We start from the raw sequence: 70026 nt of genomic DNA on the forward strand, positions 1-70026 counted from the left end.
ATCTTCAATGAAACCAATGTTCTATTCCTTCATAAAATAATCGGAACTACACGTTGAAGGTGAACTCTCATAGTTTGTGGCTAATCAGTTACCCAACATATGAAATCACTTAGCATGTTCAAAAAATGGAAACAAGGAGCCAATTAGTGATGCTAATCATCAAACTAACTCATAACTTGCCCAACTTCAGATGTAATCAAATTCCACTTTTCATTTGATTGCAACATATATAACAATCAAGCATTTTTTAGCGTTAAACACAAGTTATAGGCGTATAGCTAAACCAGAATGTGTGACTAACAATCATATAGACAAAGCATGAAAATAAAAATTGCACAAGCATTACAAGGTTTTCTGCAGCAAATTTCTTGATGGTTGTACAATAGCATCCAACCAAATTAAAAAATATATATATATATTACTAAGAACTCCTTCAGACTAAAGAAATCATGATAACACCAACAATATAAACTGAAATGATAATGCTTATCTTGTGGAAACAGAAAGAAGAGAGAGAGAAAAATGTAATCAGAAGCATAACATGCATTGCTCCACCTAAAATTGTACATTATGATTTTTCCTATAACAATTCATACCTCATGTGCTTAAAACTTCCATCATTTGAAGCACTGTACCAAACTTCTACAAGAGATCTATGTAAATTATCACCAGCATAGACAAAAGAATCCACAGACTAAAGTATTTCTTCTCATCCAATCTTGGATGTGGTATTCATGAGCTTTATCCCTTAAGCTCCTTTGAAGAAATGGAAATGATCCCTCTATAACTCCACAATTCTTGCATGTTGTGTCTCACCTCAGTCAAACATCTGTATAGATTTTGTTCCAAATTAATTTTGCATAACATTAAAACAACTTGTGAAGAAAGACACAGGCAATGATGCAATTTCTTTTTGTAAATTCTTTATACAGTTGGGGACAATTGAAACATACGCAGAAGGTAATCTTAATGCAAGCCATGGAACAGTCCTAGGATTTAACTCATTTAAGCATGAATTATAGAGATGAGTGTCTTTCTATAAAAACAAGGGCATCTGCAGCATATAAGTTCCTCCTACATATGTTTATGACGGTAGAATCTCACGAAATAAGCAGGCAATTAAAGTAGCAAGATTATTGTTTACTCTTCATTGAGGACTCAACAGAGCAAATTTTAGTTTAGTGAGAACAACAAACAATTACGAAACAACTACAAGTTCCTGTTGTGCTCATCAATAAGTAGCAGAAATAGCAAAAAAAAAATCCTCATTAAGGACAAATCGATAAAGCTACTTGACTAAATTTAATATTAGCAACAGAATATAATGTTTCACACTTTTTCGTTTTACTTCCATATACTAAGCGGTAGGGGAATTCTTACTTGAGCGATATCGTGCTGTAGGGATCATGATCTCCTGCAGTTCACGTTTCATGCAGAGATATATACCTAGCCAAGCCATCACTCCAATTCCAGTACCATTTACAACCCACCACGTTATTGAAGAAGGCCAACCCCCATAACCAATGCAGATACAGAGATGGACAATGTACACGGTGACTGAAAAATCTAAGCACCTTTTCGACCTCTCAATCAAAAGATATAGATATCCAGCGCTGCAAACAAACAACACACAAAGTCACCTAAACTGTCCATCTCAGTATATCCACTAATTCTTTTCACAATTCTCAAACACACATTTTTCTTCCACAAACTCTATGAATTCCACATCTACAAGCTTTAGATATAACACGAAAGAATTATAATAACTGAATGCAGGATAAACAATCCAACTAAATAGCGCGACGGAGTTCTCACCTGGCAAGTGCACTGAGCACAAAGGAGGCAATGACACACCACCCGGTGACAGTAGAGACGGTGACAGTGGCAAAATCAAAGAAATACACAAGGGTCATACGGGACACGCGAGTCCCAACAAGAGCAGCCAAGAAGAACCCAAGAGTGAGATAGTAGAGACACTGAAGGCACACAATTTGGACAAGAATGAGCCAAGGGTCCCATACTACTGCACCATAGAACATTGTCTATCACTAAAGATTGTATTTTTAAGATCCTCCAAAACTCTGAATTGACTAGTATTGATTCCAAGAAATGATGAAGCAACTAGAACATAACCAAAGTCAGTAATTTCAGCGTCTGAGCTATAAAGAGGTTCCCCAATAGCCCAGGCATCAGGAGTAAAGCACAAAGCTTTGAGACCTGGGATTGATTTTTGAGCCTAATTAGAAACAGGGTTTAGAACCCATCAAGATTTCGATCTGAAAGCAACACATAACCCAACAAAAGATGTGAAATTTGCGAAATGAAAAAACTGAAATTGAATGGTGTGAGAGAGAGAGAGATGAACCTTGTGGGAAGGAAACCCAGATTCGATCTGGGAATTGAGAGCTAAGGGAGGAACCGTGGAGTTGCAGAGAAGACGATGCGTACAGTAATGGCCTTAATAGCAATTTTGAGCTTCCCTTTCCCCTTTTTCCTCTGTTGCTGTGTATTTAAATCGTATCTGGTTTCTCTTTTTTATTCTTCAACTTCAAGGTTGATAATGGCATACATACTTATATAGGTTATATATGCAAGTATATATCCTGTATTAGGTAGAGTGCAACTTTAAAAAAAAAAATATAATGAGAAGCTATTAGTGATCCAAAAAATTATGACAGTATAGAATGACCGGTTTTAGATTGGATTCTAGGGCTGGGCAAAAAGCCCGAAGAAGAAAAAAAACCCGGACTGGACCGCCGGGCTCGTCCGGGCGGGCCGGGTTTTTTGCCGGGCTCATATGTTGTCATGTGATAAACGGGCCGGGCTTTGTTATGTCCGGGCCGGTCCCGGGCCTTCAAATCTTAAAAAAAAAAACCCGAAAACCCGGGACATTAGGTGTTATTATGTAATTGGCTTTCGTAAGTGATTATAAACTTATAGAATAGATACAATGACACTGGAACATAACCAAATAACCTTAAACTTAACTAATTCAAATCTCATGATTCCCATTGTCGTCGCCTTGCACTGCCGATTCGCCGCCAACTAGCCAAAAACAGAGTTAGGCCCGGAAAACCGGGCGGGCTCGGCCCGGATGTTACCGGTCCGGGTTTTACCCGGGCCCTGATTTTTATAGAAAAAAACCCGGCCCGTCACACTACAACCGGGCCCTGAAAAAAAAAGCCCGGGCTGGGCCCGTGCCCAGCCCTACTGGATTCTATACTATATCAAGATATGTAGTCTTACAAGTATGTCACTATGTCACAAGCAAGGACTACAATATCAAGGATACCAAAAATTTCGACCTTCTAAAAAATGGATATTTCGATAGAAATATCGATCTTGATATAATTTCCATAAAAAAATTGAAAGTATTTAAAATTATTAAGACCAAATATATATTATAATGTGCATGAAATAACCATAGTATCTATCTCAGTTGAGTTGGTTAAGGAGTTGAGGTTCCCCATGTGCACTTTAATTTTGTCTCAATTTTTTAAAGTTGAGCGAGATTAAAGATATAATATCGCGATCTTTTCGACGATATTTCACCAAAAATATCGATATTTTAGACCTTGGTCACAAGTCACAACTAGTGATACTATCTGCCGGAACAAGCCCAATCTCTTACCATAGTTTAAGCATTTGAGGTTAAGGCCATGAGTTTTTTAACAAAAGATGAACCGTTCATGTTAGACCGGTATTAAGGTGAACATCTCACCGTCTTACAAGCCGCGAGTTGTTTATCAAAAGATGGACCAGTATTGGGAAAATTCTATGGTGTGCTGTTGTATAGCATACAACAGCAACACCCATCACACATTCACACCACCACCCCGCGTGCATCAGTCTCTTCCCCCTCTATCCACTGTCAAATCCTACTATATGACATACACACGTTGTACAGCAGATGAACCCCCAGTATTTTGCATTAGATGAGCATTACAAGGAACCACTTCGCCAACTTACATGGTGTATCCTAGTAGTGTGCAAACATTCCTACATACTGACCAAACAAGCAACTTTAAACCCCATTAATGTCTATTGATAAAGTGACAAAATTAAATTGTTGATTACAGATACAGTTTGGAGACCCACCTTCAATTGCATAAGCCTGATGCCAAGAGATCTCGCCAACTCCACCGAACTCATTATGATGACTACAAAGATGGGAAGACAAGAGAAAGCGGAAGAAACTTACCAGACCAGGGCTAGTCAGGGCTAGGTGACCAAAGCCAATTGATAATTGACACATACCCTACTTTCGTATAACTGTCAACGAAGAGTTTAACTTCAAAGGACAAATGACTTTAACATAGAGAGATATGCACATATGCTGATGAACCCCTTCAATCAAGTTGAATGTCATCTCTTAGAGAAGGTTGAATGGTTGATTACTTAATTCTTAGTGGATGAATAATCTTCCGAATTTTACAAGGGACGGGTCATCTCTGTGGATTCATCTCTTGTGGAAGAAAGCTGCATCACTCAATACTCATTGCGAAGGCCAAGAAAAAGGGAGTGGCACTTTTGCTGCTCATCAACTATTAAGAGAGGGACTTTACAAACATTCATAATATTTAGTTCACGCATGCTTGAGTTTAGATCGGGATTGAGAGAGGGACTGAGCTCTGGACTTGAGTTTAACAGATTCAAGTTCCATCTTTTTCTGTTAACAACTTTAAAATTTGGTTAGGAGAAAAGTGACATGTGTCAGCATTTAATTGGCTTTGGTTAACTAACCCTGACCAGAGTTGGTTAGGTAAGTTATTTCCAAACCAAGCGGCCGCTAAAGGGGAGACCCTAGCGGGGTGCTCATTCTCTTTCTCCAATCGTTTGTAACTTCAGTTTTAATTTTTCATTTTTCACATTTCACATTGGTTTTATAGTCTATTTTTTTGTGGAAAGTAGTATTGTATTAGAGGTCATATGCCACTCTTTAGATGATGATCTTTCTTTTGTTATGCTTTTAAGACCATGTTTAATCCAAGATTACAAACCAAGGGAGATCAGTGGTGGACATAAAATCCCCACACTCATCCATTTCTAAAACTAGCTATTACAGTGGTTAATGACTTAGAGTATTTAATTGTAACATAATTTATTCTAGAATCATTTAATATGGCCAATCTAAAAGCATATTGTATATAGAGACAATTATCCTCATTTACACTACACTAAAAATCAACCGAAATTAATATAGCTAGTCCATGTGACGATACTACAACTGTGGAATTGACCTATACGATAGGACTAAACTGCACCACCAAAGGAACAACAAGAGTGAAAACATGTGCCGCCCTCTTTTCTTCACCCTAACCCTTCTCTCACTTTGTGGTGGTGGTTGTGGTTTTGTTGATTCCGGTTGAAGTCAAGCATGTGGGTGGTTTCTACCATCCTTTTTCTTAATTCCCTTCTCTTTCCAAGATTTGGTCTTGGTGGTGAAGATGGATTTTTTAGGGGATTGGCATCTATGGTCTTGTTATTGCTTTTATGTGGTTTTAAGCGGCGGAGGAGGTTTGTTTATGGAGCGGCAAGAGGGAAGATGGGATCATGGCAGAATGGGTCCTATTTGGAGTTGACGTTGGCTGATATCGATGTTGTCAAGTCTTTCTTCGGTGGCACCGACGTTGATGGTTTGAACGATGTCCTTCGATTTTCGACGAGTGCGGTTGAGTTGTGGTGGGCAGATATGGACTCGACATGGCATCCCGATGAGGTGGGGAGGCTAGGCACTCTTGCTGGTAACATGGTGGAGGACGATAGTACTATGCTTCTTTGCGACTATGGGTCATTGTTGGCGTTGGGCTTCATGCATTGGGCCTGGATTATGGGCTTTATTTTTTGGGCTTTTTGCTAGGCTCTTCTAGTTGGCCTAGATCTTGGAGATGCCCCCTCTTTATAGGTGGTTTTTAGATTTTTTAATAAGTTAACATAGTCTTGCATTCAATGACACTATTGGTTACTAGTTCTTTTTGGATTGATGCCTTGATTTGTCAGCATTGAGACTATTAGTGTTAGTTAGCTAAGGTTTAACTTAATTTATTTCGCATGGTTCTAAACTTTTAATGTCTTGAAATCTTATAGAAGATGTTCCATGTTTATATAAACTTTCCTACTTATCAATCAATATATTGTGAAGATATTGTCGTTTATTCAACCAAAAAAAAACCCCTCCCTCCCTAAAAAGAGGGGACAACAAATCACCCAACTCAATCTTCTACCTTAACCCATCGCTCAAAGAAGAGAAACAACCAACTGCCCAAAGAAAACCTAACCAAACAATTATGAAAAACAAAAGAAAAAATCCAAAATGAAAAAACAAATAGAATGAAAAAAATAAAAAAAGTAAACATTTGCATATATTGGAAGTATCGACTTTGGCACTTGGCCATCCTCAGTAGGGTCTGCGCGGAAGTCCGGAGCTCTGTGAGAAGTGAGATCAGTAGACGAAACAGTCGAGTTGAGGTAAATAATTCTTTCTTCCTCCCAATTCCATCCCTCCATTTCCTCCCCTGATTCTAATTGAGAATGCCTTTTAAACTTTAATTACCAACCAAACTAGGGTGCCATCGAGTTGAGTTGAGAAGTTACTTGATGCTCGATCTGTTTATTAATTGTGCTGTCTATGCAACATCAGTACTTGTATTTGGTCTCTGTTTTACTTATGTAAGTGTATGCTTCCCTTTGTTGTTTCTTCTCGGATCATATCAGTCAACCTTGTCGAACCCATGTTTCTGTTGTTGTTTGTGGTGAGATCAGAGCCTATTATATAATTGCTGCAATGAATTTGCTTTTCTTTCTCTGTCAATTATTAATGGGTTTGAATCGTTTGATATCATGGTAATGGTATTATATGACAGTTTGTTTAAATTGAAAGAGGGTGTCAAGGTTGGGGTTCTTGTTTTCTCCTAGAGCCCTGCAAATTTCAGGGCCGGCCAGAGGGATAAGAGTGAAGACATGATCTCGAGGCCTGTGGTATAGTCTACCTATTTTTGGCTGATACTAATATTAGTATACCTATTTTTACCTGTAGAGTGAAACTGTTTTTGCCTTTTATTTCTTACTCTTAGTGAAACCATACATTTCTTCATGTTTTCCTCCATAGCCTACATGGGTGCAAATTCATAGTTTAACAGTAAAATTGATGATCCTCTTATTGATTTCTTTAGCCTTCATCTGAGATCAGCTAGCTTAAAGTTGGGCATCATAAAACCAGATTTAGTTGCACTCCCCATTCACATTGCTTTTCTCAAGTTCAAGTATTTGGACGAATACTTCTTTGTATTTGGCCAGATCTTGTTTCTCCATAATGCTTTACCATTTATCTCTTCTCTTTTATTAAATACTCAATATATGCGACATAAGAATTTGGATCGTACCTTAATTGTGTAGCATACAAAGTATTTGTTGGTGAGGAACTAATCAAACGAGGGTGGAACTACATAAGGGACAAGATGGGTCATTGGCCCCTCTTTCCCTTAAGTTCATTTAGACTGTGTCTCTAGACCTAAAAAAACAGAAACAGAGGGATTTGTTTTCCTGCGTTCATGCATATGATGTAGTCATTGATGCCTAACAAGTTTTACCCAGATGGTATTTATTCTCTATTTGTTCTTGACATTGAAAATTTCCATACTATTTAAAAGTTTCTAATCAGTTATTTTACAGGTTGCTGAAGAATTTGTTGATCAGTTTATGTTGTTCCTTTGTTGAAGAGACTCAGATAACTCAATTGGCTGAAATCTCCACCTCCAAGTATGTCCTTATATAAGCGCTATTTCATTTCTCTATCATTAACTTATGCCAATTTTCTTTCCATATTATGGATCATTTGCTTTTTGTGCACCATATGAGATCACCTGTGAGACCTTTTTTGTGATTACTTTTTGGCAATCCGACTGTTTAGATTTTGGATCTCCTTAAATAGATTGTACCTGCAAGATGCCAAGGACCCCTAGCCTGTAGATATTGAGGACATTCCTTGGGTGGAATTTCCGTGCATTTTTTCTTCTGTTAAATCGATATCTTTAGTAGACTAGTGAATGTGAGTGTTGGTTGATTGTCCCCATAGATATGGAGCTCTTTTTGTTGGTTTATGAGATATTATTGCCTTAGTTTTGGATAATCACTTGGATGAATGAAATTGCATCCTTTCATGTAGTGTGAAATAGAGATGAACCTGACAGAATAAAAAGATGACAAGGTCATTACATTAGGATTTTGAAGTATTAGACTTTGTATTTAGAGTTGGAGGACAATTACCAGTGCAATTACTTCGAATATCAAGAATGCATGTCTATTTATATGATATTTTGGGTAACAAAGTTTCTTTTGTTTTGTCTAGATCGCCCGACATATATTCTTCACCATTGAAATCAAACAAGCTGACAGGGACTGAAGAGGAATCAAGATTACAGAGAGTAGAGTACGCATCTGTAGACATATAGAGTAATACAATACTGCATGGATAAAGAAGCTCAGAGACATTGAGAGTGAAAGAGATATGGCAACCCTAGTGTACCAGATGATATCCTCTGCAGCACTGGTTTCACTGGGACTGTACCACATGGTCGCTACCACACGCAACCACCTGAGAACACCGCAGTCCTATTTCGCCAGACCCTACCACCCTTTCCCTCTGTCCTCCTCATCCTCACCTTCATTAAACAACCACCGTCTAAGGTTCCTCCAGCTCTACCTTGTCATGGCATTCCTCACCATCACTATAGTCCACCAGATAGTTGTTTCCTTAGATGCCGATCCACTCCTCAAGGGTCGCTCGCCAGTCCACTTCTTCACCTCCCTTCAGTCAGCTGCCTCCCTCTTCCTCTTTCTACTCCTCACACTAGTTCTCCTCCTCTCAGAGTGGATCCCATCTTTGCTGCCCCTCCCCAACGATCTGATCTTCGGCCTCACTGCGGCCCTCTTCTACTTGCAGTCATTTGTCTCTTGGGGCGCCGCCACTGTCCAGACATCCGATCTTCAGGCCAAATGTGACTCTGTCTCGGGAAGGATCTCTGCCCTAGCTTCCATTCTCTGCCTTGTCTTGGCTTGCCAGCCAAGACTATTCGTGGCAGATGTAGGTTTGGGTGCCTCCATGTCTCTACAGGGCCTTTGGACCTTGCAGACGGGCCTCTCCCTGTATGTGGAAGCCTTCATTCCGGAGGGCTGTCACAAGCTTCTTGATGTGGTAAGTGGGGTCGAGGGTTCAACCAAGTGTGACCTGGAGGAGTCCAAGTTAAGGGCTGTGGCAATTCTGGATCTGGTGTTCTTGGTGCACGTAACATTTGTGCTGCTTATTATGATGGTCACCTATGCCATGACTGCCAAGTCGGTTGGTATTCGAGCATTAGGTTCTTATGAGGCCTTGCCCACTGACAACAACCACATTCAGATGAAAGCCTTGAGTGGCACCCAAGCTTAGGCTATTAGAAGAAGCAAGAAAAAAAGGAAGTTTGAGTTTAATTAGATACACTCATGCAGAGCGCCTAAGACATTGATTTTGTACCTTTAATCATCTAGAGTTTTGTGTGTTATTTATCACTGGGGTCATTGATATCCATGTTGAAGATTTTGATAACTGGTTCACTCTACAAGGTGCACCCCTTCTCTGTTTAACTGTTCGTAGCCAGGCAGCTGCATTCTGCTTAAAAATCTCTTTCTGTTCTACTGGTTAACCAGGGTATTGAATTGCGTATAAGAACATCAAACATAATATTCGACAACATCTTCTCTGGAAAATTCGACTAAAAACGGCTGCTGATATGCATATTCTTCAGTTGTAAGTTGAGTTTGATTCAGTAGTGTGCAGTTGGTGCAAATGCTGACTTTTACACTCATCCCCTTTGATCTCTCGACTGGTTCCTTGAACTTCATGAAGAGTATAGGAAGTGCGCAGCTAGGTTACATTCTCAGAGAGTGCATAGCGCAGTGTCATGACAGCTGATGCTTTACACAAGAACAGTGTCAATAACACACCTCCCATCCATGCTGCGCAAAGTCTCTTGATGATATTGCTACTGTTTCTAGAGGTAGGATGAACTCCTATTTCAACTCTTACTCTTTCTGTTGTTGTTTGCTTGAATCTTGGAAATCCATTTTCCAACGTATCTAGCAAATAAAGGGTGCAATGTTTAATATGGCGACCGCATAGCGCAGTGGATTAGCGCGTTTGACTTCGGATCAAAAGGTCGTGGGTTCGACTCCCACTGTGGTCGTAAAGGTAAATTACATTTTACCTTTTCTTTTTACCACTGTAGTCGATGGTTCGCATCTTCAATTTTCGTAGTTTATAGATTCTAACAACAACCGCCTGTATATCTTATATATAAACAGCTCAAAGAAGCTAGGGGAAGACACATTTCAGTAGCATTCAATCTGCTAGTTAAAACAGCCTAGGTGTTCTCCCATTTTCTTTTTAAATATAAAGTCTAGGTGTTTTTTTAGAAGAGAGATGGCAATGGAGGTAAACAAAGTAATCTTCAAAGTGTTTGTTTTCATTTGGCTTACATTACTGATAGGGCAGTACATCTTTATCATTTTGATCTTGGTAAAGTGGTTTTTCTGCTTGAAAAACTGCCTCTTACCAACTGGTCCTTTTGATGGCCAAAGAAAACCTCAATACTTCTGCACTCTGGGTTCTGCTTCCTCTCCATATCAGCACCGACCTTAATCCAAGTAATTACATCTCTCTCTGAGATGTAACTATACATATTTGAGTGAAGTGAAAGAAGAATGCAGCAGCAAACTGTTCGTTAAAAGTGATAGCATGACAGCTGAAAGAAAATTTGCAATTGGACTTGAGTAATGCATATACAAAGACAATTCCGTAGGAAAATTTAGATTGTACTGCCAATCCACTATGTTCTACAACTGATATGAAACCTACTATACACTGCACAAGTAGAGATAACTGAGGTTTCATATGCAACATTTGTTACAAAGAAACCATATTTCGCCTCCTACAGCCTCATTCCAATGATTCAACAGTTCTGGGAAAGAATTTCATTAGTGAAGAAGAAAGGCAGACATAGGTATGATAAAAGAATACCCAGCATGACAGGGAAATATAATCAGGACCGTAAAAGTACTTCACTCTGATTCAACAGGAGCCTTTCTCCTCCTACCTCTCTTTGCAGTAACAGTGACAGTACCTTCAGCCTCAGCTTTCTGTGGTTTCTCTTTATTTACAAGATCTTTTGAAGACTTTATTTTACTCCGCAGCCGCAATATTTCACCCTTGGCAGATGCCAATTCTTCTTCCATTTTCTTTGCTTTCTTCTCCAGACTCTCCCTTTCCTTGCCAAGTTTCATTACAAGATTATGGGCATCTTCCATGTTTTCACGGGCCTCTTTTGTTGCAATTTTTTGCTCCGTTAGGGACTTGTAAAACACCTCTTTTTCATCTTCAAGGTTAGAAACTAGAGAATTAGCCTTCTCTAACTCTTTGGAAAGTACTAATGCATTTCGGTTCATCTCATCAAGTGATTTTGTAGCCTCTTCTAGGTCTGTCTCAAGAGGCTTCCGGGACTTCTTGTTCTCTGAAATGTGCTTCTCCAGAGATTGAAGTTCTTTCTTAAGAGAAGCAACTCGCTCCTTCTCTTCTTTTAAATCATTTGAAGCTTTGTCAGCTGTTTTATATACACCAACCAATTCATTCTGCAGGCTATCACGATTTTCTGCTACAGCAGCTAATTGTTGAGACACAATTTGCAGCTCTTCTTCTGTCTTCTTTAGAAGTTCTTTTACTGCAGAAAGCTCAGTGGCAATTGCGTCACCACTTGATGTTGCCTCATCAAGGCTCCTCTCCAGTGATTCCCTAACTCCGGTAAACTCAGCCTGAACACGGGAGATCTCAGCTTCAAGTTCTGTACACAAATTTCTCGACTGTTTTAATTGATCTTCCAGATTTGAAGCTTCAGTTCTAGATTTTCCAAGAGCTTCCAGAGTGATGTGGAGTTCATGTTTCAAGTTCTCTTCACTGTTGAGTGCTTTATCCAGCAATTCTCTCAAGGTCTCCTTTTCTCGGGTCAAATCAGAAATTATCTGTTTGTTTCTACTTGAGTCAGTCGCTGCAAATTCAAGTTTTCTCTTTAGCTGCTGAAGTTCCTCATCTTTTTCTCCCAAAAGCTTAGCATCCGCAGCTGCCTGTTTTCCAGAGGATGATTTCAGATTATTGCATTCCTCTTGAATAGTATCAACCTTCCTCTTAAATTCATCTTTCTCAGACGTCAAAGAAATCACTGTCGAATTCAATTCATTCACTGTAGATCTCTTCAATTCTAATTCCTTTTGATTCTTCAGGAGTTCAACTTTTAATTGTTGAATATCTGAAGCTGCACGAGCTAATTCATCCTTAGTTTTCTTGTAGGTAGTTTTTAAGTTCTTCAACTCCAAATCCTTCTCAGCAAGAGAAGAGCTAAGGCTTCGAACATTACTGTCTCTGTCCCTCAGTTCCAAATTGAGTGAACTAATCTTTCCCTGCAAATCTTCAATTGAGTGAACCTTTTCCTTCAAACTTTCTTCAAGCTCTACCTTATCTTCGATGGCCTTTGAAAGGTTTATTTGAAGGCCTTGACTTCGAATTTTGAGCTCCTCAATCAACTTCTTCTCACCATTTAGCTCCTTCCCTAAGCCCACAATAGTACTTTTCGCTGAATTTAGTTGGTCTGTTAGAGACATCTGCTCTTCCATTGCTTTTCCAAGTTGCTTTCTCTTTTCTTCCTGCTCACTGAGCAGCTTTGATTCAAAGCTCTTCTCCAGTGAAACGATAGCAGCTTCCTTTTCTTTCAGCCGGTTCTTCATCTGTGCAAATCAATCACAGCAGATTTACATATCATCAAAAAGTACATCCTTGCAATGAGAACAACATGAAAGGACACTGCTTTTCAAGCTCAGACTCAGAAATTACTTTCTACTTAAGGATTTATTAGATTAAGTTCTACTTGAGCATATGAACATACAAGAAAACAGCGAAAAATTAAAGGACAAACATTATAGATTTATGGTCATAAGTTTCTTGATGTTCATCCCCTTACTGGGTTATCTTGGCAGGTAAAGTAAAGCTTGACTGTGGAAATGCACACTTACAGATTCTACTATTGCATCTGCAGCTTCCTTTTCTTTCTGAGCCAATCCATAAAAAGCCCCGATGACACCAGAGCTGAAAATACCAATACCATTCAGGATAGACAAAATGGGATTTGGTGCATCTCCTTGCTGTCCATTCTGTTCAATGATTTATTCTCTTTAGAATATTAAAAAGTAGTTACAATCATTAAGAAAAAAACACTGAAAGCTATTAGTAGTGAATCTAGCATTCAGACCTCTGCTTTTATGTTACTGTCTAGAGTATTTGGCTCACTTTCTTCTGAAAAAAGAAAAAGAGGTGAAAACATCAGTGCATGAACAAATTATGAACCAAAGGATAACAAGCAGCAAGTGTTTCAAGGAATACAAATCCACGCAAATAAAAACCTTAAAGTGTAGCAGAAGGTAAGAAACAAGTAGGTTTTGCTAGAACTCCATCTCCTCATATAATCAACAAAGGACGCAAAAAAAGAAACAAAAAAGGGCAATTGCATCCCACAGTACCATACATTCTTTCGCTACTTGGAGTGGAAAACACCTATTAGGGCCTTCAATTCCCTACTTCGTCTTGAAACCAGATATGGGTATCTGGGGCATCAAATATTGGTTTTGCCACCTAAACTACCTTCCCTAGCATGACTAGGGACAAGACCTGCGCCTAAGCTAAAAACTCAACCTATGCAAGTAGTGCCACTATTGTGAATTTCTAGAAAACTCTATCATAGTAACTTTCCAACATTTTCAGCATTTAAGAACCAAGAGTCGGAAACTTGTTCACACCAAATCTGATACTACCATTTGGACAAGCAGAGATGAGTATTTTTCGTTTGCAAATTGGAGTCCTCAGTAACAACCCATATAAAGATTCTCAAGAATACAAAAGAAAAGCCTACATTCCCATTATAATGCATTAGATCCTCCTGTGAAGCGAAAATAACATTATATGACTAGGCTCAGAATCATTGTCTCCAATGTTTTGCAACATACAATGACCTACACGTTACAGATGGAATCAAACTGATGTAATCCATGCCTTTTAAAAAGAAATTACACTAGGATATTCCCAATAGCCTAACAAACTCAAATTTTAATTTCAGTTCCAACACCTTAACTAATATCCTATAACTTCAAACTGCACATCAAATGAACCATACTCTACTGAAAGAATTACAAAGTCACATACATATGCATCCTTGAATAAATAACTATCAAGATTTCACAAACAAATGATGATCAATCTCCAACAAAACTCAAATAACAACTTCAAATGCTATGACCCATTTGCAACAAACCCAACAAGAAATGAGTAAAATTTCCACAGCCCATTTCTTAAATCCACAAACTGAGATGATATCAGAAACAAAGCGACCAACTTTGAAAAGTACAAACTTACTAGTGGGCAAGGCTTCCAGGGGTTCAAAGGCATGAGCCTTGAGTTGCAAGAGAGGAAGAACAGTGATACCCACAAAGAGAATAGCCCTCCTCTTGCCATGATCGCCGTCGTTGGGGTCGTCTTGGCCCAGAGACGACATTGCCACACTTGTCGTTCTGTCTCTTCTTCTTCTGCTTCTGCTTCTGCTTCGTCCTGCATTTCTGGTTTTGGGGTGACAAGAAGAAGAGAGAGGGAATCGAGATGGGGTGAGGGGAGAGTGTAAGAAGCAACAGCTCCCCATCGCAAACTCCATTTTTGATTTCTTTGGTTGATATGAGGATAGAGTTTAGCGCTCAAAGTTTTGATCTTTTTTGCTCTCTCCTTCTTTTCCTTTTCGGTTTTCAGTTTTTGCTCCACTCACTTATGAAAATGAAATTTTCAAAATCCCACTGGGTACCCTCAGCAACTTGATAGAATTACACGATGTACCCCAACCTCAAAACTCTCTCTCTTTTCCTTCACCAGAGTCCAAGACTTTCACAGCTGCACTCGACTGTAGAAGCCTCACCTATCTCCACAACCCTCTGGCCTCTCTCTCTTCTGTCTTCGTGTATCAAAACATCAGGATTCGATCCGAGTTCGATCGAAGCCTCAATCAAGCTCTCATTCATGATTTCTGGTGAGTAATGACGGTTTTGTTTAATGATTTCATTTGATTCTTGTTCCTGGTAAATGTTCGATCTTTGAGGTATTTATGTTGATTCGGAACTGGGTTTGGATCGATTTATCTATTGTGTTACAATTACATTGGCTTCTGCAATTATGTAGCTTAAAACGTGTAATCAAGCTTGTAAACATCTAAATTACTTTTATTTGTGATGTCATGCTCTTCACCCACAACAACCTGCTCGTGTCTTCATGAAGTCTGGGGATCTTAATGAGCCATTACCATTAGAATCGTATGTTTACGATTTCTGATGGTCTGTTTGTTTCATAGTGTAATTGGGAAGAGACTAATCTGATTTTAGTTGTGAAATAGTTGTTTGTGTAGATAATTCACTTTGAAGTAGAAATAATAGTTAGTTGCAATTCTAAGTTGTTGCAGTACCTGATTCTATGACAAGAATGAAGTCTGTAAACAAATGTATCAGAATTATAAGCCCAGGTTACTTTTTCTGTCTAAAATCATGCTTTCTCTCATTTGTGTTAATGCAGCATGATTGATTTCTTTTCTTTTTTTCCAAAGATTTGTACATTTACATCTTGCAATACTTTAATTAGCACTACCTGGGTGCATAAGTTCCAGAATACCTTTCATTGGTCTGGGATAATGAGGATTTTGAGTACTTGGGATGAAGGGATGATGGGATGATGCTAGAGTGCTAGACTCGTCAAGTTGAATGTATTGATGCTAGAGTGCAATCGACAATGAATATTTTGTATCTTTATGTGTTGGGAAAGAGATTGTATCTTTATGTTGCCTCCTGTTGGTGTGACGCCCTCAGAAGAGCATACCTCAATTGAGCTCAGTGGTACTTATAGAATTGGTCTATTGTCTGAAGTGTGTGCCGTTCTTGCAGACCTTCATTGTAATGTGGTAAATGCTGAGATATGGACACACAATGCCAGAGCTGCAGCTGTAGTTCATGTCACAGAAAATACCACTGGTTGAGCAATTAAGGACCCAAACTGCCCCGCATCAATAAAAGAGCTGCTTTGATATGTCCTTAAAGGAAACAACGAGTTGAAGGCTGCTAAAATGACACTTGCAACCTCTGGAGTTACAAATAGAGATAAAAGGCTGCATCAGATTATGTTGGCTGACAGAGATGAGAGGGTTGAAGGAGATGAATTGTGCAGAGTTGAGGACAAGGGCTTAAGACCTCAACTAACTGCCGTTGATTGCAGTCAGAAAGATTACACTCTGTCATTACTATGAGGGCAAAAGATCAACAACCAAAATTGTTGTTTTGGTCGATGTATTGAATATATGTATTCAATATGTATATATCCTATATTATATAGCAAATAGATGTATACATCTTTTTGAATATGAACATATTTATTGAATCCATATCATAAATTATTCATTGCCTTTTTTTTTCTTGACTAGAAATTGTTAAAAACTACTTGTACCTGCTAGTCCAATATGTATATGTTTATTTTTAAATGTCGCATACTAATCATAATGTTTTAAATTTTGAACGTGTATTTGAAAGAAAAAACTGCTTGCATTAATGAAAATAAGAATAAAAGTTCAATAGTGTTACAAAGCAAAGCTTGAACCCCATATGGGGAGTACAAGCATACCGGGTCAACACAGCCTGATACTGAAAGTAGGGTGTTGGCCAAACGGTTAAAATTAGCTTAAGACCAGAGTGACTGTTAGATACCCTTCTATTGTCATCTAAAGACTGTGCAAGAAGATGTAGTAGTACCCACGGTGATACATAGAGAGATCTACTCATTAGATATTTGATGCTCCACTACATAATCATTTGAATCATCCTTCAGTACTACTAGATAATTCAATACGTCTATGTATATGAAGAACATCACATAAGGTGAAATTAAAGTTGCCAGGATCCCAAATATGGTGTTGCAAAAGATGACAGTGTTTCAGAGTAACCCACAAGAAGGCCCAATTCAACTGCGGAAACCCAACATGCGGTGAAAATTCTTTGGGCACCCAAGCCCATATTAATCTGGGCACCAAGCCCATATTAATCCGGGCACCCAAAACAATTTGAGTACCCTAGCAGGCATCAACCCAAGAGTTGTCCCCAGCACCCAAGTAGATTGCTTTGCCGCACAAGTGGGCTCCGCCTGCACCAACTGCGTTGTCAGTGATCAAAATCAAATGAAAAAAAAATCAAATTCGGTCTTCCTTGATCACACATTGACACGATGCCCATGATCCTGCATGCACTCATTCTGAAACCCGATTGGTGAAATCCAATAGGGACTGATCCACCATGGATCCACCTTGAGACGAGCTCGACGCGGTTGGTTTTTGTGCCCCCAATTCCGGTCCCATTGAATCTTGAGTCGGGAAGATATGATTGTTGCCTCGCGATTGAGAGATCAGCGGCGGAAGGCGATCCTACTGTGTGATGGGAGGGGAGCCTGTGAGAGGAGGCTTATGAAGGCTTTCATTGGGGGGAGGCTTGAGAGAGCCGCCATGGTGGGAGGGTTGTTGAAGGCCTCCATAGATGGAGAGCAAAGCTCTAGCGGCTAGGGTTTAGTCTAACCATTTAGTCTCATCCATGATAAGTTTTGAAAGTTAAGAGAAAAACATACGGAAATAATACAGTTGAGTACATTATATTACCAAATAATTCATTTAAAATTATCTTAAATGTTTAAATTGGTCATTTGACAAATTAAAAACATAAGCTCAATTTGAGTTTACAAAACGCATTATCACGACTTCTGCTACAAATAGCCACGTATAAAAGTTAGTTTACCAAACACTCAACTACTTTGCTTATCAGCCACTAATTCTCAGAAATAAGCATACGTCAAGTTTTCTAATATGCTCAGTTGTACCAAACACATACATACTCTACCATCCACTTCTATTTTTAATCTTTTTACTTCTTACTTGAGTAAGGGTAAGATGTTGCCTTGAATCAAAATTCCATTGAGCTTGACCAGATGCGGTTGGTCTGATACTCTAGTGGAAATTCTAGGCTGTAAGTGAGCAGATGCTGCGGAGTCATTTAGATAATAAGAGGTCTCTGCTTCAAATTACAGTTTGTGAAAAAATCTATAGCTCGGCACCATTCAGGTAAAGAATTAATAGTATAGAGTCCAGCACCATAGATATAGATTTGCTCTATGGTATGGCGTAACTCATCCCTTGGGGGGAGTCATACCTAAGTTGTGCTTAGTCTCGAAGTTGAAGTGGTAGATCACTCAATATCGCACCCAAGAAAAAATCTGTAGACCTCGGAACCATTAGATTTGCTCTAAGTATTGTAGAACTTTAGATGTTGTACAAAGGAAGTGAAAATAACCGATTAAACAAAACTGAACTGGGGATTAAATGAAATACTTTTGTTGTTCTTGTTAGCCTTTGGAATGGGAGAGCCCTCATGGGAATATTCTCAAGTCCTCAACCAAAGTAGACTTTGAGAACCAGCAGTATGGTCGACTCAAATTGTGAATTTGTTTTACAATTCACTGCTAAACTAATACCCTCAGTGAATGGTGGGATCTGCCAAAACTTTCCTTGATACCAGAAGTTTCAATCAAGTACACATAAATGGAAGCTTAGAGTTACAGTGACAATGATTTGGTTAAACCAGATGAGACAAACATGGTGAGTTTATGCTATGCTAGGCCTGATTTCAGTGTGGAGGAACTTCCAAAATTATTGACATTCAAAAAATATGTGAATGCTCCTTTGCTTAATGCGCCTATGTGAAGAGAGATGTGTTAAAAGTTAAAAACATTATACTGAGATGTGCTTTTGTAGGGATATGCAAAACTGGGGTCACTATTATAGAGTCCACAACTTGACACAAATTATTTAAATCGGTGAGTGAGGGTGTTCATTTGAAAATTAACGAATGACTGTGACTTCGGTCAGCATAAACTTCATTACCTGAAATTGAAAGGACAAACTGAAGAGTGAAGGCAAAGGATGCCCTGAGAAAAGAACAGGGTAGGCCAACACAACAAAATGAATCTGGAAGAGAAGACGACCCTTAGAAATTTAATCATAGAAAAGGCAGCAGAAATGGATGTCCATAGTAACTTCTGCTTACACTATAAGAGAAATTTGTAATGTACAGTAAATTCTCACCACAGCAGAGATCTTGCAAACTACAGGGGTGTTCTTGAGAGGATTAGAACTATACGCACATCTGATCAGAGTGAGTTAGACTTGATGCGTTAAACAGAATGATTGATCCGGCAACTATTTATATGGCTATAATCAATCTAATACAAATTTTTGAAGAATTAAAGAAGTAATTCATAACATAAGCAGGGTTAATCGTAATTTCTGATCATTTAAACCAAACCATCTACTTCAAAATAGAATCATCAAAGCTTATGAAATAGTACTTCAAAAAGTGCAGCTATTATTACTAAACGCAAGCAATCAACAATGAGTTCAGGGATCCAAAGTGTTTTCCTACAGGAAAACTTACCCACAAAAGCATTAAGAAACAAAAGGGAGATGAAAACTGATGACCAGGGCTTCTAGCCACTTGAAATCATCAAATTAAAATTATAGAAAACAAGACCAATGAGGCTACTACTACTCTATGTCCCGAGTCTCCTGATTATGCATACCCAATAAATAGAGATCTTCCTGGTAGCTTTTAGGAGAGCTTCCTGCAGACCTATCCCAAGTATCTTCTGCTTCCTCTTCAGCAAAAATCTTATCTGAGTGACAATCAACACTACAAAATGCCTTTTCACTTCTGCAACAAAAAGAGAAAACCTTAGCCTATAAAATGTGGAACTTGAGTAAAATTTACAAAATGTTTAATACAAACCTGCACATGTAAATTTCCTCTCCATCCAAGTTTTTCTTGCAGGTGTAACAGGCTGTCAAAATTTCATCTGAAGGGTCGCGTGTCAATCCCTCCTGGAGCTCACCCACTGGAGGTGATTCAGTCTCGAATGTTTCTTTGTCAACATTGTTTAAATCTTTTGTGTTACATTCTAATATACAGTCACAAAAAATATGAGTAGTCTTCGGGTTTGGACCATGAGAAATTATACAGGTATAGTCCTCAGAAAGTTCCATCTCTCTAGCAGGGATAGAGGATGCATATTGAGGGTTAGAGACTATTGGTACTGGAAGTGAGCTTGGTTTAAAACTCAACGAACTTTCTCCTTGCATAGAGACATTTTTTGAGGAGTCCCTGCTGGAGTTCAACAAAAATGGTGCAATATTTTTAGATTGTTCAGATCCTACAGGAAGTCCCATGATCCCAGAGGAAACATTCACTTTATATGGTTTGAGTTGGGGATTGAGAGATGTCGTTTCAGAAAGTGGTCTAATTGTATAGTTTCTAGGTAAGGACTGGGATCTCATGGAATAATTTTCTGAACCAGAAGAAAGTTTTGAGGAATGAGAATTGTTTTTTCCCACCTGTGGTCGAAAAATTATGGTTTTCCTCTTTGATGAACCAAGAGCTTCACTAGTAGCTTTGGTCTCATCAAGAAGGGAATTGACAATGCCAAGGCCTGATTTCCTACAATCCCATTTCTTGTGATTACCATTTTGGGATGATGATCTAGCAAGTCTAAATGGGTTGCTAAGATTTGAAAAGGGCCTGAAGTCTAGAGGAGATGTGGGGCTCCTAACCGAGTCTGAATCTGAAGAACTTCTATTACCAAACCCTACAAAGAAATCAGGAATACTGAAAAGTATACTAGTAGTATGTTTCAGGCTTAAATTACCAGAATCCGCCATTAGATCATCATGCATAAGCGATAGGCATGTGAAATAATTATCTTCCGATATTATGTTCTCAAAGATCCCCGTCTCTAACAAGGACCATTGATTCCTTACTGCTTCAATTTATAACCTGATAATTGCAATAAAAATAGACTGAATCAATCGCAGTAACAACCAATGCACACAAAATCAATGAAGAGGGTGTAGCAACATCACCCACTTACTTAGCTCTATACAAACAGTAAGGGTCGAGCAAACAGCATAAATAATGGGATTCAAAATGATACTAGCATGCGCAGAACATCAAAAACAAGGAAGCAATGACCAGATAAGAATCCTAATAGGAAACTTTCAGCAGAGTATGAGTAGAACTAACTACACTAACTGGACAAAAACATATAGGAAGGCAGGGTAAACCACAAGCATGGATCAATAAACCACAATTATAGTCAGAAAAGAATATCCTACCCAAAACAAGAAATCCTATTGATCCATCCCAAAACAAATGCCAGGTCAAGATAAAAGATGATCAAGTTTAAAACTTTTCTAGATGGTAACTATCCAAAGCCCAGTGGAACCTACAGGACACAGCTCAAAGGACTAGACGAGCCAAGATACCCAAAACAAGTGCAGCAACAAGTACAATCCATAGAACCCACTTTAGTAAAGTTCCTTCAAAGTGGGCTAACACCAAACTAAGTTGTACCTGATAACCAATCATATCCTAATAGATAAGCTGCACTTTCCCAATAAACCCCCAAAATCATCTATACTGGGATAAAGGATACTTCAGAGCTGAGTAGCAAATGCAGGCTCAAATACAGTAAATGATTGATCAATCATTCAAACGCATCAAAGAGTACCGGAGAATACGATCAAAGTATGAATCTTTTGCTCAACTAACAGCCATGACTTCCAAATGAACATCAAAACAAGAGAATCAGTTCAAGACCCAAAACCCAATACAGAGAATAGATCAGAGAAACGAAACTACACAACCAACCAAGATAGGGGAAACCCACCTAGTTTTCTTCTCCGAGAACTTCACTGATTGATTGATGAGCTTTTGAGGCTTGAGAATATAAACCGCAAAGAGATATGGACAAAGCACGTAACTTTATTGATTTATAATTCATATTTTCTCTTTGCAGCATGCATTTAAAACAAGAGTAATAATGGACACTTTACTGTGGTTTCTGATATGTCCTCAGTACTCAGTAGTCAGTACTCATTTCTCTCCCCACCTACACACGCACGAATGCATTCACACACGACTAACTAAGGTTCCGTTTTCCGTGCAACTTTGGTTTAAAACTCTCTCTCAGTTTGGAGTTCATGCCCATGGCGGCATCTTTTCCTGCATAAATAGGAAAATTATCGTGAGATGAGTTGCTGGTGACGATCAAAATGGTTGCAAGTTGCAACCCTCAACGTCGAATGACTCTTTCAGATGAGTTGGCTTAACACATTCCAAATTGGATCACAGGCACTAGGAGTACTGACTGAAATAGTGCTAGAACTATTGTCGCATCACTTGCATGAAACATTGCTGTTGCAAGGACCACAATGACATGTTTCACATTCATGGTTTTAAATTCTAAGCAACTAAATTGCTACAATAGGTTCCTGATCCTCAATTGATGTGCGAGCAAGTGTATGCGAAATGTTAAGGCTCTGTATATGGATTCGGGTTTAGATAGGGTTATATTGTCATAGGGCATAGGCTGAAGGTACCAGCCAAATTTCAGTAGTGATTAAGTGAATCCCGCCAAATTACATAGAGATCCTGTTTGGTTAGTTACATGTCATATAATTCCAAGTTCTAGTTGCTTGGTGGAAGAGTTGAAACAAGCTTGAGTAAAAATGACATTGAACCTTAGCATCTCCAATGAAGATGCCAAATTTTTTTTTTTGTCAAATGTCAAATTTAAATTTTACAGATTTGACTGATTTCATCTCCAATGAAAATGTCAAAATATTTTTTTTGTTACATATGAAAATGCCAAATTTGAAACTTAAACAAGTATTAAATAAGCATTAAAACTAAATACAATTGTGAGAACAATAAAGAGAAGAGAAGAGCTAGAAAGAGAAAGAATAATAAAAAAATAATTTATATATCAAATTTGACATGGTTAGAGGGTATGTCAGATCCATGTGGATTTACATATTGAGTTAGAGGATTTTCTTTATGTCAAATAATAATTGTTGAGTCTAGTTGACAAATTTAGCATAACCATTAGAGATGTTCGTTTCTCTTATATTTAGTCAATATATATTAAGTATAGTACATATTGATTTAGTAGTTACGTTGCATAAATGATGAATTTGATAATTTGACACAAAAAATTAGGATACATATTTAATTGGTTTTCTTCTCTTCTTTTTAAAAAGATGATGTAAGGGTGTCAAATATTTTCTTGTCATTAGGGCTGTAAGTAGGCTCGAGCCGCTCGTGTTTGGCTCGATTTTAGCTCGTTTGGCTCGAACTCGTAAAACTAAATGAGACAAGTTTGAGCTCAATATTAAGCCCGACCTTGAAAATGAGCCGAGCTTGAACAACAAGAATTCGGCTCGTTTGACTCGTTTAGCTCGCGAGCTAGCTCGAGCTCGTTAAAAGCTCGACTCGTTTATTAAGTTTGACTTAATAACTTTTATAATATATATATATATAGTATAATTTTCATATGAGAAATAATATTAAAAATGTATTATAAATAATAATTAAATGAAACCCTAATATTATTGTACACTATATAAATAGTGTTTACTATGAGCCATAATTCGATCAGTTTCATAAATTTTTCACCATCCCAAATGGCCAAACCCTAAAGAAACAAACAACTTTCATCGTCAATTCGTCATGGAGCCACAAGCAGGTACTCTACTATTCCATTTTTTCTTAATTAAAATACATTTTATATGATGTTATGACATCAAATTTTAAATTTTATTTTGAATTTCTTGATTTTAAAATATTAATTTCAAATGATTCAAGCCGGCCCGAGCCCAGTTCGAGCTTTTTCAAGCCAAGCCGAGCTTGAACATGAAGGAAAAAAAATCAAATTTTAGCTCGGCTTGAACTAGATTGAATGGAAACGAGCCAAACATGAACAACTCAGTACTCGGCCAATTTACACCCCTACTTGTCATTACTTGAATATAGGGCCTCATAATCTATTTTCCTAAGTAATGGTGCTCGTACCAGTTGAGCTATCCTACTTCTTCATGGACACTATTTAATTTTTGTTCAATGAATAATGGCTCGTGAGAAAATCTTAATGAAGCTGCTATTTTTCATAAAAAGCTAACCACGCTCTCAAAAGTTTTTTTGTTGAACTGGGAAGAAAGTACTGTTAAGAAACACCCAAAAAACTGGGAGGAAACAAACAAGTTAAACAGAGAGATCCGAAACAAGCTTAAACGCAAGGGACGGAGGTGGAAACTGACTACAATCAGCTGGACACTCTTTCCGTCAAGCTAACAAGGCCAAATGGTCGTCAACTTGATTAGTAAGTCTATTCATCCAAAGCTAGCTATGAGAGCACAAACCAACTGCTAAGCTTTGAATATGAGTAACCAGAGCCAACACAGACCAATCTTCTCACATAAATACTTAACAAGTTGAGAAGAGTTCGATTCAAAGATAAAATGCGAAGGAGGAAGTGTGAGAGCAAGTTGAACACCAAGGCGGGCAACGAGAGTCTCAGCAACAAGAGGAGAAGAAGCTTGTACATAAAGACCCAACCTAGAAAGAACAGAGTTAGTGGACAAACAAGCAATGGTAGCTATACCAGTTCCCTCTTCAGTCCAAGAGGCATCGATGTTGATCTTAATCTTGGATGGAGGAAAAGGGGACCCATTTCACTTAAGAGGTGGGCGTCGTGGAAACACAGTGAAAGGAGGACTCATGGTCGACAACATAATCTCAGACGAAGATGAGAAAGCTTGAGAAGCCACCAAAATTGGATTGGGCAAAATCTCATTAAAGACACAAACACATCGATGCTTCCAAATGCCCCACAAGAGGAATGAGAGATGGGTATAGCTATTACTCTTGGTAAGAGGAGTAGAATCCGGGATCATGAGTTGAGAAAGTCAATTCCCAAAGGTGGTGAGTTGTTGAAGCAGTAGACGATAGCTAAAAGGATGAAAAAACCAAGTTTTTTGAGACCATGGACAAGTAAGCAAGACATGCTAAATGGTTTCCAGATATAGATGGCACAAAGGACATAATAGATCCACTACCAATTTGCGATGGAATAAAGTAGCGTGAGTGACCAAGTAGTTTAAGGAGGCTCCCCATAAGAAATGTCGAATTTTCGAAAGAGTAGGAAAGGACCAGACCATCTTCTAGAGAATTGAATTATTGACTATGGAGGAATGAGGGTACAAAATTGTAACTCCGGGATGGTTAGAGTGAGCAACATGGTAACCAGACCGAACAGAATAACCCCCCTCTTTTCCAAAGGCCAAATCAGCTGATTAGGATGAGAAGGTAAGGTAAGAGGGACAACACAAATGACCTTCTGTTGAGTAGGGGTAATAAACTGAGTGATAGAAGAGAGATTCCATGACTGAGTGGTCCAATTGATGAGACAGGCCACATGAAGATTCAAATATGCTAGTGGAGGAGGTAACAAGGTCATGCCAGGACAATGAGGAAACCAATTGGAGTTCCAAACCGAAATATCAATCCCTGAACCAATTTGCCAAGCCAAATGAGGAAGAAGAAGATCACGACCATGCAACAAACTAAACCAAAGCCAAGATAGGGAAGCACATTTTCTAGCGTAAGCAAAGTTCGTAGAAGGGAAAAACCGAGCCTGCAACAGCCTGGCCCAAAGAGAAGTGGGATTTGATGGTAAACGCCATCCTTGCCGTGCAAGTAAAGCCTAATTAAAATCAGAGAGGTCTTTCAAACTCATACCACCTTGAGATTTTGGAAGACCCTATCATAGACCATTTTAACCAGTGGATACCATAATCATCCTTGTTACCCCACAAAAACTTAGCTAGCAAAGAGTTTATTTGACGACAAAGAGTTTTGGGGAATTTGAAGCACATCATCGGATAGGTAGAAACAACCATGGCAATTAACTTGATCATAATTTCCTTCCTAGCTTGTGTTAAGAAATTGTGGTTCCAATCATGGATTTTATGGGCCACAGAGTCTCGGACATAAGTCAAAGCCGAGACTTTTGAATGTCCCCAAATAGTAGGCAAATCCAAATAAGATCGAAGAGCAGGGAAGAAATACCAAGTAGATGAGAGAGCTGAGTGACCACTGCCACATGAGTGTTAAGGCTAAAGAACAAGGTGGATTTGGCTGGGTTTATCTTTTGGCCAGAGCAGTTCCCATGTTGTTGGAAAAAGAATAACAGAGTAGTCACATTTAACTTAGATGCTTCGAAAAAGAAAAGAGAGTCATCAACAAAGAGGATGTGACTTATCAGAGGTGCTGAAGGAGTAATGGTAACAAGCCGGAGCCAATGAAGATGGCAAGCTTTGTGCACAAGAGTGGAGAGAACATCACTTACAAACAAGAAAAGATAAGGGGAAAGAGGGTTGCCTTGTCATAAACCATGTGTTGGAGTAAAATAAGGAGAGGGCTTTCCATTGACTACAAGAGAGAAGTGGTAGAACTAACACAGTTCATGATGAACGTCACCCAAAGAGGATGAAACCCAAGCGGAGATAAAATGGCCTGCAAGAAATCCCATTCAACGGAGTCATAAGCTTTTGAAATGTCGAGGTTTAGGCCAAAAGCACCCGGACCAGAAGATCTGAGAAGCTTTAAATGGTGGAAGAGCTCATTAGCAATGATCACATTATCTTGGATTTGTCGGCCAGAGACAAAGGCAGCCTGATTATCCGATATCAACACTAGCATATAAGGTTAGAGATGGTAAACTAAAACCTTGGACAAAATCTTTTATGAAAAGTTGTAGAGTCCGATCGGTCTGAATTAAGAAGCATTTTCAGGGTGAGAGACTTTGGGCAGTAGTAGGGGTGGGCACGAGACGGGATGGGATGGGATCGGGATGAGATTTATGCTTTTAAAAGTTTGTCCTACCCGGGATCAATTCTGTCGGGATCGCGATGGGACCGGGCCTATCCCATATTCTCATACTTTAAATAAGAAATACTTAATTTACTATAATAAAATTTTAGTACAAATTATTGTAATAGAAGAAACATATAGATTATTCTAAATATCCTTCATCATCTATTTCGATACCATGAGTTTAGTTATTATAAAATTAAATTAATAATTCAAGTTATAGCGTTATAGATATTGTATATAAAAATTGTAGTGTTATCATACAAGAGAAACATATATAATTATATATTGTAAATAAGATTATATAGGTTTCGATTGCTAAGTTCATAGAAATTTGCAATATACAAATCGTTTTTATTTATATTATATAACTCGAACCATATATTAATGAGAAAATTAACCGGGACTTGTTTATCTTTAGGAAATGAACCAAGGTCCAAGATTCATTCTTTGAAGTTAGTCATTTCCTTATCAAATGTATTTAAGATGTTCTCATAAATTATAAATGTATGATGATGATGAAATATTTTAAGGTTAAAATTCAAATGAAATTTAAAACGGGACGGGACGAGACGAAGCGGGATATAAATTATTCGTCCCACTATTATGAAACGTGACGGATCGGGACATGACAAATGTTTTTAGACTTCCGTCCCGTCTCATCTTTATAAATTTCGGGACGAGATCATAATTTCGACTTTTTATGTCCACCACTAGACAATAGAATGAGTTGGGTTGTATTAAGAGCCGGGAGAAGAGAGCCCTGCTTGAAAAACGAAACTGTGGCTTGATGGATAGTTGTTTGAACAATGTGCCAATAGCGTTGGTAGAAAAGGACAGAAAACCCGTCGGGGCCAGGGGCTTTGAGGGGGCACAATTGAAAGATGGCAGCTTTGACCTCATCTATTTGAACAGGAGCGAGCAGGGCAGAATTCATTATAGAAGTGACCACAGGATTAACCAGACGCTCTCAAAAGTTTGAGAGGTAAATCTTAAACATCGACGACGTAACGATACATTAAGACATGACTGATAACTCATACTGTAGTGACTAGACTGAGTACTAAGGCTAAAGCGTTAGCCCAACACAACTCCCCATCAAAGCCCAAACTGCAAAGAAACAAAAACTCAACTTGAGCACCAAAACATGTGTCATGTGTGATAGGCTGATAGCAAGCAGTGACCCTCTTTTATCCCCGAATCCTTGCACACTTGTCTTTCTCTCTCTTTCTCTGTCTTCCGTTCCCATCTCACTTCTGACTTCTCCGGCAATTGCTCTCACTTCTACGGAAATGTCGAGCTAAACCCTCTTTTAGAAGTTTCAGTTTCACTTCTCGTCCCAGAAATTTCCCAAAAGATTCGATCTTTCTAGTCCCTAAAGACTTGTCCTGTTTTCAGGTAAGAACAATAGGGCTTTGGTTTCAATTTCATAACCCTAGCAATTTGATTTCAGCTTCATAATTCATAGGTTCTCAATTAGAATCATGGGTTGCTTGTTGTTTACTTTCCATGAGTTTAGTTGTTAAATTTGTTAACTTGAGCTGAAATATATAGGGTTTACTTCATCAGTCTAATTGGGTTGTTGGGTTTTTTTTTCCTTCAAGGTTGAGTTTTGGTTGGCAGATTAGCTTTTCTAAGATAGTTATGCATGTGAGTTGTGCTGTTTTTTTTATTTGAATAATTTGAAGTGGTGGTTTTAAATTTCATGTTTTTCTTTTCTTTACTGAAGTTGTAGAGGACGATGATGATAGCAAAGATTCATGCGCTTGGTTAATTTGTGGTCTTCTTTTATATGAACAACTAAGAAAGTAGGGGAGAAATAAGAATTGGGTGTAAATGCTTTTGGAGTATGATGATTTAGAAGTGGAGAAACTGATGGTTTGGAGATAGAGAAGTTTGGTCTCGTTGTTGAGGTGTAACTTGTTTCTGTAATCTTGTGTTTGTGCGGAAATGGATGACACTGAAGATGATGCAAGGTATCCTTCGAACGTGTATGGGGGAAACCACCCACAGGGTTATGAATCTGCACAGCCCCCAAAACTTCCTGCTCGAAGTGGTTCGTTTAGTAGGCCAGTTAGTCATTATGATGACGATGAGGATGATGAGGAGGAGGATGAAGAATTAGGTGAGGAAGAAGGCCACAATGGTCAAAATGGTTATCCTTCTGCCCATAAGGATGTTGGGGATGATGATGACGATGATGATGAGCTGAATGATGACGACGAAGATGAGGATGATGAAGAAGATGATAAGGGCAAAGTCTTTAAGAGGGTTGACGATGATGATTTGCAAAAGCACCCAAAGAAGCGCAAGTTGAAGAGTTTAATCTCAAGTTATGAATTTGCTCCGCGTGTACCTGCTCCATCAGCTCCAGCACTCCCTGCCCCGAGACAATCACATGGTGGCCGGAATGCACTTACAGATTGGACTGAGCATGAGACATTTGTCTTACTGGATGCTTGGGGTGACCGGTTCCTTCGGCGTGGGAAAAAGAGCCTTCGCTCTGAGGAGTGGCAAGAGGTTGCGGAGAAGGTGTCAGAGGTGTCAAAGATTGAAAGAACAGACACCCAGTGTCGTAATCGATTGGATACCTTGAAGAAGAAGTACAAAAAAGAGAGAGTCAAGTTTCAAGAGACTGGTGGTGGCACTAGCAAGTGGGTGTATTTCAAGAAAATGGATATGCTAATGTCGTCTCCACAACAGCAGGCCGGCCTCTCTTGTGGTTTGGACTCAGGAGAGTATGTTTTCATGAACCCTAGAGTGTATTTGAACCGTGCAAATGGGTTAGATGAGATGCGGGATAGTCCTGGAAATTCAGAATCTGCTGAAGGAGTGGAGGATGAGTCAGATGGGCTACCTCCCAAGAAGAGAAGGTTTGGAAGAGACAATGACGAGCGGTCTTCCTTTAGATTGCTTGCTGATTCTATTAAGAAATTCAGTGACATATATGAGAAGATCGAGAAAAGTAAAAGGCAGCAGATGGTAGAGCTAGAGAAGATGAGGATGGATTTCCATAGGGATTTGGAAATGCAGAAAAGGCAGATTATGGAGAGAGCACAGGCTGAGATTGCCAAAATGAGGCAGGCTGAGGATGAGGAGAATGATGTCTCTGCTGAAAATGCTAGTGGGTGATAGCAGTATCTATCTATAATGTTATTTACCTTTTGTTAACTGCTAGCTGTTGTTGTAACAATATAGGGGTCTCTTATCCCTTTTAATTTATTCTGATATAATAAGATGGTTGATGTTGTAGCAGATATGGGATACGGAATAGGTTCGAAGTACAATTATATTGCTACTGACACCTCCTGTTTGTTACATGCTGCGGGCATTGTATCTTTCTACTAGAAGTGTAGGAGTAAACAAGAGAAATGTCGAGCCTTTGAGCGCGTCTATTCATAGGTACTTCATACCTTTTGTTCAGTCTGAGGCTGCATCATAAGTATCAAGTACCTTTGAATTAGAGTTGTGTATCATGGATGTAATCTCTAGATTGTTATCATATTTGACTGATTATTACTGTTGCCTTGTTTATTTTCTTGGTTCCTCTATGTCTTTAGAATGTGTGTATGAACACTATAAGATCCGCATGCTGATAGAATGTGAAGTGTTCAATTTCTCGTCAGTAAAAGATCTCAGAAATTTATAGTCCTGATTCGTACATAGACACCTTGCATATGCATGTCTGGCTGTGAAATTTAAAAGCTAGTGCACAAAAGTTGCTTGGCAGGAGAAGAGGACCTCCGACATTTGGTCCGGTTGTTGAGAGCGGGCTGAGCGGCTGCTCAAGTACTCGCAGCACTGGTTTGATCAGCCAATTTGTTAAGGATTATTTGATACGTGAAGCCGGTGAAGGAAATAGAGAAACAAAAAAAGTTATTAGTCAACCAGCACGAACTGTGTCTATAATGCTGAGACCAATTGTTCGTATGTAATTATGTATGTACAGTTTATGATGCATAGGACTATGGTTCGTTTTTTTTAATAGAACAAACTGCCCTTAATTTATTGAAATCAAACTAACAAAAGAGAGAGATAAAATAACTGACCTCCTATGTATGTAAACTCCAACAAATAGGATAAACAAAAGCTCAATTCGGCATGTGTACACACACCCATGCAAAACTATAGATATGAAAAACTCTTAGCAAATAGCAAACCATCAACCAAGAAACTCTTAATTAAAAGATGAGATGAAGCTGGTAGCATTGACAGACAGTTGTGAGCTACTAAGAATAGAGAAAATAGACATATCGTGATGCTTCTTGTAAGGATGAAAAGAATGCAGAGCAGACTCTCTGAACAATTCTAAAAGATGACGTTGGGCTTCCAACACATTAAAAATCTTACATTCGAAACGCACCAGATTCATATTGATCCAAATAAACCAAATTAGATTACAGGAGACTAGAAACCAAAGTCGACGTTTAGGTTTTAGGAACGCTGAAACACCAACACCATTAAACACTTCATCAAGGGTACCCCAATGCGAGAATGAATGAGAAAATAGAAGGCAAACATATTTCCATAAAACCACAATTTCATAACAATGCAAAAGAAGATGTGTACCCGATTCCGCATGACTTCCACAAAAGGAGCAACGAGATGGAAATGAAAAACCTTGCCGTTGTAAACCATCATCAGTTAGTAAACGCCCATGAAGAGCCTTCCAAACAATAAGAGTTTTGCGAGGTTTAATTGCTTTACACCAGATCACTTTACCCCAGTCTTTATGCTCACCATAATTTGAGAAGAAAACAAAAGCTTCTTTTGCTGTCAAAATTCTTGAGGAGGAGTGCGGCCATAAAAGAGAGTCAGATGTATCTGCATCAGGTAGAGCAATGCGCTTAATTTTTTCTGCTGCTTGAGGGAATGAAGAATCAAATCTGCTGGGAGAACCCAATGAGAATCAACAATAACATCATTCACCTTAACATGAATTGGAATAGAGCCACTTATTCTAACACTAGTAGCAAGAGGCTCACCCAACCAATTATCTTGCCAAAAAGATATCATCTTACCATCACCAACACTCCAAAGTAAAGAATTTTAAAACATCGGCCAAACTTTTTTGAGACCCAACCAGACTGAAGATCTCTCGTAAGACTTTATAGCTTGGAAATCATCTTTCAAAAAACGAGCTCTAAGTAAAATAGAGGCTGGAGAGGAAGAAGAGAGCATCTCCCAACATCTCTTTATTAGAAGAGCACGATTAGCCTCAAATAGATCACGTAACCCCAAGCCTCCTTCCTCTTTGGGTTTACAACAATGACGCCAAGTAACAAGAGGCATGCCTATTTTCAAAGGGTCTCCAGTCCAAAAAAAAATTCATGATCCAAGATTGAAGATCATGAAGTAAACTAGCCGGCCACTCATAAATCTGAAAACTATAAACCAAAATGCCTTAAATCACTGATTGAATAAGTCGAAGCCTACCCGCTTGCGACAAACTAGAACCTTTCCAAGAGGACAACTTGCATCTCACTCTATCTGCAATGGTCTGAAAATACATCCTCTTGGGACGTCCTTGGAAAATCGGAACCCCAAGGTATGTGAATGGAAGAGATCCTTGCTTGACACCGAAAATTTTCCGTATAACAAAGCGTCTACGGTGAACATATTTCCCAAGGAACACAAGCGATTTAGATTTATTGACTCTTTGCCTTGAATTCAAGCCATATTCCTCCATAAACTTCATTGGATTCTTCAAAGATCTCTTGGTACCCCGCATAAAAACCACAATGCCATATGCAAATAGAACATGCGAGGGTGGAGTAATACCAAAAGGAGCTGACAGTAAATCAATAAGTTCATCCTCAGCTAGCTTAGTGAGACCTCCACTTAAAACCTCTTCCGCAAGACAAAAAAAAAGTGACAAAGGATCTCCTTGACGAACACCACGAGAACAAGGAAAAAACTCTTCCATCTCACCATTAACTAAAATTGATAAGTGTGCAGCCCTCAAAATTGCTTTAATCCAGTCACAAAAAGGATCTGAAAAACCAAAAGTCTTCAAAACCGAAGTAAGAAATCCCAATCAAGCGTGTCAAATGCCTTTTGCACATCAAACTTAATTACAATGTTACCGTCCTTACAATTAAGAGGTTAATGCATTCTGAAGTCAATATAATGGGGTCTGCAATAGTGCGGCCTCTAAGAAAAACACTTTGGTTGGGTGAAATAATCCGAGTAGCAATATTTTCCAAACGGTCAGATAAAATCTTTGTGATAAACTTGAAAATACAATTCGACATAGCAATAGGACGCAACTGCGTTACGGTGTCTGCTCCAGAGACTTTAGGAATCAAGATCATTAAATTAGAATTGAAGTGAGGGAGAATGTATCCAGTATTCTGAACAGCTTGGACTACCTCTGCACTAACAATTGACCAACACTTCATAACAAAAATTCCACTAAAACCATCTGGACCAGGAGAACTATTATGATTCATGGAACACATAGTTTGAAATATTTCCTCAGATGTGGGAATGACTGTTAACATAGCATTATCCTCAGTAGTCACGAGATTATGAATTACCTGAGAAACTAGACCAGTGTCTCTTATAAAAGAATTTGCTGTGAAGAGGCCATTGAAATAATTTACCACATGATCACTAATCTCTTTTGGGTCATCAATAATGTTGCTTCCATCTCTCATAATTGATAATGACTGTTTAAGATGCAGGACTTTAACCATTGCATAGAAGAAAGAAGAGTTTCAGTCACCTTCAGTAAGCCATTTTATCCTTGATTTATCACATAAAAATTTCTCTTGAAGCAAAAGAGCCTCATGAACTTGAGCACTGGCAACACTCTCCCTGGAAAGCAAGTCATCAGAAGGACCCAAGCTAGCAATTTCCCGCTGAATTATATGCAAATCATCAAATGACTTGTCCACCATTATGTTTACATCTCCAAACTCAGCTTTATTCCAAACCCGAATCCGCTGTTTAAGAGTTCACAACTTAGAAGTCAAAATAAACATTGGATTACCATAGAAATGAGAACTCTACCAAACCTCCTTAACCAAAGAAAGAAAACTTGGATGATCTAGCCACATGCGATGGAACCGAAATGATGATCTTTGGGTAAGTATAAGCTTTGAAAATGATACTAAAAGAGGACAATGATCTGAGGAAAAACGAGGAAGAGTAGTGCACTCCAAATTACGCCAAACATCCATCTAAGAGAAATTATTGAGACACCGATCAAGCCTCATTTCAACACTTGCACCAACACTCATTCTATTCGTCTAGGTATAAGGCAATCATTTAGTAGGAAGATGAACTAACTCACAATTAGTTGACATGTCCTGAAAGTCTGAACATGAAACGGCATTGGGAAGAATTCCACCTCGTTTTTTATGAGCACCTAGGACACAATTAAAGTCACCCAACACTATCCAGGGTCTCTGAAGAAAGGCATTTTTAACATGAAGCAGATCATTCCAAAGCCGGCGACGCTCTATTACCGTAGTTCTTACATAAACCCAAGTCAAAATACAATTAACATTGTCCAAAGTGCAAGAAATTGTGAGCTGCTTGTATGTAGCCTAACACAGTAGGTTGAATAGCTTGATCACATAAGAGCCAGATATTTGGAGGTTGTTCCCCCTGTCATTCACAGCTGCTGGAAACATTTTAAAAAGAATGCCAAAATGAAGATTTAAGTGAACTTAAATTAATAAAAGTTTCAGAAATACCAATAATAGCATGTTTGTATTTGTGAACCATCCTACTCAAGACTCGATGAGTGGTGGTGTTGCCCATACCCCGAGCATTCCAAAAAATGATCTTCATAGGTTAAGGCGTGAGGTGGGAACCCTACTACGGGCAGGGTAACGGTCCAAAGCTTGTTCTTGTAGTAAATTCTCACGCATTTTCTTTTTTTGCTTCTTTTGCTCGGATCTAGAAAGAACAACAGTCATACCATCCTCCGGCTCACGAACCACAGTTGCATTGTCCTTTGTCCTCGTTGAGGGGGTGGGGAATGAGCCCTTAACATCATCTAAAGCCTCATTGGTAACCACCATTGAGTTCTCTACATCAAGGGTCTGAGCATTTGGTCCTTGGAACACTTGGTTTGTCAATTGCTCAATTAATTCATTAGCAACCCTCACAATAGCCTCTTGAGCTAGAATGACAAACTGATTTTCACTAGAAGTAGGAGTACATGGCCTTGGAACCGAAGCTCTATCATCTGGAGTACTAACTCTCCTATTGTCTTTAATAGTTCTCCCTTCATCAATGTCTCTCGACTCAAAATTCATCCCTTGATCAACATGTTTCTGTACGTGATGGAACCGCACCATTAATTTCAATTGGACTAACTGATGGTTGAGTCTCTATACTTTGATCATTTGAAACCTTCTCTTTTACTTTGTATTTTTATCGGACCTTTGGTTTCGAAATCGGCTTCTCAGAATGACGAGGCTTTGGATCACTTTGTAATTGTCTACAACAATCGGCCATATGCCCAACCATACCACAATGAGTGCACATATTCTCACAAACAATCTCAATAGGAAAACAATGTGCCTCACGCTCGACCATCAGCGAAGATGACAGTTCATTTGCAAGATCAACATCTACTAAAACACGAGCATAGTAACCGAACTCACTCTCCTTGGTAGCCTTGTCCAACTGCAAGGGCGTACACACTCCACGAGCAATCTCCATGAGATGTCGAGGATGCAGTAATTTTGGCTCAAACCATACATCCTTACCCAAAGTTGGGCATGTGTTTGTGAAAGGACATCCCCAGGGACAAAGTTAGGTTTCCATTGCGACAATCGGAAGAGACCATCGGGTAGAGTGCATGTACCACCCCCCCCCCCCCCAAACTCTGCGTAAATCATCCTCAGTGCCGAAGTGAATATCAAAGTAGCCATTCCCGAGTGGAACTAAACGCCATGACACTGATGGCTTCCATAAATCGGCAAGTAAACCATTGAGAACATATGTTTTCATTGGGACATAACCCTTACGCAATAACAACCTACCAATCAAATTGGTTGTGAAGCTTTTCGGTTGCTCATGGTAGAGAGCTTCATTGATCTTGACATAAGTCATGTCTCCGCTATGACTGGAGCAGACAATTGGCTTAGAGAGACCGAAAACTCAATTGAGTTGGAGAGAACAGAGGCAAAGGTTTTTGCTTTGGGAACATGTTGAGGACGAAGAGCCTCCTCCAGTGGACACAAAAAAGCCCATGGACACGCGACTGTACCTGCGCTCGTCGCTGACGTCGGTGGAAACCCAAGAATGCAGCACTTTTACGAGGGAATGTAGGTCCCTAAAACCTGTCAAACACTTTTTTTATCTTTGATTTCAAACTAATCGATCACAACTCTCTTAACACGATTTTCTGTGCATATAACTTATTTTAATCATTTTCACAAGAGAAAATTTCAGTAACGGTACATGAACTTTCCTGCACTGATAAAAATGGTACATCAACTTTCATAACTACAAAATAAGTACATGAACTATTGAATCTAACTAATTTTCATACATCCCCGTTAACTCACCGTTACGGGCTATGTCATTACAATAAAAATGAAGGGTAGAATCGTATTTGTAAAAATCTTACCCTTATCTAATACACACCCACTCTCTCACACATGATTTCTCTTCTTCAGTCTTGATAAGTTCTTTTCATTTTTGTTCTCTCTTTCAAATTCACCTTCACCTTCACCTCTCTCCAAATCTGCAGCAATAGATTATACTCACTTTAATTTTAACAATGGAGAATTACTGGAGGTACTTTAGGCTTGGTGGAGATCCACCCATATATGAAGGTATGAATTGCACCCCGTGCTCACACTATTGTCTTTTAGGGGTTTGTCTCTCTTTTGTTGTTGTTGAATGATTGTGGTCCAAATAGCTTCCGTGGAAAATTTAGGCTTTCTTTTTTATATGAGGTTTTTGATTATGAGAGTCAAATATTGGGTGTCTAGGGTTTGGGGAGTAGTTTGTCAAAAGTATAATTTCTTATTGTCAGTGTTTGCAAGGTTGATTAAACTAGAATTGGAGTTGTGGTTATAGAGGTTATGTAGTTTAATTTAATGTACTTAGAGTTTCTGGGTTTTGAGGGAGGTTAATGGTGTTGAAGTAAATGGGTGGGGTTGTTAAAATTGGTAGGTGCCGAATTTTTATGTTTGAATAGAACTGAAAACTGACATAGTGTATGAATAATGGTTTTGTAATCATACTGATGTTGGCTTCAAAGTGACGACCTAATTTCCTGTGTTTATTGTAATCTTGTAGACCCAAGAACATTTACAGTTAGGATTTACCATGGAGGAAGGTTCTACAGTTCTAATGGTGTGAATAGGCACTACATGGGAGGAGAAGATGTGCTTGTGGACGGAGTTGACCCGGACAAGCTGTCGTTGTATAGCTTTAACTACTGGGCTTTTGATTTGGGCTACCAACAAGGCCCAATTGCCTACTGGATTAGGATTCCTGGGTCTGAGGAAGAGAGCGGGTACTTGCCCGTTACAGATGATACCGATGCTAAGATGCTCAACCAATTTATCATTCGAAATACATTAGTTATGAGATTGAAGACTTACCCCTAGAAGATGATGTGGGTTTGGTTATAAAAGAAGAGATGGATAACTTAGATGCTTTTTTTGGAGATATTGAGGTAAATGAACCCAGAAAAAGTGTATGTAATGGGTCTTCAATCGGAGGCACTAGCAGGCAGACCTAAGAGGGATTTGAAAAGGGCATATGCTACTAGGAGTGGTGGTGAGTGTTCAAGATTGATTCTAGAGGAAGAGTTTAGCTCTGAGAGTACTGACTCTGATGATCCCATGTATGATGCCATAGTCGATTCTGACTATGAGTTGAATGAAGAAGATGATGATGTGTTGTTTCAGAGGAATGTCGATGGTGATACTAATAAGGTTCATGAGTTCGATGAAATGGGGTACGAAGGGAACATCTCAGATGTAGGTGAGGATTCTGATGGCTTTAAGAGTGTTCATTCAAGTGATAGTGAAGGTGAAGATCAGGGGCCTTTCAGAGTCAACGGTAAGAAGAGATTCTCTAATTGGGTAGAATTCAATGTTAAGACGGACATGAAAAACCCAATATTTTGTATTGGTATGGTGTTCCCCAACAATGAAGTGTTCAAGCATGCAGTCAGAAAACATGTAGTTTTAACCAAGAAAGAACTAAGATTCCCTAGGAACACAAAGCACCAAGTGTTGGTGAGATGTAAAACTAGTCCCGGTTGTCCATTTTGGTTATATGCAAGTAGCACTAATGAAAATAACTCCACTATGCAAGTTGTTAGATACACACCTGAACACAAGTGTTCAAGTGTTGCAAAAAGGGTTTATCATTGTCATGCCCCTTTTTTAGCTGAAGAGTACAAGTCTACTTTCATGGCTGATGGAAAATGGAGTAGGGAAGGCATTCAAAATAAGGTCATTGAAGATTTTGGTATGCATATAGGGTATGCAATGTGTTATAGAGCTAAGTCGAGGGCGAAGAAGTTGGTAGAGGGAACCATTGAGGAGCAATATGATTTGCTAGAGAGTTATGCATGTGAACTAAAGAAGAGAAATCTCGGGACTACAATTTGGATTCCAACTGAGCTTGATGAGAATGTGAGAAAGTTTAAGAGGATCTACATATGCGTTGCTGCTTTGAGAGAAGGTTGGAAGGCAGGTTGCAGACCCATCATAGGATTGGTTGGTTGTCACTTGAAAGGAGTCCATAAGGGCCAACTACTTTCAGCAGTAGGGATCGATGACAACAATGGTATGTATCCGATTGCGTGGGCGATTGTTGAAAAAGAAATGAAGGATTCTTGGAGCTGGTTTATGACTTCCCTAAAAGATGACTTGGAAATTAATCGTTCAATGGCCTATGCATTTATCTCAGACAAGCAAAAATGATTAGAACAAGTTATCAAAGAACTATTTCCTCACTCAGAGCATAGACATTGTGTAAGACATTTACACAATAATTTCAAAGGAGATGGTCACACTGGTCTTGAGCTTAAGTAGAGACTTTGGGCAGTGGCTAGAGCAACAACCATGGCCCAGTACACAAAGACAATGAATGACTTGAAGGCAACATCATTTGAAGCTTGGAATTGGTGTAATGCACGACCTGCTGTTCATTGGTCAAGGTCTCATTTTGCTGAAGAAATCCAATGTGACATTTTGCTGAATAATCACAGTGAATCTTGGAACAAGAGCGTAGTTGAAGCAAGAAAAAAGCCTATTATTCCATGTTTGGAGGAAATTAGGGTTGCAACTATGGTTAGGCTTGCCAATAGAAGAAATTCTGGTTCTAGTTGGAGGTGCAAAGTGGGACCAAGGATTGAAAAGCTACTTAAGAAAAATGCAGAATGTGCGGATGATTATTGGGTAAAGGAGTCTAGTGAATGGAAGTATAAATTACAAGGCAGAGGTGTGGGATGTGCATCTGGAGTGATTGCTAAACATGCTTTACAATTGCATTTGAAGAAGTGCACATGTCGAAGATGGGATCTGTGTGGAATTCCATGTGGACATGCCATTGCTGCAATTTACTCAAAAGGATGGAGTCCAGATGATTTTGTTTCTGAATGGTACACAAAGAAGAAATATATGCATGCTTATGAGGTGATTCTACATCCAATAGCTGGAATTGATGAATGGGAGCTAATAGAAAGACCTATTGCACCACCATTGTACCGCAGGCAACCGGGGAGGCCCAAAACAAATAGAACCAAAGAACCAGGTAATGTTTCGTCAACTAATATATGAAGTGCAATTTATTTTATTTATTAGAATAAATTGCAGTTGTAATCTACATATCAATTTTTATAACTAAACAATATCATTGTAATGTAGGAGAAGTAGCACCACCACCAGGAATTGAAAAATTGCCGAAAAGTTATTATTCTAAAGTGATCACCTGTAAGATGTGTGGTAAACCAGGGCATAACTCTCGAACATGTTTAAGAAGAAGAAATCAGGTACCTATTGTGAATTTGTGAAGATGATCAGGGGAAGCTAACATTAAATATGTTAAATATATTATTTTATTTTATATATATGAAGGCTTCCAATGAAGCTGATGTTGAGCCTCCTATGGTTGAAGCTACTGTTGAGCATATTGTGCATGAACATGTGAATGAAAACCTTGTTCAACAGCAACCTGCAAATTATAATTCAGTACCTACTCAAGGATTACACCCTGAAAATGTTAATCTCAATGCACAAAATCTTTACTCCCAAGCACTTAACGTTAACAATGTGAATGTATTGGATTTTGAGAATGCAAATGATGTGTTTATAGCTGAATCTGATATATATGTGCTTTCTCAAGAGAACACATTGGTGTAAACTGAAGAAGAGGTAGTCTAATTATTGAATGTCATATTTTGGTTTGAGGTTGAAATGTATTATATTAACAAGTTACAATATTTATTCAATTGTTTGTTACAGATGCCACCAAATTCAAGCAAGAGATGCAAGCTGCCTGCGAGGAGGATCAATTATACATTTGAGGTTCAAGTTGCTGCAAAAAGAGATCAGACCAAACAGACTACTCAAGTTCATAAAAATCAGTTGCAGAGGAGAATCTGGAAGCCTTGAAGGCTAGCTACTCTACTAAATTATTCAACAAAGGAAATCATGTATTTTTATGGCATGTAAACCAGCTGCTCTAGTGACTTTTTCTTTTTGGACTTTGAAAATGTCATGACTTTCTCTAGGCTTTTATGGTACAAATGGTTTTTTTTTAACAATGTTAAAGTCATATGTATTGATTTCCTGTTGTGGTATGATCTTCAGAATGTATCCAAGCTTTATTTTAGTAATTTTTTTATGTGTTCTTTCAAAATTGGCGAGAAAATGTTGTGAGGGAAAATTAGAAGTATTCATTCTTTTTAGAGGTAAAATTTAAAGCTACGCAGTGATAGGAGTAAAATAGGAAGATTAGGGTGTGTATGAGATAAGGGTAAGATTTTTGCAAATACAATTCTACCCTTTTATTGTAATGACATAGCTCGTAAAGGTGAGTTAACCGGGATGTATGAAAATTAGTTAGATTCAATAGTTCATGTACTTATGTTGTAGTTATGAAAGTTGATGTATCATTGTAAGTTCATGTACCGTTACTGAAATTTTCTCTTTTCACAAATATGTTATCTGCGCCACCGAATGCAGAAGAAGCAAGGATGTCCTCCTCTGAAACTGTGAGCAACCAAAAATGGAGAGCAAAATCGGTGCTCTTTTTCCTGTGAATCCCAAGACTTTATTGCTGAATGCAGAAACTGGAAACTGAGTCTGGGCAATCAATTGGAACAGAGAGACCAGAGATCTGCCATACCTGAAACCGTCCTCTGCTGCTGACTCCACTTCCTGTAATCACCTTCATCATGTATCTCCCCAAATATGGAAACTCCAGTCACTACCAGCACATCAGTACCCCACAGTACTCCTGCTATGGTATTGCAAAGGCTGCTCTTCAGTGGAAGGTAGAGTTCTCTTTAGGCTAATTAGCAGCCATGGAAGAGGTTTGGAATCTCATATGAGTTGTATAAAGAGAGAGCTGATGTAAGGTGGAGCTTTTCAGTTCAAATGTATATGGTTCGGTTATATGTACATAAACTTATACTGATTTTAAGAATTGCCAAAAAAAACAAAGCAGAGGAGAACAAAGAGTTACAAGGGCAAAGGCCTCAACCAAAGTCCACCCTCTAGCGCCACAAGTTCTAAAGCCTCCTATATAATGGCAGGGGAGTGGACCTGTGTACAATGGGATCTTCAATCACTTGTTCAAGAGTGGCAAGCATTTACTTTCCAAGCTTTGATCTAACAAGAAGAGGGCCTAGTGAGAATTCTTTTATCCAACTATTTGGTAATGAAAAGAAAAGAGAAAATGTGGCAAGTAGGCAACATCTGGAAATTTGTGGCTTTCATGAATTAAGGAAGGGGATGTATATCCTGCAGAAGATCCAGTCACCTCATCAGCTATATACCAATTTTCTTTTTGAAGACTGTTGATCAGCTTGATATAAGCAGCTGGACAAACATTTCATAATTTCCTCAAGAAGCAATAGCACTTCATGTCACCGTGTTATTCAGAAAACTGTTGTCTTTACTCTTTATACATATCTAATAATTGAGCTCATGGACCTTTTCATGATGACCTTCACCTCATAAAAGAGAGCATACTAAATGGAAATAACACTGCATTCTGAAAACAGCATTAGATCATGGAAATGCAATTGGTCTTCCTTAAGCTTGAGCCCTCCTGATGGTCCTTTAAGCTGCACCAGCCAAGGACCCGCCATCCAGGCAGCAACACCATGTAAAGAGCTTCTTCTCCATGAGATCTTTACTGATGGAGTCATGGTCAAGTTTTGCAGTTTGTCAGACGCAATTGGCAACCAAAGTGTTTTAACTTTCGCATCAGCAGTTTGCCAAATGCACCGGACAATCAAAACCATTGCAATACATTCAAAATCATCCGCAATACAAAGGTTTGCAGTTTTATTTGATAACATAGAACAACCTTTTCCTTCCCAAATAAGCAAAGAAGCAAAGCAATATACACAAGTAACTTTGTATTGTTTGTTTGATTTGATGCTTGTTTCAAACTTTGAACAGACTAATTAAAATTGCAAAGTTGTGGCATTCGAAGCTTTGGGTTTCTTATAGTGGACGAATACTCAGTTTGGGAAGGACACTAATGATTATGTTCCTGGCTTGGACCAGAACTGAGCTTTTATCATGCAGCCAAGTATGGACCCGGATAATCTCGATTTTAATGTCTTCACTACAATGCATGATTTCATCTCAAAATTCTGGCCCCGGCGATCATTGGTGAACAGACGACAACAAAGGAGATAAAAACAACAGCAACGTGGAATCAAGAAGGATTATGATGGCAGCCAAATAGTAGTAAATCAATTTTTTTCTTCTACCATAATTTATGAACATCGATAGAGGGGTGAAAGACCCCCAAATGTTTCAACAACAGTAGAAAATATCTTGTTATCAAGATGGACAGATAATAATATCACTCGCTAGCTTGTAGCATTTTTATAATTTTACCGAGCACTAACTATTCATTCTCATCTGTTCTCTAGTTCTACAATGTTACCTTTTACTAAATATTTGTTACTGAATACAATCAGCAAGCAAACTAAGGGAAACAGGGCTCTTCCTGGTTCCTTCCAAACCTTCTCATCCAACACATTTCCGAAGGCCCCTACATATTCGCCTGAGTTCATTATCCACAGTTCCAGACAACGTAAGGGTTGCTGTTGTAGCATTCATATAATCATATCAGCTTATCCAACTTTCTGAAAGATATCCACAAATACACAATTGACCAAACTAGATATTCTCCATTTTATATTCTTTGTTTCCAATTAATTACAAGAACCTGTTGCTACTACATACAACAAAGACTCCATTTCAAGCTCAGAAGAATCATCAGCATCTCGTGGTGACTCCAATCTGCAAGTGAAATCAAGCGACATGTGATAGAGTTTTCTTCTTACCCAAGCTTCGTCCTTCTCATTGTCATCAACAGTCTCCTACCAACTCGGCTAAAATACGAACCCACTGAAACCACCATACAGATTGGCAGGTTCCTCACCTCGTCTTCAGTGTCACACTGTCACCCATTGATAAAGTTAAACTCCAAAAGCATCCATACTACGCCCTCAAGATCCCACCCTCCCCTCAAAACCATATAGTTTCTCACTCCATTTTATCAACTGCAACCCCCTCTTCAAAAAAACTGAAACCAAAATCAACAAAGTCCATGAGTCTATGCTTCCAAATCTTAAAAACTTCTATAAAAAACACAGCAAAAATTTGATAAATATATCTCTACCAGTAACTTATTTTCAACTAAATTTTTGGTGAAGAATCTCAATGTATGGAAGAAGAACATTAGATATGAGAAAAACATGGGTACTCCAAACCTACTAAGCATGCCTCAAACCATTAGGCACATTACCTTTTAATATGGAATTATATGCATCATCGAAGCAGCTTCAGCACCATTGGCAGTACGAAACACTTGGTCCTCGATCAAGGTAAAAAGCTGGATCAAAACAAGAGTAGAGGGAGACGAAAAGCAAGGAAACAAGGTAGTTAAGCAACCTTTTACCAACATAACCCTAAAACATTAGTAGTTTAGTACCAGATAAACATTAGTAGCTTACAACAACAAGGTTAAAGATGTGAATACCAAACATCAAGAGGTAAGAAAGTTGACAAGATCTCCAAGAAATATCAGTCCTGTCAAAGTTGTACATAATGGCAAGGGAGTGATGTCAAGTACCCAAAAAAACAAGATAACTATAGAAACCTTAGCTATGTTACAATAACACAATCCTGCATTAGCAGTTCTCTAAGAAATAAACTATAAAAGCAATGGCAGATTGGCAGACAAAGAAAGAAGCAATCAATTAACAGGTTTCGTTCCAGAATAAACGAATGAATAGTTTTGGGTGCCATATCCAGATTCCAGAAATATCATGGGACTGATGGGAGGAACACATACTTACAAAAGTTACAATAATACCATGAATCCATGATCGTCTGTGTCAAACAACCCTCCAAATAGAACAAGTGGAAGTCTCAGATTAAACTCAAACTAAGAGTTTTTCAAAAAAAAAACAAAAAAGGAAGTTAAAATATTAAGAAGATGCCGAGGGGGCATACACATCGTGCCTGCACCTGTTAACAAAGCAGGAGGGAGCTTAAGTTTCTAATAAGTTATCCCCGGACCAATACATGGAAGTCTTAGAGGAATTATTATATCTTATAGAGACAAAAACACAGCAAAACAGGCATATATTTCTAGGACAAAAAGATGCCAATCCTAAAGTCAAAACACACAGACATTGGACATACTGTCAAAGCAGATGTATTATGGCCTGTGTACAGAGCTTCACATTTTGAATCAGATGTGCACATCAGTGTATATGTGTGTGTCATATAGAAATAGGACTAATAGAAGCACATATATGTTCGGGTGTTTGCTCGTGAGTGTCTGTACATATATAGCCCTTCCACTAAGGGATATATAGCTCTTCCCGCTGGATCAGAACATGTTCTTTGAGGCCTCATACAGTGGAGATTGTGCTGTAAACGACGGATCACCACCTCTTTCTCGCTTAAGATCCGACCCTAGAGGTAAAAGAACAAGTCGTAAATGGCATCTTCCCCATCAACAAGTCGCACAACTGTCTCCTCCCGATCCATCACCGGAATTGTCATAGTTTTTGCTTCATGAACGTCAAAGATCTCAGTCTCTCAGACACTTTTGCTGCTAGAGAAACACTAGCAGAGCAAAGGAACCAACAAAAGACAAAACCCTTTTTGTAATATGTACATTAATCGTAACACATGAAAAATAGAACTTGAAGGGTATACCGACATACCAACTTTTTGGTGGAGCATATGGTACATTTATAAATCATGCAGTCAATGACTCATTATTACTTTGACAATTGCATATATACAAGAGAAATTTTAAATACACACCTATAAACTCTTGATACACACCCCTATCATTCAATATTCAAATAACATTTTGCATGTATGTTGAAAGACCAAAATAAGTACATGTAATAATTCATAAAATTAAAACAAATTAAATTATCAAAAATAAGAAGTTATTTTTAGAAACAATTAAAATAAGAAAATTTACAGAGAAATTTAAATTAGTATATATTTTGATGGAAAATTAAGTGGGAGATTCAAACAATCAATTCATTCCTTAATTTTCACCGAAAAAGATCATTTCTATTTTTAGAGTCTCAAACAAGGTAATTCATGAAAAAGAATTATGATTTTTTATCCTTCATTAAATTTCATCTTCATACATTCTTAACAAATAAATGTTCATCTTCTTCAAACAATCAATTCATCCTTTTCTCATTTTTTATTCGTCATGTTGTTTATCATTTTTATGGTTAAAGAATTTGAAAAATAAAACAATTGCAATCTTTAATGATTCGTAAGAACAAATAAGAATGGATATGAACATTTATATATATATATTAATATACTAATCACTGTAAAAAGTAGCCGTATATATCTAATAATGACATATTCATTTTGAAGCTAAAATTTATATATCATATCTTGTTATGAAATGAAAGAAAAAAAAGTGGGAAAACAGAGAATTGTCACATAGAATCAAGTGTATATTATTGAGTGGATAACTCTCTTTTATATAGAGATGAGATTAGAGTATAAATTACAGTAAGAACCCTAGTTGACTTATTACAAGAATGCATACTAATAATAACTATTTATAACACTCACTCTTGGGTATTCTTCATTATTAGTCTTTTCTGATGTGTGTGTTTCAGTGTTGTCTTGTCAAAAATCTTGCCAGTAAATAACAACCCAGTGGGATAAAAATAATCATAGTCGAAAGAGAAAAAGAGTACAACGCACATGTAAATGTGGCAATCATGGCCCCTAATTATTGTGAAGTAGTGTTATCTTGACCATAAGATATGCGTCCATGAGAGATAAATGCATAACAATTGCTACACCAAAACCTTGCCCGGTAAACCCAGTGAGCAAAAACTCGTGATCGAAGGGAAAAGATGAGCAAATGCATATATGTCGATTAAATTCATCTTCAAGATGAAGTAACAGCATGGTGATCATATTAAATGTGTGCCTCATCAAAACCTTGTCAGTTAACTAAATCCATTGGGATAAAATAACTCTGGATGAAGGACAAAAGAGTACACAATGATCAATTGAGTATATATGCTTCAAGATACTCCCCCTAATATCGATTCCCTTTGAAAACTACAATATAGGTAAAATTAATACCTTGAACATGCTTTATGGAAAAGTAGCAAGATTAAAAATTGTTGACATCATTCTGAGGATCAAAACGTGATTCATTTCTTGATGTGCCTCTTTAATTTCCGTCATATATTTAAGGTAGCAGAAAATTATCTTTTATGTCATTTACATAGGCAGCATGTTGGCGCAGATTTGTCTAGTCTAAGGCATTGATTGAAGCAAAAATAATATGTTTTATTGCACTTAATTAAATATGATACTTCTGGCATCAATATCTTATCATTATCATCTAAAGGACAATAAAAGTCTCTATAGACTTTAGACAACCATATTATGCTTTAACCTCATTAAAGCATCTTAACATCTTATATATGTAATTTGATTGATGAATCAAAAGCTTATCCTACACTTTGCTTGAACTTCAGGTTGATATAATCATTTGATATCCTAGGCATTTCAATAAAAATCGGACCTCATGTGCCTTGTGATTTTCTTAATATCTTCAGGAATATCAGTTAAATTCATGTCATCATCATAGACAAACACAATTAACAAACCCAAAATTTATTTTCTAATAAAACGCATAGATATAGTTCATTGTTCAATTATCCTACCCATGCATGTTTTGTGTCAAGAACTATTTGCATCGGGTCATAAGTTCTTCAGGAACCTCCATTTGTATCTTTGTATTTTGATCCCCATAGAGATAAGATATGACCACGCTCATAAGCTGCATAATCAGTTTTCAGAAAACTACCAACTGATAAAGTAGTAGAACGTTATGACATCCATTACGAGAAAATACGTTTCCTCGTGACTAATCACAGGGCGTTGAGAAAAATTCTTGCACCATCAGACGAGACTTATACACCAGTATCTCTTTTTTCTCACTATGCTCCCTTACAAGTACCCATTTAAATTCTACAGGTATAACATTGGGAGGTGTAGAGACAATAAGCCAAAAACACATTTCTCTTAGTTAGGGTTCTAACTAGACCTGGATTGTTTGTTTCCTATTCAGTAGTGGTATCTTTTTTGACATCCATCAAAAGAGTAAGGTTCGACATCATTGCTTGTTATAGTTTCGGTGGCCACCACAAATATACACATATCATCGATGATAATCACATTCCAATACCAATCTCACTTAATTTATCAAGATCTTAGTTCTCGTGAGTGGGTTTGAATGTTGGAGCATCTCCCAACATCGTCTCTTCTAGAACATACTCATAATCCAGATTTATCTCATGAGATGAGTTGGTTTGAGATTGCGATGTTAAAGAGATTCATTTATGCTAAGTCTACCCTCTTATGGGGATAAGAATCATTCGAACCTAATGATGTACCTTGCTGCTGGGTAGGAACATAAGACTAGTTAGCCGATATGGATGTACTTCATCCAACTGGGAGGACTGTCCTACTGGGATGTTTATCCTTGCAAGCACAATTGTAGCAGGTATATGATCTCATCACTGTAGCTAGATCAGATGAAGCCCGCGTCAGACATATTTAGTGCAACACTTTGCATCTAAAATTCTTTGTACTTTCATATTACATGTGTGATTTTAGGGATTAAGATGAGACATTGTGAGGATGTTTCACATCACTTACGTCATTCATCAGAAGCGGTGACGTTCTCATCTTCCCCTAATGGCGGAAAGACTGTCTCATTATAGTGATGATTCATCAGAAGCGGTGACGTTCTTATCTTTCCCTAATGGCGAAAAGACTGTCTTATTATAGTGGCGATCCACAAATATAGCAGTAAAGAGATCGCCTGTTAAGGGCTCTAAAGAGCACATAATGGATGCGATTCAGAATCGATATGTATGTCCATCCTTTGTTAAGGACCTAATTTTGTACATTGTGGTAACACAATTAGCACTTGGACTGCAAACCTAGATCCGCATAAGTACAAAACATCAAGTTCATACCTAATCACCAGCTGTAACACAAAGTAAAATAGGGTATCAGTGGGCTTCAACCAGACCAACATGGTTGCATTATGCATATTGCATCCCATGCAGAAACTAGAAACTTAGTGTGCATAACCAAGATTCAATCTACAACACCATTTTGGGTGTGAACATAGAGAACTGTATATTCAACATCAATCCCAAGGGATATGCAATAATCATCATATGATTTTGATGTAAACTCTCTAATACTATCAAGTCTTATAGACTTTATGGGATAATCTGATTGGTGAACCCTGAATTTCTTGATTAGTGTTAGAGTTTAGCAGCCGTAGCGATTCTTGTGGACAATAGTGTAACATGTGATCACTATGTCGATGCATCAACCAAAATTATTTCATTGGTCCGTATTTTGGTTGGATATGTCCACTAATTTCCCTCGCAGTTTGTTAATGTAGTATATTGCGCTATGACAATACACTCCACTACTCATGTGAATACGTCGTGCTCCTTGTTCTCGTCCCTGTCACAAGCAGCATAACTCATCAGAGTAGAGACCACGACAGCGTGGTCTTCAACTCTTCGATGCTTAAGTCAGATAGATAGTAACTTCTACAAAGTAATAGTAAATGGTTTTGTTTGCTTCCCTTGTGAGGTCAAGGGTTTGGCCTTTTATGGTTGAGTTGAGGTAAATCATTCACTCATCCTCCGATGTGTGACTAAGTCCAATTGAGGTGTTTTCTGGAGCTCCCCTTGAGATACTTGTGAGGGCGCGTCCGTAGCCGTTCGAGCCGCCAGGCGGCTCATTACACAGCTGGTGTGGCTGGCTTTCTGCCTGTACTGCGGGGCTGAGTTACTTTTGAGTCTAAGTGTGTTAATAGTCACGCTGATTATGGTTGGGCATAAGCCTATGCCAACATAGTATGTGCGGAAGAAGGTAGAAAATATACTAGTCTTTGCATATGATGGTCTAGTAATTTTTTAAATTTATAATGAGCAATCTTAACACGATTTGAAAGTAATGGCAAGACCCTTATTCAGAAGGGGATACTCGTGTGATGGGTTGAGGATGACATATGATATTTATACATGAGAGTCCCAAATGGGGATGTCATAAAAAGAATTTGCTGGAATCAATTAGCTTCTAGCTAATGAGTTTTTATTAGTCCAATGTATGCTTCTGCTCGTACACTTGGAGGTATTCAAAGATAATTCACTCATTTTCTTTAGTAGTTACAATGTGATAAACGTTTGTTCGAATATCTTTAATACTTAATAACATTCTTCTGAAATGTTAAGATATTAGGCCTCCTTAATGGTAAGTTCACTACCATTAGACAACATAAAAGGGGGTATTTTCAGGACTCTATCAAGTTCGATTGATTGGATATGATTGTCATAGATGTATGAGTAGGAAAAGTCCTCATATAATGTGTCTACTCATTCATTTAATTCAATGGATCACGTGCATAAAATAGTTTATTGAATATTAAATATATTTGAACAAAACCCCTAAGCTCATAAATCATCGTATATAATAAAAATATTAAATCCATAATAATTGTGGTTTAAATGTCAATCATACTCATGTTGAAATAATCTTTTAGTGAAATTGATATTTAGAGTTTCGCGACTAGCATAATACTCTTCAGCTTATAGATGTGCACATTAGGTGCGAACACTAATCAATACCTTAATGTCGATAATACATATGAATTATAATTTAGATTCTATGGGCAACAAGCTCATCTAATATCACTACTTAGTCTTGCTTCTAGCAATTAAATTACCGAATTTATATAGTTTCTTCTAGAAACTTACAATTGGTAAATTTTATATTAAGAATAAATAATGGAGTTAAGCGCTTTTAAGGAATAATCCACAAGTAACAAACATGAACTTTTAAGTTCCATAACATGGTATGAAAATCAAATTAAACATGTAAAATCTATTGGTTTATCATGTGTACATGGTAACATATGAAAGAAACTTCAAGTTTCTTAAATGATTTTATCAGACCTACAAGTTTGATTTATGTATATACAAACTACTTACATGTGCATTTATGAATTACCAATTCAAACTACTGTAATCAAATCATTAATCTTTTTATTTAATTTTACTAGACCAAAGAGAAAATTGGCTTGATAGTGACGCCTATATGGCTCAATCTGTGAACTTGTGACCTGAGTATTCATGTGTGAATTATAGAGTATATGAGGTCTACTACTTCTAGTAGAGTGAGATGGGCCTACAAGGCTCAGGTAGGTTCTCCAAAAATCAAAAAGTTATGTGTCAACCCTTTTGGTAACTCCAACTGAATACGACCAGGTAGAAAATGGGAGGATTGAGCGAGGCTCACTTAAATACACAACCTCATTGACCTAGACATCGCATCTGATTGGATGAGCCAAGTTTAAGAAAATTCCTAAATATTATCATGGCGACTAGTGGTGAGCTTCTATGCTAGCCTTACAACTTGACCCTAAGCCTCTGGCTCAATTTAATTAATTCAACTTTGACATTTTTAGAGCTTTTGACACATCGTCATTTAATATCACTAATATAACATAAACTTTATTTATGATATTAAACCATAACGAATGTGAATTAAGGAAAATATAAAAAATCAATGAAACTGAAATAAAATAAATTATAACGGAACAATTTAATTCTCATTGACATAATCTTTAGACATTAATTTGGTATTTACTTAATTAATAAATGAATAAATCGACAGTTACATGCATAATAAATTTCTTTTGCATTGTTAATTGATTCTGGCATAATGCTCGTTACATATCCATAACTTCATAATTAATTTAAATAAAACCGTTGCGATTTAAATTTGAAAACCAACATAATATAAATATTAAATGGTGTAAATGACCAAATAAATATTACTTATGTAACGTTTATGTAAATAAGGGAATGACTTGAAATCCCATTAATTCTTATGGCATTTATTTGAATTTAATTGTCTAAATGCTTCTAGCATAAGAGTTATGTAATGATCACGTAACTAAACTCATAATGATTTTGGCATAACAGTTCGGTGATAATCACCAAATCAATCTTCATAATTTATGCATCATAATGTATGAGTTACAAATAGTGTAAATGCTACTAGCATTACATGTTTTTAAATGGCTTTAAATTGTAACATAACACATATATTTAGTTAGGAGTAAATTACATAATTAGTGCTAACAATGTAGCAGTTACATTTTCAAAGGAAATTGTATTCAAATTTCATTTAAAGAAATATTAACTTCAGGCACATTAAATATTGCATATTTGTAACATATGATATAAATGACTGTATTAACGGTACCAACTTAGCGGTTATGAGCATTACTTCCGAAATGCTTGTATGAAATTCATCCATATACTATGAATGACAAAATACTTTTACATTGCCAAATAACTAGGCATGATAGTAAGTTTAGAGGTGATCCATGCGACTTTTTAGTCTGCACTATTTAAGCAAATGTCAATTGCTAATTATGGTGGCTACCAATTATCGCAAATGTCAATTGCTAATTATGGTGGCTACTAGCCACTCGATAATTGACGATATATTTTTGTTTCATCTCAAAATAAGCATGAACAAATTTATCAAACATAAAACTGTATCAACCAAAATATATTAACATAATATAAATTTGGTGGTTTATGATGATGCATCACAACATAAAACAAACATGTATATACAATATTTGAAATGATAAATAAATATGATTTTGAAAAGTATGAGGTTCATGCTTCATGGTGATTGCTTATATGATGGTTTGAGAAAACATGAATTAAAGTACGATTTTAGAAAATTTTACTCATTGCAGAAACGGATGAATCTTCATCTTATATGTGCAGAACTAAGAAGATTGTTTGGACAAAACTTCTCAACCAATCAAATAGCTTGTTGGAAAGTTTGATATATGATCCTCTCCTTTAGATTAATCAACAATATCATAGCTTCTTGTGCTGCAAAAGAAATATTCTTAGTGTTAAAACTATTCATACTGGTAACGTGTTATGAAATGAAAGAAAATATTGGAAAAAGATAGAATTGACACATAGAATCAAGTGTATATTATTAAGTGGATAACCCTATCTTATATATAGAGATGAGATTATGGTGCAAATTACAGTAATAACCCTAGTCGACTAATTATAAGAATGCCCACTAATAGTAACTATTTACAACATATCTAAATTTTATGATGAGATTACGAATAATGACAATTCCTTTAGGTCCCGTTTGTTTAAATGGAATGTGAGAAAATGAAAAAGATTTCATTTCATTTCTAGGCTGATACAGAAATGAAATTTTTTTTATTAATTCCATAAGAGTGTTTGGTAGATATCAGAATCTAAAAATTAGAATTATTTTGGTAAGTCATTAGAATAGAATATTTAATCAAAATTTTCATTAAAACTCATTTATAAGAAAATAAAATAAAATTTAAAAGAAAATTAGTCTTTATTAATGAGAATGGAAATAGAATATCACCCATAGGTAGGTAATTTATTCCAGGCTTTAAAATGAGTTAATTTCCAGTCAAATCATTTTTTTTAATTTCCATTCCATCATTAAATGACAACCTAATAACACATAGAGATGAAAATAGAAATAAATTCTTTTTCCATAACATGATTTCTATTAACCAAACGGCCTTATAGAGTTCTCAATTCCCTTTTCTATTTTCCTTCTGGTAAAAATCTTTATTATCTACTATATACAACATTGGCAATCCTACCTAGTACCTACTAACCAACGGACTAGGTTTCTCGTGTGCACTATGGCATGGACACCAAAGTCTTCATGAAGTCATTGCACTAAAGAATTTCATGGTCGGGTCTTCTATATATAAAGGACGCCCCTAAAACCCTCCTAACATTTACTCCATCAAGACATCTATACCAAAAGGCCAGCACACTCAGACCCTTCGTGGAAGGATCTGGATCTCGTTCATGTGTTTGTCACTCGAAAAAAACGGGCGTGAGTTACTAGTCAAGATGCTCTCCTCCGAAAAGAGCCCCTCTCGTGGTGGCTGGAATGCTGCCATTTTCATCATCTGTATATCTCAACCCTTCGTAATTGCTTCCGTTTCAGTTAATAATGGCTGTTCTGGTTTCGTAAAATGATCATACTTCTTTTGGTGAATTATTAATGCAGTTGTGGAGGTTGCAGAGAGATTTGCTTACTATGGCCTGATTGGTAACCTCATCATGTACCTCACCAATGAGCTCCACCAGCCCACCGCGACGGCGGCCAAGAACGTCAACATGTGGATCGGCCTCTCCTCCCTCTTCCCCATCCTCGGCGCCATCGTCGCCGATTCCTACCTCGGCCGCTTCAAGACAATCATCTATTCAACCTGCATTTATTTCCTGGTACATTTAGAAAATAAAGAAATAAACAATACTTTCCTAGAGTTTTTTTTCCTTCTTACAACGGTTACATAAGGAATAACTGATTTACTATAACCAGTGGCTAATCACCTAACACTGATGATAATGGTTATGAGTAATGACTGCTGGCAGGGTATGGTCATGCTGTGCTTATCTGCTTCGGTGGTTCCTCGGCATCATCGCGAATACGCCTACTTCGTGGCGCTGTACGTTCTGGCGGTGGGAGAAGGCGGCCACAAGCCTTGCGTGCAGACCTTCGCCGCCGACCAGTTTGATGAGGAGACTGATGAGGACAAGCAGGCCAAGAGCTCTTTCTTCAACTGGTGGTTTTTGGCTATAGTTGTCGCTGGTACCGTTGCTACACTTGTTATCATCTATATCCAGGTACCACGTACTAATATATCATTACCATCATGATTTTTTCGCCGTCTTCTTTTTACTTTTTTTTTTAACAAATAGGGTCATTAACCCAATCAAAAGAAAGCAACGAAGAAACTAACTAGAGCTACAAAAGTTATAAATTCCCTAGTTCTAAAAAGACCAACAATATCATCCAACAGAACATCAGAAACCAATGTAAGAGGGTCATGTAATATACATATTCCTTTATCATTAGATGTATTATGCTTAGCAAGGATATCAGCTACCATATTCTTCTTTCTGTGGACATGCTTCACATTAATAAAGTCAAAAGCACACATCAAGCTTCTGCAGTTCATTATCAAGGTCTCAAGAGGATGCAAATCAATATTATCATGTTGAAGAAGATTGATAAGCACTAAAGAATCATACTCAACTTCCAGTCTTGAAATATTTAAGTTACGAGCTAGGTGTAGACCATGGAACAAGCCCTAAGCCTCAGCTTGCAGGACCTCCCCAGTCCAAATGTTCATCATAAACCCACCATGACAACATCCAACTTCATCCATAAACACACTTCATGCTCCAATATTTACATTATTCATCCTGGAGCCATCAACATTCAGTTTAAAATTTCCAACAGCTGATTTAATCTAATACAGCATTTTCACATGTGTGAACGCCAACATGTGGATCGGCCTCTCCTCCCTTTTTACTCTTTGATACTATTGGATTGTGTTGAAAATTTCTTTAGCAAATTAAGAAGTAAATTCTGTAATATTTTCTATTCTAGCATATATAGATGCATAGACTACGTGTGTGAGTATCCTACCATTCCTACGTCGTTTGTTGTCCAAATTTGCATCAATTACATTTTTTCCTCGCAAAAGCTGCTGAAGTGTATTCTTCTTCTAAAATTGTCCAAATTCTGCATCAATAACATTTTTTCTCTCGCAAAATACACTTCGATCAGCTTCTTCTTCTTTTCTTGTTTTTGGGATCGGCTATGTCTCCGCCGTTGGCAACTACAGCATGTGGATGTGAGTTGGAAAATCCATCTCCCTAAGCCATTAATTAAGCTCCACTAGTTTTAACAATTTTTAGGTCTTCGATCACCACAAGTAGGGAAAAATATGATTTTTCTGTTAAATGGACATGACCCATGTGATTTAGCTAGTGTATATTATCCGTCGTACTACTTTGAATTCCTGAACATGTTCTATTTATAGAAACTTCTAAGTAGTAGTTATTTGTGCTAAATCAAATTCACTGGACATTTATCTAATAGTTTCATCATGATTATTGCAGGATAATGTGAGCTGGGTGCTAAGCTATGGTGTCTTGGCAGCGGTAATAGCGGCAGGCCTCGTATTATTTCTACTAGGAATCCCAAGGTATAGGAACGAAGATAATGTGCGGGGGAGCCCCTTCACGACGGTGGCACAAGTGTTTGTGGCGGCAGCTCGGAAGTGGCACCTGAAGGCGGGTCGTCAGAACAATAATGGTGTCTACTACGGTGATAATGAGGGTGGTAGCAGTGGGGTTAAATCCGAGCACAAGACACTGGTTCGTACTAAGCAATTCAGGTACATGTCATTTCAATTTTCATTCAATACAATAAAATGTGCAATAGCAACACTATGTTCATATATCATGTGTTGTAGTAGAAATGTTGCAATTACAAAAACATGTCACATGTCTGAACAAACATGGCTTATTTCCTATACAGTAGTATAAAAAGTCACATTTGTTGAGATATGTGGCATGTTTTTGAGATTGCAACACTTCTATACGCAACACATGATATGTGGCCGTAGTGTTGCTATTACCCCATTTTGTTATAGTGATTTTGAACCTAAACACTCTTACTTTTCTTTATGTGATATCGATTAATTTTCTTGAGCAAGTTGTTACGTAAATGTATTGAAGTCCAATCGTCCGCTTGGTTAGTGGTTTTGGCATGAGAAAAATAACGTACAAGCTCAATACTAGGGTTGTAATCCAACTATCAAAGTGCATATGTGGGGATTGTACGTGGGTGATGATCGAGCAATATATAGAAGGGGCCATGCCTAACTCACTATGTGTGAAAGAAAGTGTTGCTTATTAAGAGCTAGTTTCAACTGTGTAGGAGATCCGATCCTGAGTAGCAAAGATGTAGTCATTTTCAATCGGGCAAACTGGGCGTCTTTAGATGAAGTTTGGTTTGCGGTTGGACCGTTGGAGGGACCATTGGCTAGGAAAATAAAAGGTGATGATGGATATATACACAATCAACTAAGCAAGTTGACCTTGTCGAGAAAAAGGAAAATGATATTGGAGTTGAATAAAATTAGATTGCATCTTATTCAAAGTCATAAATCAAGAGACACTGAGATCAATATTCACCGTATTCTTCCTACACTGTATAATTGATCATTTGATGTCTGCACTTATTTTTCACATGTCTCCTAGACTAACATATAGTAGTTATTCATACATACATATATATATAGACGGAAAACCGCACCTGAGAAATATATATATATATATATATATATATATAATAGTTAGTATTACTCTCACATACATTTACCAGTACAATGTGGTTCATGAATATGAATTATGTAGCACCAGGGGCGTATTTAGTCAGTAGGCTCTCTGGGCTTAAGTCCAGATGAGATTTCTTACTTATTTAATCTACATATGTGGTTTACTTCCCATGAACTATTTTGGCTGAGTTGGTTAAGTATTAAGTTATGTTGTGTGGAGTCCTGAGTTCGAATCCAGTAAAGAGGGGCATTTTATTCTTCTTTTTTTAATTTCTTCTCTGCATTTCCTTTTCCTGGTTTTGAATTCTCATAATATTTTCAATAGATATTTTTAACTTACTTTCTTATTTTCTTTCCAATGTTTTTCTCCATTTAAGAAAATTGGCTTTAGTGAGGATAAGGATTGTAAGTTAATCAATATATGATCAAAGTATCATTTGATTTTAAAGCAAAATCGACCAAAAAAAAAATTGCATTAGTAGTGTTGTTAGCCTAGACCAAACTCTAATCCTAGATCCGCCCTGTATAGCACTCTTTATGATAGTGGCTTTGTATCTGATGATGTTTTGTACCTACATACATCACTTTTAGAGATTGCATACCTAGCTATCTATGGGAATAATGGGATAATGGATATTGGTTCCACACCTTTATAGATACATATATACATCACATTTGTTAGAGGTACGTTGCATATCTAGTAATGGGATAATGGATTATTGCCTTATTGGTTCCACACTGGATATTTGGTATATATATATAGGTGTCCAATGAATGTAGGTGGGTATATATATCCGTTTCCTACCAAGCCTATTGTTATCTGGAGGTGGGAATCTAGTATCCAAAAATATAATCCACGTAAGAAAGTCTAGTGAAGTATTATAGAGAACTTAAAATGAGAACCATATTACCTTTGTTCTTTCTTTGTTTCTTCATTTAGTTTCTGTAATTTATTTTTAAGGGCATGTGTATGTTTACCGTGTAAGAATGAGTAAAAGCTTAATTAATTAATCAAGCATTCAAAAACTTCAGATTCCTGGACAAGTCAATGATAATGGACGAACATGATGCTTCAAGCAATATGAGGAACCCATGGAGGTTGTGCTCTCAAAATCAAGTGGAAGAAGTGAAGCTAGTTGTCCGTCTGATTCCCATATGGTTGAGCTGCCTAATGTTTCACGCTGTTCAAGCTCAAATCCACACCTACTTCATCAAACAAGGTTCCACGATGATCAGAACCATCGGCCCCAACTTCCGGTTCCCCCCTGCATCACTTCAATCCCTAGTGGGCATCGTGATCGTAACTACCATTCCGATCTACGACCGGATTCTTGTCCCGACAGTACGAAAGTTCACAGGACATCCTGCTGGAATAACGGTACTCCAACGAATTGGTGTTGGCCTATTCTTGTCCATAATCAACATGGTTGTGGCAGCTGTAGTGGAAGCTAAAAGGGTTGGTGTTGCAAGAAAACATAACCTCATGGATAGCCCTAAAGCAATAGTACCAATCGATGTTTGGTGGTTACTCCCTCAATACTTTATCACTGGTTTGTCGGATGGATTCACCGTCATAGGACTCCAACAGTTGTTCTATGAACAAATGCCAGAAGAGATGAGAAGCTTGGGAGCTGCAGCATACATAAGTATTCTTGGAGTTGGAAGCTTTCTTAGCAGTTTCATCATATCTTTGGTGGAAAATATTAGTAGAAACTCTGGTGACCCGTGGCTAGGTAACAATCTCAATCGCGCACACCTTGACGACTTCTACTGGGTGCTTGCGGGACTAAGTGCTCTATTCTTTGGTGTTTATCTGTGGATTGCAAAGCGATTTGTTTACAAGCAAGTTGTAGGGGAAGCATCAAGCGCCAGGGAGGTCTGATCGAAGGCAGTACGTGAAGCTTTAATATCAGATCATGGCATGGTCATCAGTAAACTTAGTATAATACAAAACCAGTGCACACTATTATCAATGGTGGTGTGTGGTGATGACTAGTACTAGTACTCGTACTCTCGCAGTAATAATAGTGAGACTTCCTCGATCATAAATAGATTAAGTACTGCACTCTCTTGTCTGCTCCGTAACAATTTTAATCAGATTATATGAAGTTTAGTTAAATGTGACCTAAAAACATGGACTTTAGTTTGCATTGTATTTAAGGGTTGGACATGGAATTTCTAGCGTGGATGCTGGCCTAAGCCTGCTGGGTGCTGCCGGTGTCAGTGGCTATGGCGTCCCTGATGACCCTGAACCTGTTTTCAGTTGACGGCGGCTTGCTAGTGTTACGCTAGGAGATGTTGTGGCTTCGAGATTAATCTAGATTTTGCAAGGGCTGCATAATTCGAGACAACATTCATTTAGGATCTTTGCCGTCAAAGATGAGTTGAAAATTCAAGAACTCTAAAAAAATATTTTTATTGGCTAATATAGTAATATATTCCTTGAAATGCTCGATAAAAATCTGAATTACAGTCATAAATGTTGTTGGCACAACAGGAGAAAATATTATACCTCCATCTTATTATCCTATGCATGAACCAAAGAAGAGTCAAAAGACATTCCTCATACTTGCCATCTAACGTAGATGAATCATCGGAAAATATAAGTTTGCGAGTGTGGTAGTAATCCTTTTGCAGCACATTGCCAACATTAGAATCAAAACTAATGTTGACGATATTCTGAGTTTTTTGTGATGCACATTTGAACCTGTTGGTCGACTCTTTTTCCATCTACTGATGCTGCCTCTGCAAATCAATGATGTTGTCATTGTTCACCACAGTGAACTGGCTTTAGCTCCCACCTACACTACTCCACAACACTTTGGAACACTCGAGCTCTTCATATTGGAAGTCAACTGGTTCTGCAGCTTCTAGCGAGCTTTAACTTTCACTTCTTTCACTCGCTTTCCCATCTGCACATTTACAATTAATGAGATGTCACTAAATGCAGCCAGTGACCTGGCCACATGACTAATAATAGCATGCAAGTAAAAGCTTTGGTATGCAACATGTTTGTTCACTGTATAGGTACTGATATTCATAGGTGCTGTTAAATAACCACAATAATACTTCACATTAACTGAAAACATGCCAGATCTGTAAATGTGAGAGCCTACAATCGTGGAATGGGACTTGAAAGCTAGAGTGGTAACTTTGCAGGAAAAAACAATCGAGAACTGGAACCTCTCATTCACCGGCAGGTTATTAAATGGTATAGCATCAGATAATTGGAAGAAACAAAAATAATTGCAGTAGTGCGTACAGCATCATTACTTATGCAACAGGAATTGAACCAAATAAAATAAAGATCTAACAAAAGAATAAATGAAATTCTACCTGAAACTCTTGGACTTTTAATGTTCAACTACGGATTGCAGATTGCAAAGCAAAACCCCCTGGCAACATACTCAGTTGCTCATAGTTCTCCTTAGGCAACGCTTCACGAACTCTGTCAACATCTTGAACATAACTCACTTCTCAATCTTCTTATGCCACCAATCAGTTGAAAAGTTTATTATAACTTACTCCACACTAAGAGTACATAAAAAGACTGTTTTAGGCTTTTAGCATGATGGCAATGTCAGGCGTTAGCATCAGCAGCAGACAAGTGCCTCTAGAGTTGGGCTAAGGATATGAGGCTCTGCATCCACATAGGTCCCAAGGCATTTTGAATGAAAGTGCCTCATTCAGTAATGTATACTTATAATGGGGCAGGTATGTGTGTTAAGTTGCTGAGTCAGCCAATGTAATTATCAATATTCCCAGCAGGCAATCAATGAGCAAATAAAATTTATTATATCATTTCATATTATAGAAAATTAGAAAGCTAGTTTATGTGGACACTACAGTTTATATTTATCAGTCATAGCCTACGATGTAACATGAAGCAGTGAAACGATCAAGCCAGAAAGCAAGCCTCATTCATATAGTGTAGTACTTGGATTGGAATTACTTGTGTAATGTCAGGCCCTCAGCTTTCTGGTTTTGATCTAATAGAAAGGTTACCAGGTTTGTCAATCAGGAGATGCCACGCCCCTGGGATTCAAGAAAGCGTCTTTCCTACACAAGAATCAGTCTTGCTCATGTTTCAGTCATATTTAGAACTTACACTAAGCCATCTAATCTAATAATGATCTCTAATTATGAATATGCTCTTTGCGAATTCATGTGAAAGAGAGAAGATTCTGATCAATAGTAAACAATTACACTGTTAGTACTGGTGCATATATCAACACTTTATGCCAGTTTATATTTCCCCACAAGTCATATTCATCACTTTATCATTTTGATAATACATTGCTATCGTTTTTTTTTTTTGAAAGGATACATTGCTATCGTAAGATACACTAGTGTTTAATATGTATGTATGAATACTAAAGACCTAAACATAATAGGTGTATATCTAAACAATGATATATGCATATATCAACAGAAGTTGCTAACTTTCAAAGATACCATAAGAATCTTTTAAGCAAGTCTTACAACCATATGAAATAGACCCAGTTGACACTGGTAAACGGAAAAGGAACTAAATCATACCATTTTTCCTTTAGGGAGTCATACGAACTTCATCGACTTTGCCAACTGCCTCAAGTATTGATGAGTAGGAGATGAGATCATATTGAAAACCATTTGAAGTCATCTCTTTCATCAGTTTTGCAGCCTCTTCAAGCAAACCAGCTCGACTGAGACAACCAAGAATAGTGTTATAAGAAACTGCATCTGGTTGAATCTTGGAATGCTTCATCTTTGAAAACATTTCTAAAGCCCTCGCTGGGCCACCTGTCCTAGCCAAGCCATTTAAAATAATGTTGTGTGAGTGGATGTCTGCAACACAGCCCCTTTCTTCCATGATTATAAGCAACGAAAGTGCTTCATCTATCATACCAGCCCTGACCATCCCTGACATGAGAGCATTATACGTATATAGGTTTGGATTGCATCCAAGTTCCTTCATCTCCTGAAACAGATCCAGAGCTTCAGCAAGACGCCCACATTTTCCAAAATGTTTAATCATCACGGCATATACTCTAGCAGTTGCACGTCCACAGTTTTCTTTCAATTCTTGAAATAACTCATTTGCAGCTTCACAACGCTTTGCTTTTCCAAGACTGTTGATCAAGCTGCCATACGCAGCTGGACAAGGGGGAAACCCCTTTTCATCCATCTCTTCAAGAAGCAACAAAGCTTTCTCAACTCTATTTGTTTTGCACAAACCATCTATCATAATTGAATAGGTAAAGGAGCTGGGGTTAACACCATTCTCTTTCATCTTCTCAAACCAGGAAGCTGCAACCGAAGCTGGAGCTTTGGAATCAAATAAAGCTTTTATTATTGTGTTGTAAGTCACCACATTTGGTGTGCAACGCAGAATACCCATCTCATTGAAAATACTAAAAGCAGTTTCTATGCGACCTTCCTTTCCCAAAATGTTTATCAAATTGTTCATGAGCACAACATCAGGCTTGCAACCCTCCTTCAGCAGGGTTTTGTACATGGCATATGCATCTTCGACCTTCCCAGCTTTCCCTAGCCCCTTAATCAATTCAGTGTATGTGAAAACAGTAGGCCGACACCCACTCTCTTTCATTTCCTGAACTAGACTTAAAGCGCTCTCAACCTTGCCAAGCTTGAAAAAGATTGCCAAAATGTTGGTATAAATCCTTGCAGTTGGATGTAAACCGTTATCCTTCATCTCATCAAACAACCTGATTGCAGAATCACCACGACCCAGTTTCACAAATGCAGATATAAGTGCACTGTATGTCACTGTGTCCGGGGAACAGTTATTCTCATGACACATCTCATTATAGAGCTCATGGACCTTTTCATGATGGCCTTCTTGCATCAGCATTAGGATCATAGAGTTGTAACTATGAGTCGTTAACATACACTTGTGGCCTTTAATTTGGTAGAAGACAGATACTGCCTTGTTCACCATCTTAGCCCTTCCCAAGATTCTTATAACCTCAGACAACTCAGCTGGATCAATAACACGCACACAACGAACCATCTCCTGAATAGTCTTCCACATTTCCCCAACCATACCGGCCTCATCCAGGCAATGGATCAGCGCCATATAAGTAATCGAATTGTGCTGAAAATTCCTCCTCTTGCCAGCCCACCTGAAGAACTTAACCTTAACAACTGCCTCAACATCAATCTTGAGAACTGCGAGAACCAACCTATGATCCACCCTCAGATGGAGAACTTCCAATGCCTTTTCGGCATCAGGTCCCCACTTGAAAATTTTCAAAATCTTTGTGAACCTGTCATCCAATGTCCTCACTGAAGGGTCCTTCCTCAGCATACCTCTACCCATTGGAGGAAAGCTGTGCGTTTTGTCTGACGCATTAGGCAACCGAAACATCTCAACTATTTCATTTTCTGCCAAGTATCACAACATAACAACAACCTTAACAACTCGAAACAGCACAATACAGCATAAATTTCACCAGTAAAACTACATGGGCATTCAATAACAACAAAGCCAAGATTGAAATAACACAAACGTCACCCGGAAATGTAAAAGAAGCATAAACCCAGTTGCAGAAATTGAAAAAGAAGATGAGGGCGGGCTTTACCTGTTTGATTAAGTCTCTGAGAGAGATGAGTGGAGGTTGATATGGATCGCGTTGAAGTAAGCGATTTGGCAATCAGCTTCGACATGTCGGTTGTTTTACTGAGTGTGTTATTCCTGAAGAGGGAGATAGGAGAAACTAGAAAGCTGGGCAGTAGTTGCAAGTTGCAACCGAGTAACTCGTGTTGGCCTGTTTGGTGGTCTCGTCTCCTATATTTTATTTGCTGGGGGTAAACGGTAAACGGTAAGTATATATTACCGTTTTATAAGTGGCTTTTTTACCCTTTTACCTCTACCAAATTCTGAAGCCTTTCCATTATTTTTTGTTTACTTGTCAGCAAACTATACAGTACACATGTTCAATAAAAACTATACATGTTCTAATAGGTAAGTACCAAGTAAAGCTCATATCAAAGACCAATACACACTTTTTTTTTTCTGATTCAGGTGAGGTGTAACAGTAACTTTCTTTAGGAAGTAATGATATTAGACTTCCCATACCCCCCTGAATTCCTCTTCTCCATGGACATCTGTTCATACACAGCAACTTTCTTTGGGGCATATCCGGGATTGAATGTCAATATTTCATACTAGTGTCAAGGCCGCGCTATGCGCCGGCTTGGTGTATTGTGTCATGTATTAAACTTTTACAATTAAATACATCTTGATATTTTCATTTTGTTATTTCTTTCTCTCAGTAATATACTAATTTATAATTAATTAAATGTTTATTGCAAGGCAGGAAGAAATTGGTATATTGTAGGTACTGGAAAGAGGTTGCAAAATAATAATTTTGATTAAATATTCCGATAGAAAGAATCATCACACAAATATTCCAAGTTTATAAGAGATGAGGCAATTTAGTTTTAATCAAAGATAATCAAAATACTTGAGAAGCCACAACTTGATAATAATGTGTCCTCAAATTTCCAGAGAGAAGTTGTACTTCTGATTTGTTTCTTTCAGTTCTGTTGTAATTTCCCGGTAAGCAGAGCCAAATATATCTCGCCCACATCTCGATCCAAGTCTAGCTTCCTTTGCAGAACATAATCTAGATGGTGACTCAGAGCAACTTCATTATGTAAATCTGAATATCCTCTTTTGTTTCTGTCAAGTCTGAAAGGTAAAGAGAAGAAGAAAGTGGGAAAAAAAAAAGAGTGCAAAATTGTTTACTGACCAGCTCCCATGATTTCTTAGTCATCTGTTTTGTGTTAAGCAACATGGCTACCTCCATCCTTGCTGTTCTTATTTCTAAAACTAAGCACAAAAAGATAGGGAACATAGTTTAACACTCTTGTCTCAGGATTTACAGCATGATATAGTATACAATGTCGTAGTAATATCACCACCAACACATATGCTACAGTATTTAAGACTAAATTCACAACTGCAGTTGGAACTGCTAGCAAAAATATATATTAATAACATGGTCACAAACACTTTTCAGACATGACCTACTTCATAAACATTTACATAATAAAGAGCTCAACCAAAATAATATCAGTTGGTATCAAATCCAATCCTACAAATGATAACTGCCTTTTGGTAGTATTACAGCTTGGATTAGTGGTCAAATCCAATCTGAAATATATCTTTTTATCACACTGACATGTAGAAACTTTTGGAGTAGTTTTGGTAGTATTACAGCTCAACATAGTTGGCCCTGCATAAGCCCATATTATTAGAAGAGGGACACAAAAAGATAATCAAGTTTACTTGATTATAAAACAAAAATCAATCCACAAAAAATAGTTGCATTTATTCTTGTTTATCTCGGCTCAAAATCTTGAGCACATTTATGGTCCATTGATTAATCTAAAAATCATCAGTTATTTTTCAGCCTTACTTGATGTTGAAAGAGCAATTAAGAGATGTGTAAATTGGAAAATGGGATAAGAAGAAGACATGCATGGAGTCTTAATTTTTACCTTGAAGATGGAAAAGAACATATGAACATTTTAAGAAGTACATCAGCATATACAACATATGACAAATAAAGATATTAAACTGGAATTTCATCATCAAGGATAAAGAAAGATCCCATTAATTAGTTTTTATCAATCTCAATCTTGATATTAACATACGATACCTTATCAAACTTATATCCTTTATCCTTTACATCCTAACCTCTCCAATTTCTATGCTTTTTTATTTTACATCCAATTAATACAGCATCCCTCAATATCATCATTAAACAGAAGAATTTGATTAATAAAAATTGAGTAACAGTTAAATGATAAAAGGATAGAAATTGGAGAGGCTAGATGTATAAGATATTAGGATAAAAAACGGGAGAGGTTAATATTAAATGGTATAAGTTGAGAAGGTAACATATATCTGTTATTATGAAGTCGGACATACACAACTTACTTAATTCTCAAATTAATATTGAGTAGCTCATCTATTTATTCCTATATCGTAACCTGGTTTTTGGGTATCATTTACTTGGCATCTTGTTTAGATTTCTTACTTTTGTGGATCAAGACTAATATGACTGCATCATTTTAAAGTCTAATTATCTAAATATGTAGCTAGAGTTCTCAAGTGGCTGCATGCATTTACTGGTCTCATAACATTTCAGAGTTTATAAATGCTGATGTGTATTAAGATTGCATTCCAGCGATCACTCTCAACAATAAAATCTACAAACCAAAAGACTGAAAGAATAAAAACTACGAATAAATAATTAGTAGAAAGTACCTATCACACTGCCATCTAAGCTGTTTCCATGAATTGTTGTCCCCCTAGCTGGAAGTGAGATTTGTTGGTGGGGAAGAACTTCGTAGCTGCAAAATTGAAAACCCAAAATAAAGTAAGCTTCGATAGAATATAAATTCTACCCCTGAGCTAAAATAACCGACTATTAGAAGTCATTAAAAGCATTTAGATTGAGAATACTAAGGTACTTATAAGTAAAAGTTTAGAAGAAGAGTCCTAGCAATAACTGAATCCTGCTAATCCTAAAAGGAACAAACTTCAAATTGAAAATGCAAGTCACATGTAAAAACAAACTCCTATCAATATCTGTCTGCTCCTCCAAAACTCACATAAAAAACATAGGGCATGCACCTCTCTCTCTCTCTCTCTCACACATATAATAACATACCTGTGCAGGCATAAGAATCTCTTGAAACTACCTCCAAAACACAATTGCAAGTATGATAGAAAAATTTAATGAAGAAAGTAACTACAATTCGACAGGAATTGAACACAACACACAATCACCCAAAAAAACAACTTAAATGGAGAACCAACCCCACATAAACCCACATGCGTACTCATCTCTTTCATTTTTTCTCATCCACTGATTTTTCAAACCCAAGTAGAACAAAGAATAATAAATAATAGAGGGACTTACACTGAAACATACTGATCTCCCTACCTCAAAAACAAATGAATCCTCAAAGGTAATCACAACAAACAACCCAACCAGCTTCGATTCCATTCAATCCAACAGAACTTATATAAATGCACAATATTAACACTGGAAATCCATCAATTTATAAAGAATAATTAGAGTATTAGACAGAAGAAAACAAACTCAATCCCGACAACCAAACAACAACAAATTAATCTCACTACCCAACAAACCCAATCAACAAATGTAAAAAACGCATAACCTAATGGCCTTAAACTGAAGCGCAATTTCTCGAAATCAAACACCCGGCTAATCACCTACTGATGATAGCCAACACACAACAAAGAAAATGATGAAAACGAAGCAGGAGCCCGACTTCGATCTGCAAATCAATTATCACTGATCCGAAAAAAGACCACAGCTCGAGTGCTCGACAAATGATGGAAGGTCGTTGGGAAAAGATTTCATAAGAAGAAAGGAAGTGAGAGAAGGGGAGAGACGTGGAGGAACAGAAAACAACACAGTTAACACGCGTCAACTGAAACCAAATCACGCCGAATGGCAAAACTGTAAATAAGCCAAAAACCTTGTGAACAGTGCCACTTTCACGACGCTTAATATTTAGTAAATATGTCGGGACTCGGGAGAAAATATTGAACTTAAAGTAGGCAAGCTCAGTTTGGAAACAAGAATACCGTTGGAAACTGGCAAAACAAAAGGCAAAGATTTATAATGATGAAACAATAAAAAGAAACTACATAAACAGGAGACGCTATTCAGCATGCTCCGAAAAATAAGTATGGGGAATTACGACCAAGGGTACAATTCTCTTGATAACCTTAAAAAAAAAATCCGGATTCTAGAGACAGACCAACGATAAACTGATGAAGCACAGTAAAGGCTTTACAGACTCGAGTATATCATCAAACACAAACACAGGCCTTCCCCCTCTTGGTCCAAATTGTGTCCGAGGCTTAAAATTAAAATGTTTCAATTCTTCGAAAATCAAATCCAGGCCACAAAATTCATACAGTCCACAAACTAGGCTTGGGGAGCTTCTGGTTTGTCTGTTTCCATTGATTCAGCTGGAGCCTCGCTGCTGGCATCAGCAGAATTTTCATTGGAGTTGGAATTGGCATGGCCTTCACCACTCTGGGGTTGATCACTTCCCTGTGGAGATGGGCTTGGTTGTGGCTCAGGTGTAGCTGGCTTAGCTGGTGCTGGTTTTGGTTTCGTCATTATTGGTCTACAGAACCTGTCCGCCAAATAGATTATCACAAAATCAATTTTGGGTTTGGAAAAGTTTGTAGTGGTAACAAGTAAATGTATAATGGGATGTAAATATTGTAGTGGTAACAAATAAAATGTATGACGGAAGTTACCTGTCAAGTGCTTCAGTCTTCCTTTTCACGTCAGCTGACAAAAGTACTGGGGTAGCATGTTTCGGGAGTGAATCCTGTTGCTGCTTCTTCCCTTGTAACCAGGCCTCAGCCTCAGCACACTCGCTGACAACCTATACTCAAAGGCTTACAATTTAGACAGAAGATATTGTATACTGGGAAAAGATGAAAGACACTTTACGAGGAAATAACGAGTCTACCTTTTGTTTATCAGCCATATCAATGTGATCAAATTTTGGATCACTTGATATTGCAGCTTCTCTGTAACTATTAACACAGTAACTAAGCTGGTCAATGACAGATCCCCTCTCAGTATGCTCCTTGTACCGCTCTTCAATAGCATCACCTTGCTGTAAACCATCAAAATGAATATAGTTTAGTAAGTAAAGAGAAGTCAAAGAAGGGAAGCAGTAGGAATAATTAGGAGCACAGAAACCTTACCTTCTTAAGCTCCTCAAGCTTGGCGACATAAACACCTTTGGTTTCGTCCTCACCATCTTCATACAACCAGTCTTCGGTCTCCTGGAGTTTGGTGATAAATGCTTCCCTCTCTGAGTCGGTGACAAATTCCTGGAACTTGTCACTCAACTGGAGGCACAGAAAAAACGTTTTAGTAAGGCATCCCACAAGGACAAAATATAACCCCCAAACAGAAAAGAATTTGAAGAACCTTGTTTCTCATGTCGTAAACATATGCCTCAACAGCATTTTTCTTGTCTTTTGTTTCTTCCATAACACGATCTTGTAAAGCCATCTCATACTCACTCTCTATTGCCTTCTGCACATCTGCTGCAACCATTCCTCCATAAACTAACTCTACCACTGGAATGTTTGTTTTCTTTACCTTCCTTTTAGGAGCATCAGCCTGCATGCAAATTGATTCATCAGCAAAGTATCCAACCAGACACATAGACCTACTATGTTCTACACATAATACTAGGTTGCTCTAAGTTAGATTGAATGCAAAATGCTAACAATACGAACACAAAATAGCTGAACATCGAGGAGAGATGCAATCAAATTTTATTTAGATTTTGACATCAACCATCCACCCTTCGTCCACAAAGATTTGATGCAAAAAATGTCACCCAGATGCCACAGTATACACAATTCATCCTAATCCAAATGACATGCCCAAGGATGCATCATTTTTATATGGAAAGAACCATATCATGTGAAATAGTAACATAGTTAACACATAGCAAAACCACATCAGGCTACTGACCTTAGCATCTGTTTCCATCTGCACAGGCTTGTCGCCAGACTCGGGAACACAATTTTCAGCACTCGGAGCATCATTACTCTTGCCATCTTGCATGTTGACATCAGCCTCCTCAGAACTTGGCGGAGGCACATCACTGGGTGCCTCATCAGTCTCCATCTTAGTTTCCTCCTTTGGTTGCTCTTTTGTGACAGGAACCTCAATTTCTTCCTCTTCCAAAAGCTACAGAAGAAGTTCAAAAAAGATAATAAGATTGCAAAAAGATAAGAAAGATCAACTAGGAATACTTGAATGCATGAATATTTAAAAACTTACAGTGGCTGAATCCACAGAAACAATCCCATGATAGTTCAAGCGAGCTTTGACCTTCACCTTTGCCCTTTCACCTTTAGTAGATTGGAAAGGACCAATCTGCACATATCATTTGAAAACAAATTCAATGCCTGACCAAGCAACGAGAAATCAGAACATACAAGTATAAGATTTG

The 70026-nt window shown here is 37.8% G+C and overlaps 9 protein-coding genes, 1 non-coding gene and 1 pseudogene across 16 annotated transcripts in view; 5 read left to right on the forward strand and 6 right to left on the reverse strand.

Moving 5' to 3' along the window:
* Nucleotides 1-525: 525 nt before the first annotated feature.
* On the reverse strand, nt 526-2530 carry LOC126800458 (uncharacterized). 2 transcript variants are annotated; one of them, XM_050527828.1, is made up of 4 exons: nt 2366-2530; nt 1816-2276; nt 1381-1613; nt 526-829 (listed from the first exon to the last, which is right to left on the reverse strand). In XM_050527828.1, exons 2-4 carry the CDS (start codon nt 2037-2039, stop codon nt 822-824), a joined length of 465 nt encoding a protein of 154 aa, XP_050383785.1. In that variant the 5' UTR covers nt 2040-2276; nt 2366-2530; the 3' UTR covers nt 526-821. The 2 variants fall into 2 exon arrangements, with proteins under 2 accessions (XP_050383785.1, XP_050383786.1); XM_050527829.1 differs by having other exon boundaries at nt 1816-2236; nt 2366-2518.
* Nucleotides 2531-6334: 3804 nt separating this feature from the next.
* On the forward strand, nt 6335-9679 carry LOC126799051 (uncharacterized). Of its 2 annotated transcripts, none has more exons than XM_050526166.1 (3): nt 6335-6468; nt 7672-7758; nt 8348-9679. In XM_050526166.1, exon 3 carries the CDS (start codon nt 8507-8509, stop codon nt 9425-9427), a length of 921 nt encoding a protein of 306 aa, XP_050382123.1. In that variant the 5' UTR covers nt 6335-6468; nt 7672-7758; nt 8348-8506; the 3' UTR covers nt 9428-9679. The 2 variants fall into 2 exon arrangements, with proteins under 2 accessions (XP_050382123.1, XP_050382124.1); XM_050526167.1 differs by lacking the exon at nt 6335-6468 and adding an exon at nt 6845-6978.
* Nucleotides 9680-10146: 467 nt separating this feature from the next.
* Nucleotides 10147-10220, forward strand: TRNAR-UCG (transfer RNA arginine (anticodon UCG)). The gene has a single exon. It is a non-coding gene; the product is annotated as a tRNA-Arg (tRNA).
* A 550-nt stretch (nt 10221-10770) lies between these two features.
* Nucleotides 10771-14908, reverse strand: LOC126798325 (MAR-binding filament-like protein 1-1). Its single transcript, XM_050525258.1, has 4 exons — nt 14486-14908; nt 13329-13372; nt 13093-13230; nt 10771-12807 (listed from the first exon to the last, which is right to left on the reverse strand). The coding sequence occupies exons 1-4, from the start codon at nt 14775-14777 to the stop codon at nt 11095-11097; spliced, it is 2187 nt and encodes a 728-aa protein (XP_050381215.1). The 5' UTR covers nt 14778-14908; the 3' UTR covers nt 10771-11094.
* Nucleotides 14909-19537: 4629 nt separating this feature from the next.
* Nucleotides 19538-22083, reverse strand: LOC126799080 (FCS-Like Zinc finger 10). The gene is made up of 3 exons (XM_050526196.1): nt 21908-22083; nt 19975-21015; nt 19538-19899 (listed from the first exon to the last, which is right to left on the reverse strand). Exons 2-3 carry the CDS (start codon nt 20913-20915, stop codon nt 19734-19736), a joined length of 1107 nt encoding a protein of 368 aa, XP_050382153.1. The 5' UTR covers nt 20916-21015; nt 21908-22083; the 3' UTR covers nt 19538-19733.
* Nucleotides 22084-24417: 2334 nt separating this feature from the next.
* Nucleotides 24418-25976, reverse strand: LOC126797125 (uncharacterized mitochondrial protein AtMg00310-like; annotated as a pseudogene).
* A 2190-nt stretch (nt 25977-28166) lies between these two features.
* LOC126796813 (trihelix transcription factor ENAP1-like) lies at nt 28167-30470 on the forward strand. The gene is made up of 2 exons (XM_050523537.1): nt 28167-28347; nt 28679-30470. The coding sequence occupies exon 2, from the start codon at nt 28900-28902 to the stop codon at nt 30079-30081; it is 1182 nt and encodes a 393-aa protein (XP_050379494.1). The 5' UTR covers nt 28167-28347; nt 28679-28899; the 3' UTR covers nt 30082-30470.
* A 7158-nt stretch (nt 30471-37628) lies between these two features.
* Nucleotides 37629-38861, forward strand: LOC126797126 (uncharacterized). The gene has a single exon (XM_050523801.1). The coding sequence runs from the start codon at nt 37629-37631 to the stop codon at nt 38859-38861; it is 1233 nt and encodes a 410-aa protein (XP_050379758.1).
* Nucleotides 38862-53613: 14752 nt separating this feature from the next.
* LOC126796815 (protein NRT1/ PTR FAMILY 5.4-like) lies at nt 53614-59074 on the forward strand. The gene is made up of 5 exons (XM_050523540.1): nt 53614-53753; nt 53853-54070; nt 54221-54472; nt 55757-56034; nt 58012-59074. Exons 1-5 carry the CDS (start codon nt 53648-53650, stop codon nt 58859-58861), a joined length of 1704 nt encoding a protein of 567 aa, XP_050379497.1. The 5' UTR covers nt 53614-53647; the 3' UTR covers nt 58862-59074.
* A 155-nt stretch (nt 59075-59229) lies between these two features.
* LOC126796814 (pentatricopeptide repeat-containing protein At3g16010) lies at nt 59230-63722 on the reverse strand. 5 transcript variants are annotated; one of them, XR_007672424.1, is made up of 4 exons: nt 63564-63722; nt 61519-63366; nt 59492-61038; nt 59230-59312 (listed from the first exon to the last, which is right to left on the reverse strand). XR_007672424.1 is itself a non-coding variant. In XM_050523538.1 (3 exons), exons 1-2 carry the CDS (start codon nt 63646-63648, stop codon nt 61529-61531), a joined length of 1923 nt encoding a protein of 640 aa, XP_050379495.1. In that variant the 5' UTR covers nt 63649-63722; the 3' UTR covers nt 59377-61038; nt 61519-61528. The 5 variants fall into 5 exon arrangements, 1 of the variants encoding a protein (XP_050379495.1); XR_007672426.1 differs by lacking the exon at nt 59230-59312 and having other exon boundaries at nt 59377-59891; nt 60932-61038; XR_007672425.1 differs by lacking the exon at nt 59230-59312 and having other exon boundaries at nt 59377-60510; nt 60932-61038.
* Nucleotides 63723-67622: 3900 nt separating this feature from the next.
* Nucleotides 67623-70026, reverse strand: part of LOC126797569 (heat shock 70 kDa protein 14-like) — a 4564-nt gene continuing 2160 nt past the window's right edge. Inside the window, exons 4-10 of the mRNA XM_050524219.1 lie at nt 69855-69950; nt 69543-69761; nt 68988-69182; nt 68759-68905; nt 68518-68667; nt 68300-68430; nt 67623-68172 (exon numbers count right to left, since the gene is read on the reverse strand). Coding sequence (XP_050380176.1) covers nt 67959-68172; nt 68300-68430; nt 68518-68667; nt 68759-68905; nt 68988-69182; nt 69543-69761; nt 69855-69950 — 1152 coding nt within the window. The 3' untranslated portion in view covers nt 67623-67958. The remainder of the gene's footprint in view (nt 68173-68299; nt 68431-68517; nt 68668-68758; nt 68906-68987; nt 69183-69542; nt 69762-69854; nt 69951-70026) is intronic.

The sequence above is a fragment of the Argentina anserina genome, chromosome 6 (genome assembly GCF_933775445.1).
Source record: "Argentina anserina chromosome 6, drPotAnse1.1, whole genome shotgun sequence".
Classification (NCBI taxonomy): domain Eukaryota; kingdom Viridiplantae; phylum Streptophyta; class Magnoliopsida; order Rosales; family Rosaceae; genus Argentina; species Argentina anserina.

Excerpts from the sequence above, each read along its gene's own strand:
- LOC126800458 (XM_050527828.1), bottom strand. The coding sequence starts at position 2,039 with ATGTTCTATGGTGCAGTAGTATGGGACCCTTGGCTCATTCTTGTCCAA. Across the intron at positions 1,614-1,815 it reads GTGCTCAGTGCACTTGCCAG|CGCTGGATATCTATATCTTT; the intron begins GTGAGAACTCCG and ends GTTTGTTTGCAG.
- LOC126796815 (XM_050523540.1), top strand. The coding sequence starts at position 53,648 with ATGTGTTTGTCACTCGAAAAAAACGGGCGTGAGTTACTAGTCAAGATG. Across the intron at positions 53,754-53,852 it reads TGCTGCCATTTTCATCATCT|TTGTGGAGGTTGCAGAGAGA; the intron begins GTATATCTCAAC and ends TTATTAATGCAG. Across the intron at positions 54,473-55,756 it reads TTGTTATCATCTATATCCAG|GATAATGTGAGCTGGGTGCT; the intron begins GTACCACGTACT and ends TGATTATTGCAG.
- LOC126796813 (XM_050523537.1), top strand. The coding sequence starts at position 28,900 with ATGGATGACACTGAAGATGATGCAAGGTATCCTTCGAACGTGTATGGG.
- LOC126796814 (XM_050523538.1), bottom strand. The coding sequence starts at position 63,648 with ATGTCGAAGCTGATTGCCAAATCGCTTACTTCAACGCGATCCATATCA. Across the intron at positions 63,367-63,563 it reads TCAGAGACTTAATCAAACAG|AAAATGAAATAGTTGAGATG; the intron begins GTAAAGCCCGCC and ends GATACTTGGCAG.
- LOC126798325 (XM_050525258.1), bottom strand. The coding sequence starts at position 14,777 with ATGGAGTTTGCGATGGGGAGCTGTTGCTTCTTACACTCTCCCCTCACC. Across the intron at positions 13,373-14,485 it reads CCTGGAAGCCTTGCCCACTA|AAGAAAGTGAGCCAAATACT; the intron begins GTAAGTTTGTAC and ends TTCTTTTTTCAG. Across the intron at positions 13,231-13,328 it reads ACAGTAACATAAAAGCAGAG|AATGGACAGCAAGGAGATGC; the intron begins GTCTGAATGCTA and ends ATCATTGAACAG.
- LOC126799080 (XM_050526196.1), bottom strand. The coding sequence starts at position 20,915 with ATGCATGATGATCTAATGGCGGATTCTGGTAATTTAAGCCTGAAACAT. Across the intron at positions 19,900-19,974 it reads GAGGAAATTTACATGTGCAG|AAGTGAAAAGGCATTTTGTA; the intron begins GTTTGTATTAAA and ends TTTTTGTTGCAG.
- LOC126799051 (XM_050526166.1), top strand. The coding sequence starts at position 8,507 with ATGGCAACCCTAGTGTACCAGATGATATCCTCTGCAGCACTGGTTTCA.
- LOC126797126 (XM_050523801.1), top strand. The coding sequence starts at position 37,629 with ATGGGTCTTCAATCGGAGGCACTAGCAGGCAGACCTAAGAGGGATTTG.